The sequence below is a fragment of the Lotus japonicus genome, chromosome 3, assembly GCF_012489685.1.
Source record: "Lotus japonicus ecotype B-129 chromosome 3, LjGifu_v1.2".
NCBI classification, from domain to species: Eukaryota; Viridiplantae; Streptophyta; class Magnoliopsida; order Fabales; family Fabaceae; genus Lotus; species Lotus japonicus.
The window spans coordinates 37,076,109-37,146,930 of NC_080043.1; the positions used below are offsets into that span (position 1 = coordinate 37,076,109).

Consider the following 70,822-nt stretch of genomic DNA (forward strand, 5'->3'; position numbering starts at 1 on the left):
GGCTGAGACACACGTGCGGTTCGTCATTGCATCGTGATGAATCGGGAGATGGACTGTTGACATTCGAGACACCGGACGCTCACAGAGATTTGAAATGGTTAATCTGCGACGTTAATTACCGCCTGGAGCAGCCGGATGGGGAAGAATGGTGCGCTTACCACCAAAATACAGGCCACGATACAGAGGAATGTCGCGATTTGCTGCGCGCGGTGGAGCGATTAATAGCGGTAGGGGAACCAATCAGACCTCAGAGGGATCGGGCCTTAACGACTAAGGAGGTGAGCACGATTGCAGGAGGATTTGGTGGAGGTGGAGTCACTAGTGCAGCAAGGAAGCGATACGCCAGGGCGGTGAACGAGGTCACGGAGACTCCTTTTGGTTTTTCACATCCGGACATTAGATTTTCGTCCGCGGACTTCTGCGGAATAAAGCCACACTTGGATGATCTGATTGTGGTCCCACTGCGTGTCAACCAACTCAATGTGCAGCGAGTGCTTCTGGATCAAGGAAGTTCGGCTGACATCATTTACGGTGATGCGTTTGAATGGTTCGGTTTGAAAGAAGAAGACCTCACTCCCTACGCGGGGACTCTTGTGGGGTTCGCGGGCGAGCAAGTATGGGTAAGGGGCGTTCTCGACCTTGAGACTACATTTGGTGAATTTGAGAGCGCCAAAACACTGAAGGTGACATACCTAATCCTGGGGGTGGTGGGATCCTACAACATGATAATCGGCCGGAATACCTTGAATCGTGTGTGCGCCGTGATCTCAACAGCACATCTGGCGGTCAAGTATCCGTTACCAAATGGGTGAATCGGAAGAGTTGTTGTGGACTAGAAGAGTGCAAGGGAATGTTATTGCAACACGGTGAAACGATATGGGAAAAAGAGTGCTTCGACAGGACACCGATGCAACGAGGTCGACGTGCCAGAGGAAGACCTAGATCCGAGAGGCGAGAGGCGAGTCAACAGGCCCACACCGATTGAAGAAACTAAGGAATTGAAATTTGGCGAGAAAATCCTCAAAATTGGGACCGGGTTGACTGAGAATCAAGAACAAAGGTTATCAAAACTATTAGGTGAAAATCTGGATCTTTTTGCTGAGTCACAAAGACATGCTTGGAATAGACCCAAACTTCATTTGCCACATGCTGGCATTAAATTCCGGCGTCAAACCAATAACCCAGACGCGCCGGTGAATGGGCGATGAAAAGGAAAAAGCGATTAACCAAGAAGTTAACAAATTGCTGGCGGCAGACTTTATTCGAGAAATCAAATATCCGACATGGCTGGCGAACGTGGTGATGGTGAAAAAGGCAAACGGGAAATGGCGCATGTGTGTGGACTACACGGATCTGAACAAAGCGTGTTCTAAGGATTCTTACCCGCTGCCGAGCATCGACAAGTTGGTGGATGGGGCGTCCGGGAATGAGCTGCTAAGTCTGATGGATGCCTATTCAGGGTATCACCAAATCAAGATGCACCCATCAGACGAGGACAAGACAGCCTTCATGACCGCCAGAGTGAATTATTGTTATCAAACGATGCCTTTTGGATTAAAGAATGCCGGGGCGACGTACCAACGACTGATGGATAGGGTTTTTGAAGATCAAGTGGGAAGAAACATGGAGGTTTACGTCGATGACATGATCGTAAAGTCGGTTTTGTGAATCAATCATCATGAGGACTTGTCCGAAGCTTTTGGCAGACTCCAAAAGCATAACATGAGACTCAATCCGGAAAAGTGTTCTTTTGGGATACAAGGTGGGAAGTTCTTAGGCTTTATGATAACATCAAGAGGAATTGAAATCAATCCGGATAAGTGCAAAGCAATTCAGGAAATGAAGAGCCCAAGCAGTGTGAAAGAGGTGCAGCGCCTGACGGGGCGGATCGCGGCCCTTTCTAGGTTTCTCCCTCATTCGGGCGACAAGTCAGCCCCGTTCTTCAAGTGCCAAAGGACTTGGATGGACCCCATCGTGGATATCTTGGTGGGGAAGCCAAGTGGGGGCATGAAGTACACAAAAGAACAAAGGCGAGAAGCAAGGCATGACACACTACTTGATGGAACGCTTTTCCGAATGGGATTCAGCTCGCCCCTCTTAAGGTGTCTCCCACCCGGTAGGTATGAGAGCGTTATGGTAGAGGTTCACGGAGGGGTTTGCGCCAGTCACATAGGAGGGAGATCCCTAGCGAGCAAGGTCCTTAGGGCGGGATTTTACTGGCCCACGATAAGGAAAGATTGTGCGGAATTTGTAAAGAAATGTGAAAAGTGTCAAATGTTCGCCGACTTACCCAAGGCCCCGCCGGAGCAGCTAGCCACAATCAGCTCGCCATAGCCTTTCGCCATGTGGGGAGTTGACCTCGTCGGACCTTTCCCAACCGCCAGGTCACAGATGAAGTTCATCCTCGTGGCGGTGGACTATTTCACCAAGTGGGTAGAAGCCGAGCCCCTAGCAAGCATTACTGCAGGCAAGGTCGTAAACTTTTACTGGAAGAGAATCGTGTGCCGGTTTGGGGTCCCGAGGGTGATTATCTCAGATAATGGAACACAGTTCGCAACTAATCAGGCGAGAGAATTCTGTGAAGAGATGGGTATCCAGAGAAGATTCTCTTCAGTGGAGCATCCCCAGACAAATGGGCAGGCGGAATCAGCTAATAAGGTGATTTTGCGGGGTTTAAAGTGTCAACTTTTTGAAGCAAAGGGAGCTTGGTTGGACGAGCTTCCGGTGGTGATCTGGTCCTTTAACACAACACAACATTCGACAACAGGGGAGACCCCTTTCAGGATGACCTATGGCGCGGACGCCATGTTGCCCGTGGAGATAGACAACAGCCCTTGGAGGACGACACCGCAGTTTGAAAGCGAGAACCCTTCCAACATGGCAGTAGAACTAGACTTGTTATCTGAAACACGGGACGAGGCTCGTATCAGAGAGGTTGCAATGAAGGAGCGAGCTGCAGCGAAATATGACTCGAAGGTTCGCCCAAGGGCGATGCAAGAAGGGGATTTGGTGCTTAAGAAACGAACCGGGAACACGGGAAACAAGCTAAACTCGATTTGGGAAGGCCCTTACAAGATTTTGAAGGTATTGGGGAAGGGGGCCTATCACCTAGAAAGCTTAGATGGGAGGCGGGTGCCACGGTTTTGGAACGCGGCGAGTCTGAGGTACTATTACAGTTGAAGCTTAAGGGAAAGCCCAGCTTGGCGCAAGGGCGAGCAGCTGAGTGTGACTCACGAAGACTGATGGACTAAAAACAAAGACACATTCTTGTTCTCCATCTCGGGAGTTTGTTGGCAAATAACGCCTAAATAGTAAATGGCAGATAATGCCTAAATAGTAAAAACAAAGACACGTTCTTGTTCTCCATCTCGGGAGTTTGTTGACTATAACGTCTGATTGAAAATACAAAAATTGTATCCAGCCATTTCAATCACACTGAATTGCGGCAAGAGCTAGGTGGGAAAAATTCCCTGAAGGTAGTGATCCCAACACGACCTTGATGTCTGGGGATCGCTCCGGAAAAGCCGACGTAACTTGTCGTCATTCGTCGGCGATGTGTGCGGATAAGCTTCTTATCCACAAAGTCTCCCCGAAATATGGGCGAGCGAACCTAACTAGGCTAAGTCTCGGGCAACCTATATGGCCATTGGGACCTGAGCGACTATAAGTCCTCGCCAAGAAAAGCTAGCCAGGCCACGCATGATCTTACGAGAAATATGGTGTGAACAAAGCCTCAGTTCAAAAACTGAGCAAAAGTCCTAGTAAAACCCATCACACCACTAATGTCGTTGAACATAATACAGAAACAAAGAAACTGAAAGGGGGTGCGGAAGAGAGCGAGAAAAACGTGGGGAAGCGCTAAAACAGACGTAGGAAGTAAAAATTAACTGGTTAATTAAAAGATGAAAGTACAACGATAACAATTAAACAAAGTAAAAGAAAGTAGCATTACAATTATTCAAAATAAATTAACACATTATGTTTTCTTCTCTTGTTCCACAGCATCCCCGAGGTCAACGTCAGCGACTTCCGGGGGGTCTTCCGGACCCTCTAACCCAGCAGGAGTAACCCTTTTAAAAACACTCAGGGGGTCAAGATTGATAGTAGGGTGGAGGTACTTGACTTGAGCTTTGGCGATCAGGAAGCCGCGAACACGCTCCTTGGCGGCCGCATGGACGGCTTCACTCCTTATCTTCTCTTCCAGGGTGGCGGCTTGGGCCTCGTGGTCAGCCAAGAGTTTACACTTGGATGCCAGATCCGATTGGGCCTTAGCAAGCGCCTCATTCTAGCCCGTCAGTTCCTCACACAAATCAGCAATCTCCTTGTCTTTGGCGGCAAGGATTGTTTCCTGAGAGGCAGCAGCAATCTCCTTTGCATCAAGGTCCCGCTGGAGCTCCTCGACCTGGGCCTCAAGTTTTTCTTCCTTCTCGTTCGCCTTTATCATCTCAAGCTTTGCATCCTTCAGCTTCTGCCGCATTTTCTCTGTCTTACTCTCCTCCGCCGCCAACTGGTTGGACAGCTTGGAGCAGGTGTCATTGGCCCGAAGGTTGTCAGAACGCAGCTTCTCTACCTCTTGGCGAAGCCCGGCAATTCCAGTGTGGAGAAGATTGGACACAACTTCCTGGGCAACGTCTTGCGGGTTCTGGCTGGGAGCCCCCCTTAATTTTTCAAGATAAGGGTGGGATAGGAGAAAAGAGAAAGGATCTGGGGGATAGCTGCTGGAAAGACCCGCGGGCTGGGCTGCTAAGAGGTTCTCCCCCTCGCCACCAACCCCGGGAGAATTAGGGGTCGAGGGACCGAGGGTCACCTTGACAGGCGAAGGAATCGGCGGGCGGATGGAAGAGGGTGATCGCTGACCTTCCGCCACAGTCACGGGGCGAGAAGCATTTGGCGTCTGGGAAGCATTAACCTCGCCAGGATGGGCGGACGCCAAGGGGTCGCAGGCGCTATCCGCGACAACAAAGTCAGGCGCGACGAACCCTCCGCCTATGCCGGTCAAGGGAGTGGTTTGGGGGCTTGACTCGCCCACTTTACTCCTCTTGGGTGAGCAGGCGCTCACTGGTGAACTCTTTCTTTTTCCTCCGACTTGGATCGGAGAGGGCGCCTTGACGTTCCCTGAAGTGAAGGCCTTCAGCAGATCGGCGGTGGAAAACTTCATGATTCCTGAAAAGTAAAGGGAAAAGTCGTTAGCAACAAAAAGACTAAAAGGGAAGCTTGAAGGTGGCGTTTAGAGGGGAAACCTAATCGAGGGAATAGTTTGGAGCACGGAGAAGCGCCGAGCAATTCAACGCATTTGAGGCGGGGAAGCTGAGACAGGACCCCAAAGGCAAAATTTTCTCCAGAAGAGGGAAATGCCTTAGGGGGATCAGCCATAGACTTAGGACATTGGGTCCAGTAAAGCGGAAAGAGGGCTTTCCCTCCTTTCTGCGTGAATACCGAGGGGTAGGAGGGGTGAACAATGATCCGGAAGTACCAACGGGCCAAGTAGGAGTTGGAATCAACTTGGAATGGAATAAATCATTCTCGACCTGGCCAGGGTGCCAGAGCAACCCAGTCGTGGGACCCTAGAGATTGAGAATCTACTTCAAAGAAAAAGGAAAAAAGGGGAAGGGAAGGCGCTACATCGACTCCACTGCAGAGGATTTCAAAACACCTCATATAGGCCCAGGCGTGGGGGTGAAGTTGACAAGGGGAAACGTTGACATCGCGCAGCACTTGGGTGAGAAACGGGGAGAAAGGGAGTTTAACGCCAAGATCGAGGAACAAATATTCGTATACAAAGAAAAAGTGGGAGAACTGGGGGTTATTAGGCGTGCGGTGTTGCCAGGGGCGGTCTTGATCTCGGCACCCGGTGGTGCGAAGAAGGTTCTCCAACAGTGGGGTGCTACAAAGACCGCCAGACCTGCGAGCAAGGTCGGAAATAGAATCGTTGGTGGAAAGCTCTGATGGCTGGTCAAGGATTCCTTGGGTAGGAGCGTCCTGGACGAGGGGGGGGGAGACTGGCGAAGGTTTCCAAGTGATGAGCTTTGATTTCCTCTATGGAGGGGAGGGTTCCTGTTAGGGGCATGATAAAATGAAGAGAGAGGGGACGAAGAACTAACCAGAAGAAGGCTGTGTGAGGGGGAGCAAGAAGGGTCGGGGTCTGCAGAGTCGTCGAGGGAAGCCGATGCGAAAGCCAGAAGCAAGGATGAGAACAGTTGACAATAAATGGTGAATGATGGAGCAAGGGGGATTTGAAAGCTAAAGTGGGTAGCAGTTGGGAAATCGTGTCCCATCGTGGTAAGGTGGAGTGATTACACTAGGACAATGTGACGCGGTTTTTTGGGGGAATGGGAACGGCACAATAAGTGAAAAGTTGCAACCGCTGAAGTTCATACGTTTAAATTCAAATTGACAGGCTTTATTGTGATTTGAAGGGAAATATCAGAGATAGTGGTTAAGATTTTGTAAGATTCGTTGGACCTTGTGCTATCCTAATGCGTTACATGTGGCTTACACGCGTCAATTTATCGTGGTCCACGACGATCATTGCTGGAACATGGCGAGGGATCCAAGCGTTGTCGCCACAAGCGAACTTGTGGACTCATGGGATCAAAGGAATTCACCAGGAAAGTCAAAGAATTAGTCTTAGGCTCTAGTTATCAAGCCATGTTGGCAATTATCTTAAGTCGTTAGGTTTTGGCTTTAGGTAACTTACTCGTGATTGTCGCCTTGTATTTACTTTTTCTTTAAAAGACACACTCAGCTCTCATGCTTCGAGCTCGCTGTCTTGTGGACTGGGCGAGACCCTAGGGTCCCTCGCCCATCAGCGCCAGCCTAGGGCGACGCGCGAGCCAGGGAGTTAGGCCTTTTCCTGGGAGGCCTAACTAGCCCATTAGGAGAAGTTAAGGGCGCCAAGCCCCCACACCCTGAATCTATAAATAGGGAGCGGTTATCAATTGTAAGGGACTCTTAGCTCATTGGAGAAATACAAACTTGAAATTCAGTTACTTTCTCTCACTAACCGGTTATGCTCTTACTCTCTCTAGATTCTCATATCACGATCCTCTCACTATGGGTACCGTACCTCATCTCTATGTTCTTGGATAGAGCAGTAGACAGAGTGGCTAAGCCTGCGGGTTAGGGCCGATCTGACTATATTTAGGTGGTAAAAGACACCAGAGCATAGTGGTTAAACACAAGGGACTGTGTTAGGACTGACTCGATGTGCCCAACATGTCCGGAGCATTTTTTAGCATAACATTGCACGTCATACCATGCACTTGATGACTTGATGATTTAATGTTGATGAACATCGTTATACAATTTGATGATTTGATGATTAATGTATATTGTTATAGCAACTTGAGGATATGATACTTATATGCTATGATAAGAGATATTGAACCTAAGTATCTATTCCCCTATACATTATATGTTGTATGTATTATATACATTATTCTGTGAGTTGACCTTCACACCTTGCCTTGTGTGTATTGTTTGTGTTTGGGCGGTCGACAAACAACCAGATGTCGCTGAGAGATTGGTTCTCGACGGTTCACCCTTCGGGGGGGATTTGCTACGAGATGATTGATAGGATTGACCCCGCCGCCTGGATGGCTGACCTCGCCGGTCACCGAGCGACTTACAAGGGTAGACTTAGGGCTGGCCAAAAAAACCGGCCCGGCCCGAAACCGTCCAAACTGAGCCTAATTTGTAGCAAACGGGCGGACCAAAACAGGTGAACGGGCCATCGGGTTATAAAATCGGGTTCAACAGGGTTGAATCGGTCGAGTTCGGTCCAAGAAACCCTGGTCCAGCGGTGACCGAACCCAACCGAGCCCATATATAATTTTTTTTAATGGTCATAAGCCCAGCCCACAGGCACATAGATAATAAAAAGTAACAACCCTAAATCCTTATTGCTCTCTCTCTCTCTCTCAGAACCAAAGCTGACAGCGGCCACACAACAAGCACAAGGGAAACCCTAATCCCCCTTCCCCTCCCGTTGTCACCCCACCGGAACCGCCGCGACCTCCTTCCCCTCCCGTCGTCATCCAAGATCCTCCACAGGCACAGAAAATCCAGGACTCGTGATCCGACGATGACGGCGACATATCCCCTTCTTTCTCCGCCCGTGATGTCCCTCACCAGGCTCAGTTGTTGGCCGAGGTTTCCACACTCCCTTCCCTTTCGTAATGAAGTTTTGTTGTTGATTACTGCGTAAGAGGAAGGAACCTCCGACTCTTCTCTGCTTCCTCTGGAAAAAAAATCAATTTTTTGTTTGTTCTGAAACCCGCATAACCCACCCTCCTAACTCGAGACCGTTTAACCCAAATCCGAATTACCCGTTGCTTAAATTCGGTCGGGAATGGATTGATAAAATGGAGGAATTTTACCCGCCCACACCCAAGGATTCGGTCCGAATCCGACCGGATCCGACCGTTGCCCAGCCCTAGGTAGACTGATGGAGGATCGGATTGACGAACATGGAGATTTGACGAAGGGAGTGTTACAAAAGTATACACTGAGCTTTGGCCTGCCACCTATGGTACGCTATGGACCCGACTCTAGGATGCGACCACCTTCACCATCGTCATCTTCTGAGGAGGAGGATTCGTTTGAGCTTGACGCTGCTACATGAGCACTCCATGGACCGACCTATCCTGGTGCCATTGACCCTACAGACATTGCGTCTTCCTCGAGGCTCGTAGAGCCAAAGGCCGCCAGTCGCCACTCCTTCCATCCGTATGCACGTCTTCTTCCTCTGGTGGATATCGCGTGAAACCTTTGGTTCACGTGATGAAGGGGGTCATTCTCACCGGCATGGTCGACGTAGAGACGAGCTTGACTAGGGAAGTGAGTAGGACTGTGAGGCGAAAGGTCCTGAATTTGGATGTGGATGTGATTGTTGTGGATTCCGACACCGAGGATGGCTGCACCAGTGAGAAGGAGGAGGAGGAGGGTTGGGAGACCCAATTCCTTGGGTGACTTGAGTAGGTGTATTTAGTCGTAGCTCTGATTCGTCATTTGTACATTTTGGGACAGGGTAGGTTCCCGACATTTTGCTTTTTGTGTGGTTCTCTGATATGAGAATCACAGGGAGCAGTCGGACGTTAGGAGGTCTGGAGGAGGCTGTTTTGGGCTGACTCTCCCACACTTTGGAGGAATGTAATTATAACTCTTTCACATTCAGCACTGAACGTGTGCATGTTTGCCTTCGGGCGCACTTTCTATCACTTGCAGGTACTTGTGACACTTATGGTTACAACAGGGGCTGTATATATATGGTATATCAGGTTATGTTATAAGCTTTTGAGTTAAGTCCTTTCTTGGACAAGTCTTTTGTTTTAAAACAAAAAAATTACTTGCATTTTCCGTACATAGTTTTAGGACAACTTACTATTGTGACACCTGAAAGTCGGGATGTTACAGAAAAGTTGATAAAGGCAGCGCATCCAGACAAATTTGTGAAGCGAAATGATCGCCAACAAGATCCAAAAGCTCGTTATAACCAAGAGACTTTGGTGACTAAACGTTTGGTGGATGTAGGTCTTGGGGCTAAACCAAGATTTCACTATCCAAGTATCAAGGACTTCTCCTACAAGTATTATCCAAGACTTCTCCTCACAAGTATTCTTAGGACTTCTCCTTACAAGTATTCTCAGGAATTCTCCCCACAAGTATTTGAAATGTAATAAAGTAACACAAGAAAGGGGGAGTTTAAATTGTGTTGTGTAAAACTTGAGTTTTCAAACGATAATAAGTTTAAAAAACATTTTCGCAATCGTTTGGTGCAGCAGATATAAAAGTAAGATAGTAAAGAATGCAGACACAACAATTTATCCTGGTTCACCCACAAAACAATGGGGCTACATCCAGTCCTCGACTTAACCAAGATTTTCACTATAAAGTTTCAGGGACTTCTCCTACACCAAGTATTCAACATGACTTCTCTCACAACAAGTATTAGACAGGACTCACCCAACCAAGTATTCTGCAAGACTTATCTTAACCAAGTATTATCAAGGACTTCTCTTTCACCAAATATTATACAGAACTTCTCCTAAGATCTTTTCCAAGATCGTTTGGCTCTACAAGGTTCTCTTCTTGCAGGAGAGATAGTAAAAATTTCTAAGCACGGTAACTACAAAGTATTGAATAAGATTTGACTCTGTGAAATACTTTGTGTTCTTGATCTAGAGAGAGTTGGATATAAACATTTGACTCTTAGGTATTTCTCTCAGACGATGTGGGGACTTTTCTTTCTTGCTTGCATGATGAAGATTTTAACTCAGATGAAAGTTCTTGTTCAATTTTCTTGCCTCTGAAAATCTTCAAGTCCTCCTTTTATATTTCAAGTGCTTCTAGGGTTTGTTGAGAGTCGTTGGAGCGTGTAGAGAATCTTGAATTCTAGCGTTAAATCAAACGGTCATTTCTTCATATTCATTAAATGCCTTGTACCCTTTGACTGTGACTTGTTGCTTCAAAGTGTATCTTGTCAGTCAGTTGATAACACTTCAAGCTTTGTTCCAGTCCTTTTGTGAGAGAAAGATGAAACTTGATTTTGACAATGTTGTACTTGTTTCCTTGATCAATGTGATTTGTAGAGTATCACGTGATTTCTTTGCACTTGACTTTCTCCTCAAAAATGTCAGAGAGCTTTCAATTTGAATATGTCACTCTTTCTCTAGACATTACTTCCATTGGTCAACTTTGAGATAGACGATGAAACTCTTCATGAGTGTGGTCTTCTCTTCTGGCAGACGATCTAGCAGATTTGACTTTTCTCTGTTGTACAGTATGCTTTTTAGCTTTGACCTTTCTTGTGCAGTGTGGACTGTCTTCTGGTTCAATCTTGTACTTTATCATCAGACGATAAGGTATGGGAGGTATAAGTAGTGTTATTTTGTGAAATATTTCATATGAAATTTTAAGTATTACACTCGTACTCTTAAAAATTATTATCATTCAAAATATGATAAACGATGTATCCAACGTTTTAACTTATAAAAAAAACCATTACTTGCAGTCTTGAATAATGTGATTGTTTCTTTAATCAATTAAAGTCTTCCCCGTTGTCAATTCTCGATTCTTTCAAAATTTCAGTGATTGGAGCTTACGATGTTTTTATTTGAAATTCTAATGGATGTCATTTTTTTTATATAGGATGTCATTTGATTAATTTTATTGGTATGTCTACTTTACGTACAAGGTGAGGAAAATCTTCCATTAAATCTTAATAATATATAAAGCTCATCCACCAAAGTGGGCCATGATGCTTTATAATTTCCACATGTCATGTTTTTATTGGTTGTTTTACTTGATTTTCCACATGTCCATTTTTCATTAGTCCAAATCCTTAATTTTTTATTGGTCGACATTAATTACAACATTAATCATTAAATAAGTAAATTCATAATTTTTTGATGTATGCATTAATGAAAATCACAAATATGGAATTTTTCAGAATGGTCCACAATTTAACCGTTAATCATGGTATATTACATTTAATTTTGGCTTAATTCTCAAATTAGTCTCTGTCTTTGTTTCGCCGTCTGAACCAGGTCCCTGATCGGAAAAATTTGTGCAAAAAGTCCCTATGAATGAAAATCGTTTGGGGCAAGTCCTCGCCGGAGCCCGGAGCTCCGGCGAGTGATGAAGTGGCGTGATGACTAGATAAAAACTGATGACATGGCATTAAAAAAAAAATTATTTTAACATTAAATTAAACATAAACTAATTTGTTTTAATCCTCAATTAACAAACTTAAGCATATTTCCCCAAACCTTTTCCTAATTACCCACTTATTACCCTCAATTCCTAAACCCAATCCCAATTCCATTTCCTAAGTTCATCTGCATTCTTAACTTTTCATGTGAGAACCTAAGTTCATCTGAGAAACCTAAGTCCAATCCTTCCTGTGCGTTCGTTCGTTCTTCTGGCAAAGTGGATATACATTTCTTTCCTGTTCGATTTGGCAAAGTGTGAAGTAAGTAGACAACTCAACTCTCGATTAAGCATTGTGTTGATTATTGTGGTGATTATTCCTTTCGATTAAGCTTATTCTGAGATGGGTTTTGGGGTTTTTCATTCTCGATGGGTTTTGGGGTTATTCTGAGATGGGTTTTGTCGTTGTGGTTTTCATGGTCGATGGGTTTTGGGGGGTTTTCATGCTCGACTCAGGGATGGGTTGGGGTTTGCATGCTCGATGGGTTTTGGGTCTGGTTTTGGGGTGGGTTTTGGGGCTGGTTTTGGGGTGGGTTTCGAGTGCATTGCTGTGGAATGATTCTTTGGGTTTCTATTTTAGGGATTAATGTTCACTTGCTATTTAGGGGATTTGCAGGATGGTGTTTACCTTCATTGTTCGCCATGGTGGTTGGTTTGGAACCTCCCCTTACTGCCATTATTTTGGTGGTGGTCGAAGTGTTTTTCCTGATCAAGATGAAGATAGATGGTCATACATTGACACTGTTGACATGATCAAAGAGCTGGGATACAAGGAGTTTAATTTGTGGTGGTCATACATTGACACTACTGAGGATGTTCCTAAAGAAGTGTTCAGGCCTTACAAATCTGATTCTGATGCACTGGAAATGGCTACGATTGCTGCTTCAAAGGGTGAAGGTGTCTTGTTTGTTGAAAATCTGTCAAAAGAGCCACTCTCAATGCATGTTAGAAATTTTGAACCAATTGTACCTTCTGTGGTGAATGAAAAAGAGAAAGCTAGAAAGAAGAAGGCTCAACCAACAAAGATGAAAACTGTTAGAAGGTCCCACCGGTTACAAGCTGTGGTGAGGAAATCAAATAACTTGGGCAAGCCAAGCCTAGTTGTTATTTCTGATGATGAGGACTTGCATGGTGAAGTCACTCTTCATTCTCAGTTTCCAATTGATGAAAATGTTCCTGAAAATGGGATTGCTCCTGATGTTACAGTGTCTGAATCTTTGCAGGTTGCTGAAAATGTGCCTGAAAATTTGAGTGCTCCAATGGCTCCAGCTGTTGATGAAATTGTGCCTGAAGTCCAGGTTGTTCCTGAAAATGTGCCTGAAGTCCAGGTTGTTCCTGAAAACTTGGTTGAATCCGACAATAATATTCCAAAAGTTATTGATGGAGATGATGATCAGAGTGATGTGTCTAATCAAGGCATTAGACTTGAGGATAGTGAAGAAGAAAGAGACCTTCAACAAGAAGATGAATTAACGAACCCAGCTTTTGCAGAGGCAGAGGATTTGTTGAATAAGCATATCACACAAATGCTTAATGGTAGGTCTGCTGATGGTATGGGGATGGCTTTTGGGGATGACCCTGACTTTGATGGAGGGTATGAGAGTGAAGATTTGGAAAGTGTGGCAACTGATTCTGAGATGGAAGATGTTCCTAGGAGAAGATACCCAAAGTTTGTGGAGGAGCGTTTGGGCCCAGATTTCAAATTCATTCTTGGAATGGACTTTGCATCCCTTGATCAGTTCAAGGAAGCTCTAACTGATGTTTGTGTAACGAATGGCAGAGAATACAAATTCCTGAAAAATGATAGCATTAGGTGCAGGGTGGCGTGTAGAAGTGATGATTGTCCATGGCTCATTCTGTGTAGCAAGGTTGGTAACAAGAAATCTTACAGAATCAAAACTCTAGTTGATAACCACACATGTGCTAGAGTGTTTGATAATAAGTCTGCAAATATAAAGTGGGTGAAGAAGAAGCTGTTGAATACAGTCAGGACAGTCAACAAAATCAGCACCAATGAAATTGTAGATGACTCCAGAGTTAACCTTGGGACTGGTATAACCAGATACAGAGCATGGAAAGGCAAACAGTTGGCAACTGAAGAGGTTGAAGGTGCTGTTGAATTACAGTATACCCTCTTGTGGAGATTTAGTAATGAATTGAGAGCAAGGTCAGCAGGAAACACATGCAAGATGAGCTTTGAATCACCCAGAACCACATTGTTTCCTAGATTCAGCAGATATTATATGTGCTTGGATGGCTGTAAAAGAGGGTTTCTAGCTGGATGCAGGCCATTCATAGGCTTGGATGGATGCCATCTCAAGACTAAACATGGAGGGATACTGTTGGCAGCAGTTGGTAGAGATGCAAACGAGCAGTATTTCCCTCTAGCCTTTGCTGTTGTTGAATCTGAAACCAAAGATAGTTGGAGATGGTTTATGGAGCTTTTGATGGATGACATAGACCCCACAAGATCAAGCAGATGGGTATTTATCTCCGATCAACAAAAGGTAATTGTGATCTTATTGTCATAAGTAAACTCATTTTTGTCATTAACTCTACCTATCCTAATGTAATTAAAATGATTACAGGGATTGATGGAGGTCTTCAAAGAAGATATGCTGCAAGGTGTTGAACATAGACTATGTGTAAGGCATCTTTATGCAAACATGAAAACTAAATTTGGAGGTGGTGTGCTTCTAAGGGACCTAATGATGGCTGCTGCCAAGGCTACATATGAAGCAGCTTGGAAAGAAAAAATGCAATTAATAAAGGAGCATAACGAAGTTGCTTTCCACTGGTTGATGGAGAAGCCAACTTCAAGCTGGTGCAGACATGCTTTTAGTTGGTTCTCTAGATGTGATGTGGTTATGAACAACCTATCAGAAGCCTTCAATTCTGCAATTATATTGGCCAGAGACAAACCTATCCTAACCATGATGGAGTGGATTAGGACCTATGTCATGGGAAGGTTCCCAACAATGATGGAGAAGCTGAACAAGCATCCTGGACAAATCATGCCTAGGTCATTGAAGAGGATATCACATGAGGTTGACCACAGTAAGAACTGGGTCACTAGGGCTGTTGGTGTTCTAATGTTTGAGGTTCGCCATCTAATCACTTTGGAGAGACATGTTATCAACTTGAGGGATAGGACTTGTTGCTGTAATTTCTGGCAGTTGAATGGCTTTCCATGCAGACATGCAGTGGCTGCAATTTCTTTTCATGGCCATGATCCAAAGGCCTATGTACATGAGTGCTACCAGAGGGCTGCTTATAGAGCAACATATGAGAATTTTGTCACACCATTACCTGGACCTAACCAGTGGATTGTTACTCCACATGATCCTGTATGCATTATGCCACCATTGTATAAGAGAAGAGCTGGTAGGCCCAAGAAATTGAGGAGAAGAGACCCATGTGATGATCTTAATCCAAGTAAATTAAAGAGAGGGGGTGCAGCTTGGAAGTGCAGCAGGTGCAAGCAATACGGGCACAATAAGAAGACCTGTAAGAACCCTATTCAGGAAGACCAACCTGCTGGGAATGATGGAGCTGAGGATGGACCACAAAATGATGTACCTGAGGCTGAACCACAAAATGATGGACCTGGGGATGGACAGAATGATGGACCTGCTGAGAATCAAAAGAAAACAAAGGGAACAAACCAAAGATTTTCTTGTTGTATTTATATGCCTTATTTGATGATGTCAAAAAGCTTTAAAAAATGTTTAATATGTTTTGCAGAAAAAGGGTTTTAAGAAATGCAGTAGATGCAAGCAGTATGGGCACTATAAAAACAAATGTAAGAACAACCCTGAAATCATCCCCATATTTCAAGCTCCTGCTCCTTCTCTTCCTGGTATTGTTATCAGGGAGCCAAGCAATAATCTCACTGCACCTGCCCCAGTACCTCTTACTTCTGGAAAAGGGGTATTATTCGATCTCATATCTATTTGGATCTATTTTCATCTTAATTTCCTAGAATCTTGTATGAAAAAGCCTACCTTTAATTCCAGAAGGAAAAAGTCCATGATGCTCCAAGATCTGAGGTTCAAAATTGGAGTCAAGGATATACTGTGACAAGGAATCATGGAGCTGCAAGCACTTCTGCTTCTATCCTCCAAGTTGGGACTGCATCTGGGACTTCCAGGACAGTAGATGGGGCTGCAGCTGTTACAGGAAATGATTTTCCCATGGCTTCAGGAGATCAACAAGTTGTTGAAGACACTTTACCAACACAGTGCAGCGTTGTCTTGGACAAAACTGTGGGAGAATCTTCTTGACCTTGCTTTGGATGAAGGGAATTACTTTTTGAGAGTGGGAAGGGATAGCTTTTTGTGTGAGGGAATCAAGATCTGACATGGTTCACATGGTTCTTTATTTTTCTTTCTTAAGTAGTTGAATGTGGACCACATGGCCACTAGGATGGTCGAATGTTTTGTAATATTAATGGGTTTTGGTGGACCACTTACTTTGGCCACTAACTTGCTGGATTTGAAATGCATTTTAAATGCTTTTAGCTATCTTTATCCTTCTGTAAACAATGACAATTGGGGTACTTTAACTCCTCCTTATGCATTGATGGTTTACACTCATCTATTTAATTGTCTATGTTGGTTGGATATTTTTAGCTATTTTTAGTACATGGGAACATACACAAAATACTTCCTGATAGTACACAAGATGGAACATACAGCCTTGAACATGCCATTAACAACTCCTTTTCATTACATTCAGTACATGGAACATACACAAAATACTTTCTGATAGTACACAAGATGGAACATGAAGGCTTGAACATGCCATTAACAACAAACAAAATGAAGGCTTGCACATGCCATTAACAACAGACAAAATGAAGGCTTGGACATGCCATTAACAACAGACAAAATGAAGGCTTGAAAATGCCATTAACAACAGACAAGTCTAGATAGATAACCAAACATAATTAAACTAAGGCCTTAAACTAATTCTTTCAAGGCTTTCTTTCAACATGCAGCCTTCTTTCAAATCCTTCTTTCAACCCTTTCTCATACAGAAACACCATATTGATACTGTCACAGCAACCAGAGTAAAGAAACATGAGAGCTTCTTCTGGAATCTTTCAACTTCAAGCTTCATCTTGAGCTTCTTAATCTTTTTGTTCAAATCAGAAACAACATTAACATTAACAGAGTTTGAATTCCCAATCTCAGAATTATAACTCATTGCATGACCTTCAACTGCATCTCTTCCCTGAACTGCATCTCTTCCCTCATATGGATCATCAATCCAAAAAAAGAAACCACAATTATGTGGAAGCTGCCACAAGAATACATTTTAGTTACAGATTTTTCAACAAACACAAGCTTAAACTCATTTTGGAAGGCCATATACTTACTTGCCAATTTCTGCATCTGAGAAATCTCCTATCCGAGTTATGTCGAGTACCAGCAGTGTAAATGATCAGAGGAAGACCACATTGACATCTAGCACTTCCACCTGCAGTGATTGTCTTCGACCTTGTGCGAGATGAAGAAGCAGATGAAGAATTCATGGTTTGTGAGAGGAACGCGACTCAGGGAATCTGAAAGGAGAAATCTGAAAGGAGAGGAACGCTTATCAGGGAAGAGGAACGAACGACATGAAGAGGATCGAACGCGACAGAGAAGAAGGCGACTGGAAGAACGCGACTTGAAGAGGATCGAACGCGACTGATTCTGAAACTCGAAGAGAAGAACCTCGACTCAGGGAAGAGAAAAACGCGACTCAGGGAAGAGGAACGTGACTCAGTGAAGAGGATCGAACGAATATGTGAAGAAGATGGGATGAAGAGATGAAATCAAACACTCAGATGTGAAGAACATGGGATGAACCCTAATTTCAACAGGTGAACGAAATTGGGATTGGGATTGGGATTGGGATTGGGAATTGAGGGTAATTAGGAAAAAGGTTGGGGGTATATGTTTAAGTGGGTTAATTGATGATTAAATCAAGTGGGTTAATTGAGGATTAAATCAAGTTAATTTAGGTTATTAAATGGTAAATTAATTAATTTTTTTTTTATTTTATTTAATGCCATGTCATCAGTTTTTATCTAGTCATCACGCCACTTCATCACTCGCCGGAGCTCCGGGCTCCGGCGAGGACTTGCCCCAAACGATTTTCATTCATAGGGACTTTTTGCACAAATTTTTCCGAACAGGGACCTGGTTCAGACGGCGAAACAAAGACAGGGACTAATTTGAGAATTAAGCCTTTAATTTTTCATAGTCAAAAACAAAAATTTATTAACCGTTACATTTTCAGATTTTTTTTTTTACGAAATCAGTGTTATGTCGATCCCCCCTTAATTTCAGAATTTGAATTAATGCAAGATTTACGTGATTGTGGAAATTTCTTTCAAGGCCTCATTGTTTACAAAATAATTATTAATATTGGTTTAAAATTTGAATCAATTATATATGTGATTACAATAATCTTTAATGGCACATTAATAACATTGAATAAAATTGAAAATATAACACAGTGGTCCATTTTTTTTCCACGCGTTTACAAGTTTTACCTGTTTAACTTTTTTTTTTATGTAAAGAAAATGGTTTTATTACTAAAAGTCAACAACAATAATATGTAGCATTGTTAAATATGGAAAATAGCTAACGAAATCAGTGTGTTTTTGATTGAAAAAATTTAAATTTTTTGTTTCAATTAATCTCGCCTTTACATAATCAAAGTAGTATAAATTGACATTATCATAACAATTCAACCACCAACACAATACCCATTACCTTTGAGAAAACCTCTTCTTCCGTGTTTTAGTTTTTATGGTTTCAGAAACCATAAGGATTTCATGGTTTAGTTTATCATATTGAGATGTATTACTAAAATGTATTTGTTCATTTCTTTATATTGAATTGCTAAGTTTAAAGGAGTTATTTTTTGCGGTGTGGATATATTTACTGCTTATTTGTTATTCATCATTGATTTTATGTGCTCTTTCTTTCATTTTTTATTTCCCAAAAACTTTTTGTTAGATCTATTTATAATCTCTTTCTTTCTTGCAGGGAATTGCAGGAAGGTCAAGTCATTGTACCAATATTGGTGTAAAGAGAATGGGGCAATCGGACAATGGGTCATTTCTTAAAGCTTTGCGTGCGAAGCAAAGATATTCTACGCAAAAAGCTGCAACAATATGTTTTGTGTGGGAAATGAATCTGAAGGACCCCATTGGTATCCGTTCAAAATAATCACAATTGGTGAGGAATTAAAGGTGGATTTTTTCTAGACTAACACATTTCTTAAACTTTGTTTGATGCAACTTAAATGCCACATGTTTTTCTTCTATTGGTTGTTAAAACGATTTTTCAAATGTATGTTTTTGATTGGTCCATATTGATGACTTTTCATTGATCCAATTTGATGACTCAATAAATTAAAAAATTAAATCATTGACTCAAAATTCTCAATCCCCATTCAAATCCCTAAATTTCAAAATTATGCCTTATTATCCTATTCATTTTGGTTCACTTACACACTATATATTGAATTATTCTCAACTATATTGGCATACACCACAAGTGTTTTTTCTTCTAGGTACCTTTGTATTCAACTACTTTTTTGTTTCATGCATTTTAACCTTTCTTTTCGAATTTCGTTGAGTTTTTGCAGTCTTATTCTCCTCTATGATTTCTTTGTCCCGCGGCAATCAGACTTGCTTTTACTTCGGTTGCCTCTATTCTTCATTTCTTAATTTATGTTTTGAAATCCCACTCTTCATATTTGACTTACCTCATTTTCTAGAAATTTATGCTCATGTCACTTTCTAAGTCATTCATTTTTCCTCTAAAACAAAAAAAACTCATTCCTTCAAAAGAAAAATTCTAACCTATTAATTTTGAGGTTTTTTTTTACAAGAGGAAAACATAAATTTTGACCATATTCAATTAATTAATCTAATTTCTTCGAATTCTTTCTAGCCCATTAATTTTGAGGTTTATACTATTTATAATCGCATTGAATACATTAATATTTTTGTTTACTCCAAAATTTTCCAAAAAATGTAAAATATTATTAACTCAAAATAAAAGTTTTTATTTTAAAGCTAGGATTTTTTTTTTAGTTTTTTTTAACACTTCAAGCATAAAACATAGTAATACTTTTAAAAACTAAAAAAGTAAGGATTAATTTAACTAAGTATTATTTTCAACCACTCCAAATTTTTCAAAAACATTAAAATATTATTAACTCATTAAGTGGATTTCGAATTTGAATAATTAATAGGTCATAAATAACAGTTTTTTAATTAATAGGTTATAAATAGCATGTTTTAATATGTTATAATTATATGAAAAGTTATTCACGTTATTTTTAGTCTGAAATTTAATTGATTAAGAATCTCATTATTTCAAAAAAAAAATTCAAATTAATAATACTTAATGCAAAATTAGTCAACTAGACAGGTTTCGAAGATCATATTAATTAATGTAAAATTATTCAAATTCGAAATTATTTATAAAATTAATCATTAATAATTTTTAAAGAAAAAATTCAAATAAAAGATAAATTAAAAATTTGAAATCAGTTACCAGGTTCCAATAATTTTGAAATTATACAGTTTTTTTTTAATTCAATACCTTTTGAGAAATTTGAATTTCACATGAAACATAATATTGAATTTCTCTCCACTCATGTATATGAAATTTGAAAATAGTAATTAAAAATAAATAGGAAATAATAGCACATTAATTATTTTTCTAGCCAATCAAGGATTCTTAGTTGAAAATATGTCAAGCTATGGAAGGGGGAGAATATGAATTTTAGATTTTAAAATTTGAATTTTATTAGTATATAATTTTTTTAAAATATAATTAATATTAGATTGGTTTTAAAATGGATATGATGAGCATATAAATTTTTGTGAATTAAATAAATATTAGTTTTTGATTTACAACATCATTATTAATTAGTACTGTTGAACTTTAGTGAGCCAGGACATGAGTGTTCCTTCTGCAACGATGTAGTATGAGGAAACAAGTGAGAAATCTAAAAATACTCCAAATTCGGAGTTTTCATTATGCTACTTAAAATGAAAAGTGCAACTACCTTTCTTGCAAAGACCACCTGATTTATTGTTTAGTCTAATGACTGGAGTCGATCCAATGTCTATACACTTCAAAGAAAATATAAGAGCATACAACAATCTATTTTCTTTTACGTCAATGGGTGGTAAAGTTGAGTCTCCATGAAATGATGGTGGTGGACCTCTGCAATTCATTTTGAGTGGACAAAATTACCACAAGATTGGGAGTTGTATATCTACGATACTCTTAACGAGACATTAAACAGATTGCATCATGTTAGGTTCGTTTCGTACCCTACAAAAATTAGATCAAAATTATACAATTTCTTGGTGTTAATACAGTGACTGTTTTGATTGTGAGAGACTTTAATAATTTAGACTGCGAACAAGATGTTGTTGTACAGGACATTACAGGTATATTCACAAGGTTGTACGAGAATCATGTTTCTTACACCCCCCTGCATTATCCTTTGTTATTTCCATATGGAGAATATGACTATCAAGCAGACTCCCGTACAAGGAACCTGTCGTGGAGGATCAATATAACAAAAGACACACGGTTACTCTTAAAGGCTTTGTTGTTTTTCGTATTCAGGATAGATGCATTGAATATACCAGTGTAATCCGCACTGGACGACTCTTTCAACAATTTATCGTTGATGCATATTTCATGACAGAATCTCAACGGTTAAATTAGGTGAGATATAATCAAATTAAGATCAGATCTGAGGTTTATTATAGATTACATGAAGCGTTCTCTAGGGGCTAGACCGAAGCTGCAGCAACTGGAAAGCGCATCATATTGCCAGCTTCATATATGGGAAGCACGCGATACATGTTCAAATATTGTCAAGACACTATGACAGCAATTTGCAAGAGATTTGGATACCCAAATTTGTTCATAACTATGACATGCAATACCAATTGACCAGAAATCAAATTGTTTGTTGAGTCAAGAGGATCTCGGCCAAATGAGCGTCCATATATTTTAGTTCGCATTTTTAAGATGAAAGTGAATCAGCTGATGAAAGATTTCAAAAATTGTCATCTATTTGGAAAAGTGGATGCAGATGCATTGTACATTCTCATTGCATTACTATGCCTCACTTATGATGTCTAATTTATCGCTCAGTTATCATGTTCCACGTGTCTTCTTCAATTTATCACTCTTGAATTATTCTACTCTTCGTCTTCTTTTGAGAAGAAGAATATGATTGTAATTTGTAATAAGCTAAAGATCATTTGAAGCTGTTAGATAAACTTTTTTAATCATTAATAAGCTAAAGATCAATTGAATTTCATAAAAAAGGACTTCCTCACGCATATTGATTTAATCACTCTTCTCATTGATTTAATCACTCTTCTCATTGTTACCTTCTAACTGACTTAAATTGCGTTCTCAATTTTTAAATTTTGCTATGGAAATGCTTGCAATGCAGTTTGACCCACACACATTAATATTTATATCTTGATGACAAGTTATGAGTTAATTTCTAGGATATAGGAATATGAAGAACAAACAAAGAGGGGGACATCAAAATCCATTTAATTTTTAAATTATAGGAATCCATACCAACCTATTAAATCTACACGTTGCACTGTAGAGAGTCAATATCGTGGTCTCCAATGATGCAGAAAGAGTAAATAATAATAACCCGTGAGAGGAGAAGAATTAGAAAAGCTCATAGAATAGGATAAGTGCCTCCTAACTGCACTAGAACAATAACCTTTCTTCTGCCAAATAAAAAGCACATGGATAGATACAATGCTTCAAAGAGGATGTAAAAATTAGGACACTAAGCTGCAAGAAGCAGCACAGATATTAGCTGCCAACTAACTTGAAACTCATTGCTTCGTATTTAGTTTTTTTTTTAATATTTATCCGATGATCTTAATTTACACATGAAAATAACTTATCAATTCTTATTTGTTTATCTTTAAATTTAGATGCTATAGGACATGACCTGCAGAAGGATGAATCAAAGGAGAAGGACAAGGAAGGAGGAACCCTAAAGCGTATAGATGTAGTCCTAGAAGATTTGGAGTAAGTGGATCTCTATTCAACAATGTTTGTAGTTATATAAAAGTGTTTAATTTAACATATAAACCACTTACATGTAGGAAAAATCAAATAGTATGTACTTTGTGGAATCATTATGCCACCACATTGCTTGAATACCTTGAAAATGATGATCCAAACCATCTGGTTATCATCATACTGTGCAAAAGGAAGTCTTATTTTGGTAATTTCATAATCCATTCATTTATAATGTGATTGATTATCATATATCCTGTTCTCATGTCGAAATTTCTTCAGATGTAAAAGGCATATCAAATGCATTTGATGGCACTGAATTGATTATCAATGAAGATGATGAACATATACATGATTACAGGAGAAGGTTAGTTTTCCCTTATTTTGGTGTCATGCGCTTATTTCATTTTATACTATAAAGTAGCATAAGTTACTAATATGTATTTTTTTTCTCAAGACTCGAAGAGAAAGCAATTCGTGTTAATCAAATAATAACACAGTCGTCTACACCGTCTTCAATATCAGTCAGGAGGAAGCCGTTAGGAAGTTGTGGAATCTACTGTAAACTCTTCATCATTGTGGAAGCATTGCAAAGTCATGAAATTGTCTAAGCACATGCAGCTAACCGCAGCTAAGACGATTGATGAAGTAAAAAAAATCAAAGAGTTTGCAAATTGGATTCTTAAAATTGGAAATGGCGATCATCCTGATTCCGGAGCAGGAGAGTATGATGTTCAAATCCTGCCAGATATGCTCATCCCAATTAGTCTTGACCCATTAATGGAATTGATTAAATATACATATCCTGACCTTACGCACAAAATGAAAGACCCGCACTTCTTTCATGATAAAGCAATATTGGCCCCTACACTAAAGGTTGTTAAAATGATAAACACTTACATGTTTGACATAATAGCTGCACTAGAACATGAATATCTGAGCTCCGACTATGCCTTGCGATTTAATGAGGATTCTGAAATCCGAGGTGAGTGGTTTACCACAGAATTTTTGAACGACACTAAAAGTTCAGGCCCAAACCATAAATTATTATTGAAAGTTGGTACTTCAATCATGCTTTTGAGAAATATAGATCAAGCAGCAGGTTTATGCAATGGAGCCGAGTTAATTGTGGATGAACTTGGTGGACGTGTTATTGGTGCAACTATTATCAAGGGAACAAATGCTAATGAAAAAGTGCATATTTCAAGAATGGGCTTGGTTCCTTCTAATTCCAAATTTCAAATTAAATTCAGAAGAAGACAGTTTCCAATTGCAGTATGTTTTGTGATGACCATAAACAAAAGTCAAGGACAAACACTATCTCAGGTTGATCTCTTCCTTTCGAGGTCTGTCTTCACTCATGGTCAGTTATATGTAGTTCTCTCTCTCTCTCTCTCTCTCAAGAAAGAGTCTTAAACTTTGTATACTAGATCAGTTGGGCATACAACAAACCAATACTGTAAATGTAGTGTTTAAGGAAGTTCTTAGAAATATTTGATGTATTCAACACAATTTCATTTATTTATTTCATGTTTCTCTTCATAAATTATTACACGGTTGACTTATACACAATTAACTAATTTATAATTTAAAATTACATATATATGAAAACTAATTTATTTAATAAAAAAAATCCAACATAAAATTCCGCGCAACGCACGGGTTATCGCACTAGTAGTAAGGATGTTTAGTTGTTTCACAAATTATGGATATCTAATTTATATTCTTTACAATTTCCCATCCCATACCAATACTAAATCTTAGGAAACTAAGGTAGGAAAACATAGTTTCAATTTCATTCTATTTCAAAATGTGAAGGAGTTTTATTGGTTTTTGTTCTTTTTGAGTAAAATGTCAATGAGAATTTTGTGTTCTATAGGTTTGTGTATGAGATTGAGCAATACAATGAGATTGCAAACTTTTTTTGAGAGTGAAATTGTAACAAATGCTATCTTTATACAAGGGGAAAGAAAGGAATGGTACTGTGCGGCTGCACTGCTTCTTCTTACCAAATACATTTGTAAGGGCTATACTTAGGCATGAAACTGCATGCCCATGTACTTAAATCAGGGTTTGGGTTGTCACTTGATTGCACAAAATGTTATTTTTTCATTGATGGCGGAAAAGGAACCCCAACAATGGCATCACAATAACTCATTGGCCGTTATGAGAACTCTTGTGCGAAAGTTGTTGTCACTATATTGCACTCCACCTTGACCGTCAATGATGCTCTTGTAATCAAAATATTTTTGTCACTATATTACTTTTGTCAACATTTTAATGAAAGTCAACAAAAGTAATCAAAAGCACAAAGTATTTTTTTTTTATTGCGCACAAAGTATTTTTTTAAACAAAGACTAAAACTAAAAAAAATGAAAACATAGTAACCAAAATGAGAGGTTTTACTATTCTATAGGGGCTGCGAAAAGCACAAAATTATTGTTTTGACATTATCTATATAACCTTTTTCTTTTTTGAAGGTACATCATATATATAATCTTAAGATTAGTCAAAAAATTCTCTTAAAAAAAAGGCTTAATTGCATTTTTGGTCCCCCAACTTTGGCCTTCCTGCGAAAATCATCCTCAAACTTTAAAATTAGCAAAAAACGACCCTAAAGTTTACACCTGGTTGCAAAATTTGTTTTCCGTCCAAAATCTAACTGAAAATGATGACATGGCATTTCTAAATTAATTTTAACTGAAAAATAATTTTTTAATTAAATAACATTTAGTCAGTTGCATTTTTAGTCCCCCACTCTATAACCATGAAATATTTTAGATTTGCTGAGATTGAACTATGACATTCATTCGATCTTTCTCTCTAATCCCCCTCTACTATTTTGTCAACACCGCCGCACCCCCCAACCAGCATCAACACAAAAAACCCCCAACCACCACCGCACCAAAGCTTCACAAAGACACAGATGCAAAGCTGTTGAAACCCTAACCCCTCAATTGAGATTGAGAGGATCGAAATTGGAGTTAAGGGCGTGGAGGAATGAGGGAGAAGAGAAGAAGAGGAAGAAGAAGCTAATTGACTAAGACAAAGGTTTTTCCTTTTCATCTTCCTCTTCCGGTTTTTGCTAATGGGTTCCCCTTTCTTTTGATACAACTGCAGAGGAACTGATTTTGATGGGTTGGGGATGATTATCGTGCAAAACGCACTAGATCAGAGCCTCCGCGCCACCGATCCAGAAGCTTCTAGAACCCATGTGTTTGTGTATAAAAAGGCTGGGGTTTGTGTGAAAAAAAAAGAGCTTGGGTTTGTGTGAACAAAAAGCTCCGTGCTTTCTTTCTTCTCCTGTAAATTCACCTTTTGGTTGAGCGAATCACTGTGACAAGCAAAACCTTGGTTAAGCGAATCTCGTTGCAGATTGCAATGCCCCTATTATTTTTATATGTTTGGAAAAGAAAAACCAAATCAGTTTTTGGCTTTATTTATGCTTTTCTTTGGGGCATTTTGTTTTATTTGTGTGGTTTTGTTTTGATTCCAAATGATAAAGAAAATGACTTTAAAGATTTAAAAAAAAATATATGGGTTTTGTTTCAAGAAGATGAAGATTCTGGGTTTTATAAGATTTAATGATGAAGTTTGAAAAAGATGAAGAACCAATCAATACTTGGGATTTTGAATTTTTTTATTTATTTTCTAACAATCTGTTAGGTTTTGGACGGAAAACCAAAACTGCAATCATGTGTAAACTTCAGGGTCGTTTTTTGCTAATTTTAAAATTCGGGGACGATTTTCGCAGGAAGGTTAAAGTTGGGGGACCAAAAGTGCAATTAAGCTAAAAAAAAAATAAATTTTCCCTATCGAATCGGTGTCATTCATTCCGGCCCTCAATACCTTTTCTATACCTCTAGAGTATCTCAACCGTTCAAATAACCACAATCCAACGGCATTCATCAGCGATCCGCGTCGTCCAATTTGATTGGCTCAAATTCTACCAAACTCACTATATATAAACCTCGCAACCTTCACATCACTCATATACACTTCCTTCATTGCTGTTCTCTCTGTGATTCGAACTCATCAGTTTCTTCCCTACTCAAACCGCTTCACCCTCTTCGAATTCCGCGATTGTTCATCAACAATGGCAGGTCGAGGCAAAACCCTAGGATCCAGCGCCGCCAAGAAGGCTACCTCACGGAGCAGCAAAGCCGGCCTCCAATTCCCCGTCGGCCGTATCGCCCGGTTCCTCAAGGCCGGCAAATACGCCGAGCGTGTCGGCGCCGGCGCCCCCGTCTACCTCGCCGCCGTCCTTGAATATCTCGCCGCTGAGGTAATTCCCTTCCACCGCTGTCAATTTCTCCCGATTCGCCATTCTCGTCAGATCTAGGGTTTTCAATTAGGTTTTATTTTCCCAATTTTATACTGTTAATTCGAATAATTCATCGTTTGTAACGGAATCGTAATGAATTAAACAAATATTTTTGATTTCTGAAAGTGAATTTTACTCGATTTTGTTCTTCAATTTAACGAATTTTTCAATTTGAATTTTTTCCAGGTTCTTGAATTGGCTGGAAACGCTGCAAGGGATAACAAGAAGACTAGAATTGTGCCTCGCCATATCCAATTGGCAGTGAGGAATGATGAAGAATTGAGCAAGCTTCTGGGAGATGTGACTATTGCTAATGGCGGTGTGATGCCCAACATCCACAACCTCTTGCTCCCCAAGAAGGCTGGTGGGTCTAAAGCCGCTGCTGCTGATGATGAATAGACGATGCTGCTGCTGATGAATCATGAACTGCGATTGAATTTGATGACTTTAGTTTTTTTAATTTGCCCCTTTTGGTTGTTAGGTTCGAACACTGGTTGATCAATGTGGTTTCTAGTTGAAGTTAGGTTTTCTGTTAGGTGTTGTGAATATAAATTATATTCAGTTTGCTTCCTATTAAGATGGTGTTCTAATTTTATATAAATTTCCCCCCTTTAAAATTGATTAGATACTTGATATCTAGTTAGATTTTCTGACGCTCAATATTTTCATTGTTATCTATTCCATTGCATTTGTTCTAAAATTGGAATGGTGATGATATATGCTGTATTTTTACTACTTTGGACTGGTGAATTAGTGCAGAGAGCTTCAAGTAGATTCTGTTTTATTACTACTTTGTATAGGTGAATTAGTGCAGAGAGCTTAATATACAACATAGATTCTTCAATGTTGGGGTTGTTGTTGGTTGTTTATGTTCGTTCTGTTTAATTCCCTTGGTTACATCATGTTTCTGTAACTATGGGCCCGTTTGGAAAAACAGCTTAATTAAGTGTTTATTTATAAGCTATTTTTAAAAATTTATTGAAATAAATTAAAAATAAGCTGTATATAAGCATAAGTTGTTTTTCATAAGCTATCCTGAGTAGCTTATGAAAATAAGCTGAAAATAGCTTATGGTAGACCATAAGCTGTTTGCATAAGCCCTCTCAAACACTGGCATAAGAGTTTATGCTGTCAGATAAGCTCAAATAAGCTCTTCCAACCTGGGCCTATATTTGGGATAACAGTCTGCGTTTGGTTTTGTAGATTTTAATAACTTGCTTCGATTGATAGTGCCAAATCTAAATTATACGACTGTTGAGTATTGTTTAATATGACTTTGATTTGCACCTTGGTATCATTTTATGAAAGTAGAAAATGTTGAGTGTGTAGCGCGGGTCCATTTTATGATCGCTTTTCCCAAGTTGTCATCATCAGTTCTGTTAATAATGTAGTACTTCTTTGGCCTTGAAAATATTCTTTACTGTTTAGCTAGCGTTTGTTTGACTATCATTGTAAAGTAAATTTTTATTAATTGTGTTTATGTTATTTACATATTTTTTCATTTTATTGTGTTCGTTTGGCTGCAAAGCATCTTAATTAAAAAGATATTATCTTATCACATCCAAAGCACTTTTTTAAAAATAATTTGAAGAACAATTTACCAAAAATAAATGAATAATTTTACAATGTTGGGTAGTTTGGTCCAGTTTTGTCCATATGAGATGTTGATGTTGATGTTGCGGTTCTGTCAAAGACAACTTGGAACTTGGCAGATGTTTTCTATGCAAATTGAAGACACCTAATGTGACTATGCATTGCAAAGATTCGCTTTATGTGGGGTTATGTTGTGTTTTCAAGTCGTCTAAAATAAGGCATCGTTTGTGCAATGAAACAAACTTGAAATGAAGTGCTTTTATGCGCTTGATAAATCACCCATATTACAATTTACAAATACCACCACACGTTAATATTTTAAACATAATAAGATATCCACTAAGAATCACTTCTTAAATTATACAGTATCAAAACTTTTATATTTTCAAGATAATACGATATTTTAGTATTTAATTTCTCTTGTGAAAATAATTTTAGGGCAAGGGGTGTCTAAATTTAAGTAGAGAAAATTGTCGGGTTTAAAAAACGCTTTCAAAAGACATATTTCTTTTATGAGAACAAAAGACTATATTTATCTTACTCCTAAAGGTTTAAACTTTTGAATAACTATTGTGCTTTGATGGTATGGAAATATTTATGTTAAGTTCAAAAAAAAAAATGGAAATATTTATGTTTATATGCACAATCTAACTAATTGTTTTCGATAGTAAAATTAATATACTAATAAAGTTATCCTATTTGAATAGTATAATTATCAAAAGCAAAAAGTATTGTCGTATAATATCAATTAAATTAAAAGGTCAACACATATAGTAACTGATTGATAGAAGTGGTACATGGTTGATTCTTTTAAGCAATACTTTGACTTCGAGTCTTATAGATGAAAAAAAAACTTCTTTGGGAGAATTGCCTCATAATAATGTGGATGTTCGCAATCTAATATATATTTGATTTTATTTTTATTCATTTAAATATAATATTAATATCATTAAAAAATGATTAAATAATTTTTATGATATGATGCTCTGAAAATATTTGTGTTTTATATGGGAGTTGGATACTTGCTAGTAGAGGTGGCAATACGGGCTTGGATCGTTAGGTCAACCTGTTTGGCCTCCCGGACCAGCACTTTTTTTTACTTAACAATTAAGGGTTTTTAATTTGGGTTACCCCAAATTAATTTCTTTTTATGGATCTTTATTTTTTATTAAGGGGTTTTACTTTCTTTTCTTCTTCTCTTCTTTCAACTCTTAATTTTCACTACCTTGGGGCGCTAATATTATTCTTCTTCTTCTTCTCTTCATCACATCACCGTTGATGTTCAGCTCACCACCTCTTCGCCCATCATCGCCTCTGTCCGTCTTGTCGGCTGCTTCACCATCGCTTCACTTAATGGGAAAGCAGATGTATCTCTTCCAACATTTAATGTTTTGAACTAGACTATGTTAGAACTTAGAAGTTTTGAATTAAGACTTTATTACTGTGCCATTGTTTGGATTTGATTTGTTCTTCTGCTATTTTAAAAGACATGTATGAGTTGTGACTTGTGTTATTTGTGTACTTTTTACAACCTGTGACTTGTGAGTTGGTTGTGAATAAGTGGTTTTTAGTTTTTATTGTTTATTATTATCTAGTTGAGATGAATTTGTGATGGTTGACATGGATGACGGAACAATGAAATAAGGAGCAACTACATTCATCTTTTTGTTAGTGTTTAATTTGAACTTATGGTTTTATTGTTATATAATCACGTTATTTTTACCACCACATTACATAAAGTGGGCTAGCTCGCAAACCCACTGTCCGCTAAAATTTGGGCTGGGTTGAGACTTTTGACTCTTATATCAAAAGTGGGCCAGCAAAACCAAACCGTATTTTGACGGATTTATGGTGAGTTGAACCCATATTGCCACGCCTACTTGCTAGCAATTCGATATGCACAATCTAAATAATTATTTTTCATAGTAAAATTAATAAACAAATAGTTATCCTATTTGAATAATATAAATTTATTATAAAAAAGCAAAAGTATTGTCGTATAATAATATAATATTGATCAAAATAAAAAGGTCAACATATATACCAACAATTGATTGGTTGAAGATGTATATCCTTGATTCCCTTAAATAAGGTTTCGAGTCCAAATTTTGTAGATGGAAAAAACTCTGTTGGAAGTTAAGGATCTAATAAAAAATTTATTTTATTTTTATTCATTTAAGTATAATATTAACATCATATTTTATCTTCTCTCATCTCTTCATAAGATTTATTTTTGGTTACACTTTCATAAAGATAATCAAAATAGCTTCTCCAAATATTCAGTCTTCATTTAAATAAACTGAATCAAACATCTTACAATTAAAAAAAAAATTAACTATAGAATTATTTTACTTTTGAAAAAGTTGAAACAAAAGCACTATCAATTTCAAGAAAAAAAAATCCTATCAAAAAAAATTTCAAGTGAAGTTTCGAAAATCAATGCAAAATCATTTTCAAGGAAAAAAGTTTTGCAATTTACTTATTCTATTTTTGAACAAGTATTACGAACTTTCAAAAAAAAATAAGTATTACGAAATATAATTAATTGTATCAAAATTTAGAAAATTAATATATAGTTTCTTAATTTACCTGCAAACTTTATTTTTATCCTTCATCATTAATTATCCCCATTTTTCCTCCTCAATTTTCGTTATTACTACGATCTTTATTTTCTTTTGACTTTATATCTCTTTTAAACTTCCCACTCAAAATTTTTCAAACGGAATTTCACATATTTATGGAAAAAAATATCTCAAAAAAGGCAATAATTTCATCAGCTTTCTTAAATCTCTTGCACACTGAATTTCATCAGCTTCCATTTGTCTGGTTCCTCTGTCTCATCAGCATCAAACTAGCACATTTTCACAACCTCGAGGTACAAAAAAAAAAAAAACTCATCTTGTTCAACACAGAACATGCAAAATCCTTTCTTGTTTGGTTATATGATTTGTTTCGAAATGAACCAGCTTTTTCACAAAAATAGGCAAACGGGAAAACTAAAAAGCTTTCAACTTTCGTCTTGTAGAGCATGCAGCCATTAAAAAGCATTCACATTTTTTCATTTTCTATTGAGAATAGTTGATGGGTCTGTGTGCTTCATTTGCTGCAAATAGTTACATTTTATCTTAAACCATGCTTTGTTCCTCCAAGTGTGTTTGAATCATATCATACTTTGAATTTATTGTCAACACTAGCAATGGCAAAGGGTTGCACCACCAACAACTACGAAGGGGCTAGAAAGCAAAGACTTGAAGAAAACCAGGTATTCAGCACTTTGTTTATATAAAAGCTTAAACTTTGAGTCTAGCATATATGCATGTTAATAAAGCTAAAGACTTTTCGTGTTGGTTGTAATGTAACTTCACTTTTTGCTCTCAAGGATTTGAGAATTTCAAGGATCTCAATTATTTTTTGACTGAAATCACAAGCTCTGAAAAGAAAACCCCCAAAACCCCAGTAAATTTCTATTTAATTTGGTTGGATTGATTAATTTCTCCCTCTTCCCGTGTGCAGCCCTGTCTTCCTAAATTGGCACAAAAAACTGATGGTGTAGTGGAACCTAGGCGCTCTTCTCGTGCGCGAAACCCAGTTTCTTCATACCGTGAAGATGTAAGTAATATTGTCTTTTAAAATACCATAAGGCAAAGAGGAAGAAAAAAAAGCTCAATTAAGAGAAATGAATCAGCTTCCTGTTGGATAATAGGATATCTAATGGCATGTTAGGAGACTTAAGTGCATGTGTGAATACACGAGTGAAAACCCACAGTGAGCCAAAATTGCGGTGGACAAAAGCAACTTCCCTTAGCTGTTGTGGCTGTCCACCATGATTCTGGCTTCCACCGTGTATCTAAACATGCCCTTAAACATTGAAGCAGAATTGATTTTGAGTGAAGTAGTGGGGGAGAAGCTAATCCTAGTAGCTTCTGTTGCGCGTAATTGATTTTGAGTTATACACAGATTACATTACATGCTATAACTATAAAGCTGGTGTGATTGGATATAATAGAAAAATGTATATAGGAATATGTGCTTGAATTTGTTTGTTCTATCTCTGTTTATTTGCGAAAGTTTGATAATTAAGCATTGAAGTTTTGGCTCTCCAGGGTTGAATTGTTATTATTATTAATTTTAAAATCCTTGATTCTTGTCTCTTAAGATTCACTATTCTCTCCACTGTGATAGTCTAGTGGAAATGTCTACTTAACAGTGCATTCTTTCAATTACAGGTTAGCGTAAACCTTCCTTCTTTGGGGAAGAGGTCAAGATCAAGACAATCATCATGGGAAAGGTGGTTAATCACTTACTTAATGACTTATCTATATGGCTAATGTATACTTAATAACAAGTTTGTGGGACTCTCAGTTATGTTGTAAGACCATTAGATGAAATCAAAGTAGCAACAGAAGGAAAAAGAATTCGTGCTTTGGAGGCTGCAGAGGCACTCCAAATGAATTTAAAAACTTCGCATCCATCATTCGTCAAGTCAATGGTTCGGTCTCATGTTTATAGCTGTTTTTGGTTGGTAGGTTTCAGTTCAGAAAATTTTTCTATATGGCCTGCACATTCTTGTCATGTGTTCTTTCTATTGAGACTTGAGATTAAGTAAAAGTTATTCCCTAATATATTATTTTGATCTCTATTCTACTAGGGTCTTCCTTCTAAATTTTGTAAGGAACATCTTCCGAAAACTCTGAATGACATGATTTTAGAGGATGAAAATGACTCAAAATATGAGGCTGTTTACATTGGGAAAAGAAGTGGGCTTAGTGGTGGCTGGAGAGCATTTGCATTGGATCATAAGCTGGATGATGGTGATGCACTTGTTTTCGAATTGATTGAAGCAGCGAAATTTAAGGTAATCTATGTTATAAGTTCTCTAGAAATTCTCTTTTAACAATAACTAAAACCAAATTGGTGAAAATTCAGATGATGATGAAATAATGAATATTATTGGATACTTGTCCATGGTTTTATATTTGAGTAAAGCACTATCAACATCAATTTTTTGAGTAAATGCACCATCGGCATCAATATTCTTGGATACTTGTCCATTGTGTATTGGAAAAAGTAAAACTTAAGTTTGGGTTGTTAGAGGTGACCAATGAACTTTGAATTACAGAATTCTTGAGTTATTTATAACATCCACACTTAATTTTGACCTTTTCTTGTCTCCAAAGGTATAATTCGAAGTATTCCAATCAAACTTGAAAGTGAAGGAACCTTAGTATTATTTTTATTGTAAAGAATAGAGATAAATTTCCCAATTACAACTCTACAAAACTTCACCTTCATTGCTGCAACCACCTTCCTTTTCTAATATAATTGTTGCTCTTTATCAATGCCCTTTCTTCTCATGTTTATTAGCCTTAGAATTGATCAGACAGCTCATACATCTTCCTTGCTGCTCTACTCCTACAAAATGAGTGATAGACCACTTCCACCCAGGATTCACGTATCAATCATTTGATTTATTCAAATTGTACCAAATGAAACTTCATTCCCCATCACTGTATGTTTTACACATTGTTTCTTCTTTGCTATCTTTGATTGGATTCTTCATCCACCATATCTTTTGTAATGTCTGTTTGTTTCACTCTTCTTGGTTCCACCTTATTGCTTTCTACTCCATCTTTATGATTCTGGTTCTTGATTTATAAACCTCTATCTTCCCTTTTGTTTTCTTGTTCCACAAATTCCTCACCTTTGTACACAAACCAAGATATCATGAGCATTGCCCTTTGAAAATCTTCCCATGTGGCCTTAGGATTACTAACCTCCTATTATTGTTACTGGTGATAAGCATGTCCTTCCGTTGCTTCCATAACCAACTGTAATTTTTTCCCTACCTTCATTGATTTTATGTCAAAGTGTTGCTTGAGGTGGATTAGCCACTTCCTGTGCATATCATTTCATTCAAATATTGGGATCTCAGACATCCTTCCTTGGGTTCTCTCCTCAATTAAGCTCTAGAGAGAGTGAGATAGAGAAATTGATAGAAGTCAAAAGGGATTCTGTTATACTATAAAGTATTAAGGCACAAGTATGTATAGTTGCTACTCATGTTGAGCACAAGCTTAACAGTCAGTGACTAACTTCCTAACTAATTCAGCTCGAGTTAATTAATTTCAGCTAGAGCTAGCTTACTCACTGCTCTATGAGAATACATTAGCTTGTATTTTAACTTATATACTCTAATACTCCCCCTTCAAGCTAAAATGGGTTTGAGACCAAATCGAGCTGACACATGGTGAGCGCAGAACAATGAACCTAGCTGAAGCAAGTGAGAGCATAAACTACTTGACGATCCATTGGTAGATGCTGGACTGTTAGCTATTTATTGAGGACCTTTTGTTGAACAATTCAATTCCATGCATGTAGTCTGCATATGCAAAGAACAGATTGCGGGTAAGGGACAACGTGTTGAGATTGTCACAAAAGATTTTAGAGTGGTTGTTATAACTGTTGGGGTTGATTGCAACTTCCAAGTCCCACATTACTTAAGTTGGTGAAGGATGAGGGAGTCAAAGGCTATATAGACTCAGATCCTTTGTGATAAAGGCATCGAGTGGTGTCTCTAATCAACCGGACTTATCTCTTGATCGCATGCTAGTCCAAATAAATCTAACACAAATAACTGATACTTGAAGTGCACAAAGTAAAACTTCAACACATATTATATAGGAATCCTACTTTCATTGAATTAAGCATACACCAACTCATATCAATCTCTCGATCTATCTATAAATTAGTGAAGCCTTTTGATCATCAATTGATTGGTTAGAAGCATGAAGTATAGAAAGAAACACAATACATTAAAGATTTCCTTTTATATTAATGAGTGATTTTACAACAATCAATGTATCAAGTCATACAATCTGAATACAAAAATAGAAAAGAAACATACAAGAGATAGAGAAAGAAGAGACAAAACCCAGAAGAACGAAGATGAATCCAAGACCATAGAAAGAATGGTCTCTAAGAGGTTGTCACGATCCTCTCATGGTCACACATGACTTGTTAGTCTATGCTCAAATGTCTTTAAAGAAATAATACTAGTACCAACAAAAGTTAAGCTTAACCAAAAGTTTAAGCTCTTAAGGTTTTAAACTAAAGTGTCTAAAACCATGAAAATTAAAATGCAAGTGTCCTAAATAGGAACCATCAATCATCTTCTAAATGTAGGTGGTCCTCTTTATCGGTTTACTATCACAATCACAATTATAGATCACCTCCTCCACATCCTCTTCAACTTCTCTATAAATGTCTGTTTTTATTTCTTCTTCAGACTCTTCTTCCACCACTTTCTTTCCCTTCCGCTAGAGCTTGAACTCCCATATGTAGATGCAAAGCTGCCTTCCTCACTCCTGTTTGCCGCCTACTGTATGTTAGAGTCTACTAACACCAACTACAATGGCAACATCTTCCCAAGTCAAGTTGGCATCATCTAGACCAAACCAACTAACCACTTATTACTGCAAGTCTGCAACAATAGCATCAAGGAGAATGAAATCGATCACATCACCACAGTCAAAGTAGTTGTTAAGAGCTTGGTTATACTTATAAACCAATGCTTGCGACTTTTGATGTTCAAGTCTACTTCTCTTCTTTGAATGAATCTATATTACAATTCTAAAGTATAGTGTTAGTTTCATAATCATTTTTGACTGTTCAGTGTATAAATTTTAACAATTTAGCATTAACTTACATGCTCAAAGGTTTCCAATTACAATTGGTATCAAGTTTGATACAAGAACTAGGACGATATTGTTAAAACAGAAAAAGAAAGTTCCTTCCTAGTATTCGAGGGACCTAGACTCTGCTACACTAAAATCACCAACCAAATTATAAATCTCTCACTAGCTCCCTCTTTCCTATATATTTCCAGATCACCTTTATTACGATTTATTGTCCGATGGATAGGTACTAACACTTCCTCTGTCACAATTTACTGTCTTGTGGACAATTACTACAGTTAATAACTAACTGTGTTGCTCTAATCTTCTATTACCGCTATTCCAAATCCCTATTGCAAATCCTTTTAATTGGTGGTATACTAACTAGTTCCCCGATGTTTTTTTTATGCACAATATAAAAAAAAGAAAACTTGATGCTATAAAGCATGAAGCATCTGCTATGCGCGAGGTCCAGAGAAGAGTCTGACCCACTTTGTGCATCTAATGTAGGCAGCATTACCTTGCATTTTTGCAGGAGGTTGATTCCATGACTCGAACGTGTGACTGCAAAGTCACATGACAACAACGTTACTGTTGCGCCGAGGCTCGTCCTTTTTTTTATGTACAATATATTAGTAATAAATAATGAAGCTAACATAGTATTACTACAGGTTTATATTGTGAGAGCATTTCCAAATTCAGTTGAAAAAGAGGATACTTTGGAGGAAGAAGGAACCATGAGAGGAAAAAAAGCTGCTAGTAATGGAGAATCAGAATCAAAGAAGTCAAAAAAACCAAAACAAGCCATTGTACATGAACATAAGGAACCAGTGAATCGGAAAAATTTTAAGGAAGAAGGAAAAACACCTGCAACTAAAGCAACCAAAAGGTGAAAAGCTGCCGGTAATAGTGAATCAGAATCAAACAAAGAGAAAAAGCCAAAGGCAAAGCTTCCTGTTATTGCTGATTTAAAAGGGGTAGCACAACTTGAAACTGTGAAACCAAAGGCAGCTACAAAGCTCTCAAACAAGACAAGGAACTACAAAAAAGACATTGCACGTGAAATTGGTGACTCAGGTATTACTGAACAACATCTTTTGGAAATTAATGCTCTCAAACTAAGAGAGACTAACTTGAGCAACAAGGAAGAACTTGTTCAAGATGCTGATGGTGGGTTAGAGAAGGGTGAGCCAGTTGAAGTAGCAAGCAAAAAGCCTAGGAAAAAACCAGCTCCCAAGTTGTTCAGAAAGAAAGTATAGGCTTGGTGCTATTAACAAGTAAAAATAGTTGTCATGAAATGCAAATATGGTTTTTTTAAAAAGGATTTGTGTTAAATAAATTTAGGTAGAAGAAACATTTTGTGTTTGAATTTCTGCACTTTCATATCTGTTTGTGGATTTAGGAGCATTCACAATGGTGATTGTTTAACACTATTTCTGTGAGTTCTTAAGGTCACATGATTTAAGCAAAATCTATAAGCAACTCATTTAGATTTTAATCCAATTGAAGTTTTTTATTTTTTCCATAAGCAATACAGATATATGTAATTTTTTATTTCCACTTAATGCATGCTTGAGAATGAATTGTTGATGCAGGAGAGAAAAAAAATTATTGCTTAATCTAAGAACTGAGTAAGCCGCCATTGCTTTAGCAAACAACCGTCCTTAAATTTAATCAATCACCAATTCCACCTCAACATGCTCCAATGAGGAGAAAAATTAAGCAATGTCCCCGTTGCGGATGTCTCAGTCATCATCTTTTTTAGTACATATGAAATATAAATTACACCATTCAGGAATTGATTCCTGAACATTTCCCTTCTGAACTGATATGTCTTTCAGCTCTTACCATTTGAGCTATCATTCGAGAACTCTTTCTTAAATTAAAAATTATTTTTGGAATCAATTTTTAAAACTTGTTTTTTAAATGAAAAAAAAAAAACAGTTTGAGCGATATGATTTTCAAAGCTGTAAAACTAGTGACTTGAAAACTAAAAATAGAAATTGATAGTTTCCTTGCATGTTACTTAGGTTATTAATCCAGACTATTCTCCCAAGAACAAAGCGTTAGTCTAATAATAGGATCCATGTGCAACTTAACTGTTGGTTGAAATTACTATCGTTTCTAATAATACCAATCATATAGTCTGACATTCAACTCGTAAATTTTATATTCTATGGAAATGAAGAATTGGAATGATATTATCAAGGAGAGTCTTTCTACAATTTAGTCTTTCACATCAGTGTAAACCAACAGATATGTGCATGTTTGTAAAATCTTGTACAATTGATTTTAACGTTATAAACAATAATGGGAAAGAACTTATGTGAATAGCTTGAGTTTCAGAATTGATTCCAATGGAATAAAAATTGATACAGACATGCTATCTATATGCATACAAATGGTCAATGATTAACAACACAACCCTTTCAAAATTAGACAACAATTCATGCCCTTAATAATTCTATACAAGGACATGGCCAAAGAACAAAAAAATTTACAGTACAACTTCCAACTTGAACCTATGGACTCTCATCATCTGAACTACTAAAGTCATCCGCCCTCCTATCTACAACTGCTGGAAAAAGCCTCTGGCGAATATCAGGAGGAGGTGGACGAGTTTCTGAGGTAGAAGACCCTTTAGAACTATCTTGTTTCACAGTTTTTACTGGCTTCTTTGGTGCTCTTTGAATCTCCTTACACACCTTATCCAACATGATTAAGAAGTCACGCACTATAACAAACAATCTTAACCCTTCATCCCTCCCAGAATTCCCATGAAAGTAGTCACCAGTGCTCTTCACTAGAGCCATGATTTTCTTCTCTTCTTCCAGCAGACTCGTGACATCAACCTCGGCTTTCTCCACAAAACCCTTAACTGTCTCATGAAACCCTCTATCATGATCTATGCTATTCGTGTCTTTGTTTACCAATTCTCTAGTTTTTATGAGACCATGGCCTAGTCTAGCAGTTGTTCCTGTTAAATTATCAGCATCAAGAGCTGCTGCTTTCTTAACATTCTCAAGCTCGCTGCTCAAACGTGAAACTACTTGAAGACCGAGTTCGCGATAGTGTTCTTCTGATTCTTGAGAAACGTCCTCAAGGAGGTCATCGGTTTTTATGCTGGAGAAACTATTGCTCTCTTTTATCACCCGTGCAGCTCTTATGCCCTCAGTGCGGATTATCTCCTGCACAACAAAGTGCAAAAGAGTAGTCTTGCCATCTACTCCTTTTACATCAGACAATTTCAGTAGTGTGTCAAGTTTGAATGCTTGTGCTCCCCCACGGAATGTCCCATCATTCATTCGGTTGCCGGTTTTGAGAACTGCTTCAAGAAGCTTGAGGAACAATCTGCTGCTTCTTAGTTCCTTACAGGCAACCTGGCATGCAAGAAGAATCATATATGATTTCATTTGATAAGAAAAAAACAGAATTAGGTGTTGAGTGCAGAAATCCCCCCTCCCCCCAAAAAAAAGAATTACAATTAGAGGTTGTCATTACTTACAATAACATACATGTTTGTGTCTGTCTGGTTGAAATTAATTATAACTATCCCAATATTATATTGATTTCATGATTGATATTTCATAGCATGTTTGAAAGTCTTACAATTGATTCTAAAGTCAAAATCAATTCTAGGCGAAGCTTCTATAAGTAGTTGCTGGTGCTATGAATAACTTTATGTAACCTTTGTAAGAAGCATGTATGTCTTTGTGTTTGTGTGCCTGTGTGTATATGATAGAGTATGGAAATGGAATCTTAAAGTTAAAATGCATCATCACCAAGATTGGCCAGGAAATAAGTTTGCAGGTTACTGAAAGCATCAATTTGGACATTTCTTTTGCAACAAATGCCTTACTCTACCCACATGTGATAGAGTAAGACATTTGTTTTGCAATTTGGCTTTCCATGATCTTGTTTTGCATCAGCTCAAATACAAATTTTAGATGTCATAATCATCATGTGACATAAAGAGGATGAACGATGGAACGAATGAGGGCATTGTAATGTGAAAATTAGAGATCTAACCTCTAAAATTGCAAAAGAGTCCCGGGTAGCAGTGAGTTCCTCTTTAAGATTACCCATGAAAAGAAGTGCTTCCATTCGTTTAAAAGCAAATGGAATCTCAACCATGGCTTTCAGGAACCGCTCAGCAGGCCCAAGTTGGGAAATGTCACCAGTGAAAAGTCTAAGCTTAAGTTCTTCCTCTGATGTTGGTGCCATCTTCATGAGGGTTTGGAGGAACTCTGGAGGGAGCTCATTTCCTAATCAACCAAAGACAAACTCAAAGCTATCACACAAGTTCAACCAGAGACAATTAATGATTTTTGTTATGTATTTTTGTATTCCTATCCCCTGATAAATAAAAGTGTCCCATGATTTGGCACCCAAGAAAGTTCCTATCAAATCAATAATTCTATTTTGGCTTAATCCAGTTTTTGGTCCCCATCCTTTGTCATAAATATGGCTTTAGTCCCTCGCCGGAGCAAAGGTGGGGCTAGGTCCCCAGTTTTTGGCAAAATAGTTGGCTTAGGTCCTTCCGGCCGGTTGGGTCAACGCCGGAGCTCCGCCGGCTGACGTGCGTCAATTAATGAGCCCAGCTGGATTTTTTTTTCTTTTTTTCATTAAATTTAAATAAAATTAAAACTTACTAATTAACTTACTAATTAACTAATCAAAACTGGCAGAGACTTATTCCAATTGAGTTTTTCTTTTTTTAATTCATGATGCTCATCTTCCAATTCCAGAAAACCCAATGAATGTTCATCTTCTCCAAAGAAAATTCATTATCATTTTGATAATCTTTCCCACAAAACCCAGTAATCATCAACCCACCCCCACCCCAAACTCATGAACCCCAACCCCCTCTCCCTCCCTCTCGTCATCCCACCCTCTCATCTCAGTGAAATCTGGGTTTTTGCAAACTCGAGTGAGGGAAATGGAAAGGGACTGAGCCGATCAATTCCAAATCTAGATTTGGATTTGTTGGTCTCCGAGGTTTCGGATCTGGTGGTGGTTCAACGAAAGCCTTGAACAAAAGGTGTGTTCTTTGAGTTGATTGTTTCTGGGTCCAATTTCATTTGTGGGTTAACATGAAGCAATTTTTCAGTTGGATTTTATGGCAGAAATCACTTGTTCTTTGTGAAATGGAGGGAAAGACGAGATGGGTGTTGGTTGGTTTCGTTTGTGGTGTGGAAAAGGAGCTAAGTTGATTGGAGGTTTCATTGGGTGCCGTGGATTTGGCTGGGGAGATGAATACAACGAGAGAGGGAAAAAGATGGAGATTAGAGAGTGGTTGTAGCAAGAACGAAAACGGGTTTGAGATTTGGCTGGGGAAAGGTAGTGTTATTCTGCCTACAAGGAAATGGTCTTGTCTTCTGGGTATTTCAATTTTCTGGCCTGCTCACTGAACAATCGATTTCTTCTTTTTTTCTTTTTGTCTCTTGCACTGAGATTTCCTTGTCTTGTGGCCTTTTTTAATTTAACCACAGCAATGTTGTTGTACAAATTCACTGTTTCTTGCCTCATTTTGCTATACGGATTTCTATACTTTTTTACTTTCATTACCATTTTTGAATTTTGTTTGCTTGCTGAAGCAATGGTGAAAAGGTCTGGTTGCAGGAAATGCGATATATGTTTTGATGAGACCTAGTTGCACGCCTTGCACTGCAACAAGTTCTTCTGCAAATGGATATTTTGTGGGTTTGAGAATTTTTCTTGAGTTTAGGATTCTTTCTGAGTTGGGTTTGATTGATGATGGGGAAAGGATTTTGTGATTTTGGGTTAAATGTTTTTAATTTATGGGAAGAAGAACAAGAAGAAGATGATGATGAACATGAAGAGGAAGAACAAAGGAGATGATTAAAAAAAAATTATTTAATAAGTTAATTAGTAAGTTTTAATTTTATTTAAATTTAATGAAAAAAAGAAAAAAAATCCAGCTGTGCTCATTAATTGACGTGGCACCGGCCACGTCAGCCGGCGGAGCTCCGGCGTTGACCCAACCGGCCGGAAGGACCCAAGCCAACTATTTTGCCAAAAACTGGGGACCTAGCCCCACCTTTGCTCCGGCGAGGGACTAAAGCCATATTTATGACAAAGGATGGGGACCAAAAACTGGATTAAGCCTTCTATTTTCACAATAAGAACTGGTATTCTTATTATTATTATAGTTGTCAGCAATTCCAGAAGAAAATTAGATGGAAAAAGAAAATTACCTTCAAGAAGTGCATCAGAAACTTCTTCCAGTGTCATATTCAATGCTCGTAGCAGAATAGATAAGTTTTGTGCTTTCTTTGAGTCAATGATCTGGATCCACTGCGGTGATTGATCATGTGAGGAAGACTCTTTCTTCTGTGAGCCATTGTTTTTCTGCGGCGGGGCAGCACTATAGCCAAAAAGCGTCTCCATCATTTCTTCATTAAACCTGTCAAATGCTCATCATTAAGAATATTACCAGATGATGATAAGTTATTCTTCACATGCCACAATAGAAGTTTGGGAGCTACTCACTGGAATGATCCTGCTTTGAGCTGATTCCAAACCATTGTTTGATCTGAGTTGGCTTGAACCTTATCCCAGAAAAATGGCTTTAACTTGGCTTTAGGAGCATCATCACCTTCATCTTCTGAAGCAGCTCCAACATTCCCTTGAGCCTTTGGTCCACTACCTAAAGGTTTAGCCACCTTAGGTCCAATTCGGGGAGGAGCTCTTGGAGGACCTATACCAGCCTTAGGAGGTGGTGGTGGGCGAGGACCGGGTTTGACACCAGGTGGTGGAGGTGGAGGAGGCCGAGGGCCACCGCCACCAGGCGGTGGGGGTGCAGGAGGTGGAGTGATACCACTGCCAGGCCTTGGTGGTGCAGGGGGAGCAGAGGGAGGAGGAGGAGCAGTGGCATTATCAGAAGGCTTAGATGTTGGTGGTTCAGGGGGAAGAGGATCAAGCCTTCCAGGAGGAGGTTTTAAAGGAGGCATTGTATTTCCTACCCTTCCAGGAGGAGGTTTCAGATCAAATGATGGCCTTGAAGCAACACGACCAACTCCTGCTTCTTGACTTTCATGTGTTGAGTTCTTATTATCAACCAAATTATTACTTGATGACTGAACCCCAAGTTTTTCCTCTTTCATTGAATTTTTATATGGGTTATTGTAGGAAGAAGAACCTGCAAGATTGAAGCACATTATGCCAAGACTAACATATCACATTAAAAATAACAAAGATACTTGGACCTCCGAACGGTGCAGACACCCCATTTTTCTCTCTATCCCTATTTTCTTATCACATTCGTTACTCTTTTCTTCATTTATGTTGGGTGTCTGCATTATGCAGATATCTATGAACCATTTACCCATTAAAAAGGTACGAGAATGAAAATTGTGATATGTACCAATAGAGGAGTAGTCACCCATGCTCATGCTGAGAAGGGGCCTCTCATCAGTTTGCTTTACTTTGCCACTCCCACAGCACCGACAACAACATAAAAAGAGCAGTGATGCAGCTATAAATGTCACCAATGCAGTTATAGCTATGGCGCGATAAAATGCCTTTTTGTGATATTTATTGTTAGCGGCCTTGCGCGACTTTTTTTTCTGTCGTTTATCAGATGATCCTCCTTCTTTTTCTGATACATGCTGAGGCAAGACATGACCCAGATATCTTCTTGAAGAAAATGTGGAGTCATCCTCTTCCTGAGGGATATGGAATGGAAAATTGTTTTTTCTCAAACAATGAACAAAGTTTTCCTTCAACTGAGGATGGCAATTATTAATCAACTTTTGGATGTTTTCTCTTGATACTGATCCAATTTCTGAACTAATTTCACCAGTGCAACTGGGTGATTCTTGTGGGATGCAATAATCATGCTCTCCAATTTCTTTCTTTAAATGAATCAAATCTTCCAAGCAAGTGATCAATACCTTTGTCTGCATTCATGAAACTATAACCAGTTTTAGAGTCTATTCAAACATTGTTACAAACACAGAGTGTGTCAACCTTGTGTTTTCTCAATTATGAGAAACCACTACATAAGAAAGCATTGAAACTCATAAAGGCAAGTGCATGCTCATCAAATCCTGTGAAAGTTCATTGAATTTCATATTGTTGAAACTTATAATGACAGTGCATGATGGGAGTATTTGAACTTAAAAAGCTACCTAAATAGAAATGAGTAGTGAAGCGAGTCTCACCGTGTCCTCATCTAACATTCCAGAAGCAGAATCAAGAAATTGGCTAGGGAATTCTTCATGTGATTCTTTCTTTTCTTCAATGCTGAAGACCACAACAATGCCAAGAACCAAAACAATGCAAAAGCAAGCCTTTGTGATCCCCATGTAACGTTGAATTGTCATTGCAAAGTGCTTCATATGCTTCTTAAACCCAACAAGCACATAAGTCTACATTGCCTTTTGTCAACCCAAAAAATTTCATTTTTCATCATGCACCACCAAAAAATTTGTGCTTGTTGTAGGCACAAATTCTACAATACCCACCTAGGATGTAGAGTGAAGAACCACAATTTTTCTTCTAGGATCATACACAATGAGCCAAAGCAAAAAAATAAAACAAAAGATCCTACCCTCTTCAAAATTGCCAACTTTTATTGAATTGGATCACGTTTTCAATCATTAGAATGAAAACCAAATATGAAAATGCAAATGGAAAGCTTATGGGTAAGGATTAAAAAATGGTATGTTTTTTCAGGTGACAAAGATCCAGGAAAAGCAGCTAATAAACATGTGCTGTTGGATCAATGCAAATAGACAATGTTGTTGCTGATCAATGCAAAAAAAACATGTGCTTGGCGCGAGGACCTCACGCCCAAAGGGTCATCCTATCAATTGTTCTGGATTAAGACATTGGAGCTTTAGCATGAACAAACACTTTTCTCTCTCTGTTCCCATTCTTCATTTCTTCTTCTTTCCCTTTCCCTTTTTTTCTCCTGCAAATCTTTCTTTTCCTTGCAGCTTTCTAATTTTATGAAAATTTAATAATTTATGAGCCATAACTTTGGAGATTTATTATTACCACACTATCTTTGGTCATATCACTCATAATATTATGATGGATGCATTATTTGATAAGATTCACCATCATCTAAAAATAATCTGCTAATTTATTTTTCTCCATTGAAGTCTTTTTTTGTTTTGTTTTGAAATGTATTGAAGTCAGACATGACATTTGTAGATGTTTTATATTTTGATAAATACCGGTAACGATATTTTCTAACACTTGTTTACCAATGTGTTTATTGTGAGACCAAAATACTTTGACTAAATATTCACAACACATATGAGAATAAAGATTTATAATTAAGGTAACACAGGTAACATCTAATATTACCGGATAATATTTGTTATATGTCATATTCACATAATTCTTTCTAGATTTATTATATCCCAGCGCGTAAACACACATTAAAGAGACACTACTTGCGTGCACAATAGCTTCTAAATCTAATCATTATTTCTCTCTCAGTCGTTCGGCGGAGGAGCAACCCGGCAAAACACCCCTTCTTCATTACCAAATGCACTTACTTAGATTTGATAATCCCCACTAGATTATATTGGCTATAACTCATTTAGAATTTTGTCAACATGAGTTGATACAACTGGGCACAACTTCAGGTTTAAGTCTCACCTCCTCATAGATTGAGGTCGGAGTCTCATTTGGAGGACAACCCTTTTTAGAGAAATCCCTTGATACTCTTACCAATGATTGAGTCTCTGATGGTTTCCCTAGAGCATGCCACTGACGTTTTGTCTAGAAGTCTGGAGGTGCTTTCTCTTAGTTATACAATTTTTGTAAAAAAAAATACTTACTTTTTTTTTAAAACATAACTTACTTTTAAAAAAAATAAGTGAATTATATTAAGCAACAAAGCGGCCCAGCATCATTAAAAACTTATTTTGAGTGTGCAATAATATCAAATGACTTTATCACTTATATTAAATTACTAGGATTAATGAGGATATGTGATTTTTTTTCTAATAACTTTTTGAGCAAATTTTAATTTCCCCATTTTCAATTTTTTTTTTAATTTCCCCATTTCTTTTTATTGTTTGTAGACGTTTTCTTCCTTCAAAACTCAATTAACAAAATATTAAACTAGTGTTTTTTACCCGCGCGTTGCACGAGAATTATGTCTATTGTATTTGATACATTAATTAATACTTTGATTATTAAAAATATATTAAACAACGAATGAAATAGAAAAGTCAGAATTGATGAGTAAAGTTGACATAAAGACTTCTCTTCTAAGCCCAATTGAGACCAAGAGGAACTCATTTCACATTCTTCGTAAATATGAAGACGATAACACAAATCATAGATATAAGGAATTATCAACATATTAATCTTTAAAAAAATTAATGTGATAGTAGCACAAATCAGGATTGTGTAAGATATATCATAAAGTATAACATTATTGTGTTTATTCCAACTAAGTAGGGATGATAATGGGTAGGTACTGTAGTACCATCTCCATACCCGCGTTTTTAAAAATTACATGTACCCGTGTCCATACTCACGTGGGTAGCAACTCGAAGCTCTCCACCATTAGACAATTCAATGTCATTACATGAAGTTATCAATCTTTGCCAAAATCTAAATCTATGGATGACAATGAGTCTCAAAATCATAGGGTACCCGCAAAAAATACCCACTATGGGTAGGGTAAAAAACCGCTAAATGAGTATGAGGTTGAGTATAGATAATTACCCGCAAAAAATAGTGGGTATGGGTGCAGGTATGGGCACTATAGTACCCAACCGGCCCATATCTGCACACATATGTTATCATTATTATTATTATTATTATTATTATTATTATTATTATTATTATTATTATTATTATTATTTGGGAATATATTAACAAATTAACTTAAGCTATAGCTTTCAAACTCACTCTTTTTAAAAAAAGTTTGGGATATATTAATTAATACTCTAAAAATAAATAATAAATAAATTAAGATAAAATCAAGAAATAAACCACCTAAATCCTAATCAAATCTAAAATTTAAAAATGTATATTTTTTTACTCTAAAAATAAATCAAAAATAAATTAAGATAAAATCAAGAAATAAACAACATAAATCCTAATAAAATCTCAAATTTTAAAATGTATTTTTTTATGAGAATTACTCTGAGAATGACACGTGTTATTTTTTTTCTTTCCAATTAGTGAATATTCTGCACCCTAGAAGATTTTCTTTTCCTCAATCCTTTTGCTTTTGATTAACCCTTCACCAATTTGAAAGGACTGTGGTGAAAGAATTGTATTTAGTATATTTGTGAATCTTGGGGTGGAACCCTTGTGAAACAAAAAATCAAAGACACATTTCAGTCAAGAGAAACAAAAAATGGTGTATTGCCCCATATGTGCGCACTCCAACAAATTATCTATATATGTGAGAAAAAAACAAAATAATTCTCCCACCCAAAATAATTGTGGTTACTTCACCAATAAACTTATACTAAGAATCAATTTAAATTGAACTTAAGAAAATATATAGAGTAAAGTAAGATAAGTCACCCAATTGACATACTAAAACATGAGTATATGCAAAACTAATGAGTTTGAGGAAAACATGAACCAACCTTAAGAATGGGTTAAACATATTCATGAAGATTAAATGTGAGCTCTTCATATGCTTCCATCAATTTGACTGACCTGTGCATCATTAAAAAAAATAGTAAGTTGTGCATCATTAAAAAAAATAGTAAGTTGTGCATCATTCACATACAATGCAAATAGTATGCTTATACACACAGCTCAAACATGATGAATAAAAACGGGCAAAATTTGAGAAATGAATATAAATTCAGGCTATCCTAAGTTTCATCAAATCTAATATTAAAAAAGGTATTAAATAAAGATAGATAAAAACTAACAAAATCTAGCAAATCACAATAAAAACTCATAAAATCCCGAATTAATAAAAATTCAAAAATTCAATAAAAATTAATCAATATATTCTAAAAATAAATTTAAAATAAACTAAAAGACCAAATCTTATCTTTTAAAATAATATCAATCAATTATTTTCGAATATATAAAATTAAAACATATATCAATTGAAACTTATATCTTCTAAAATAATATCAATTAATTAGGTTAGAATATATAAAATTAAAACATATATCAATTGAAAATTATATCCTCTAACAAATTGACACGTGGAATAATTTTTATGAGAATTAATCTGGTGCTGACACGTCACTAAGAATTAATCTGGTGCTGACACGTCACTATGAAAGTTCTTCTTTTCTAATATATATTGATTGATATTGATATTGATATTGATATTGATTGATATTGATGATTCCAACTAAAAATTATAAAATCACAATCTTCCCATCTTTAAATCCGAACCTCAAGTCCTTCAAAATTATTCAAAATTTATCAAATTTCCACTAAACTTGTAACCTTTCTAGTTATTTAATATCTTCAGTAACCCAAAAAAAAAAAAAACTTGAGAAACAGCCCAGCAAAACTAGAGTAAAAAAAAAAACCCCACCAAACTAATGCAACAGGGCAAAAACCAAGCAAGATATAACATCACCAACTAACCAAACGACCCAAAATATACAAAAGTCTAAAATATTTAAAAATGAAAACACCAACCAAAGAGATAGCTCAAGTGGTAGGAGCTTGGGGACATGGGTTGGGTAGGGGGAGGTCCAGAGATCGAATCCTGACGGGCGCAATTTATCTTTACGATGTACCAAAAAAAACTTTAAATTAAATATATGAACTGACAGGATGACCAAATTTACTTAGTTTTGAAAGTAGAGAGATTTGGTTAACTCAATAAAATTAGGGATACAAATTATATATAATCTAAATTAGAAGGATAAAATTGTAATTAAGTTATTTTATGAGATTCTCCGTGCTATTATTTCTGATTTTGATGTGCGGATGAATGAGTTGAGGGTCACGCTGGCTGCGGAATTTCCTGTTAGATCGGAATTTGTGGTTCGTGTAGCCAGTAAGCCAAAGATTGATTATGTGCGTAGTGATATTTCTGATGAGCGCCTGGAGGTGGATGATCATGTTAGTCTTGAGCCGCCCTCGGTCAGCATGGTGCTCCTTCGGACGTGCCGCTTTCGTGTGGTGTTTTCTCGCTTTGATGCTTTTTCGTTCGAGGGGTTTAATAGTGACATGCTTGTGGGGCCGCAGGATGATTCTAAGACCCCTCCGCGTCGTGCGAGAGGCCGCCCAAGGAATATCAGTGGCCGTGGAAGGAACAAAAAGGTCCTTGGTTTCTCTATGCATCGTCGAAAGAAGAAGGTGATTGAGCATCTTATTTCTGAGGATATGCAGTCGCTGGCTTTATCAGTTGCCATACCTGCTAGTGTGGACAGTGGGGGTGTGCCCATTGTTGGTAGCGTCGAGTGCGTGGCCGAGAGAGCGGCTAATGTTTAGAAAGTTGGTAAAGCATGTGTCTTGGTTTTCTCAGGAATTGACGAGGAGGTTGTTGAGGCTCTTGCGATTCACCTCAAATCGACCCATCCGGAGAGGTATGGAGGTCGGTAGGGGCCTATACAAAAAATAAAAAAAATGGAGGTGGGTAGGGTCTATTTCATGTTGGTCGGGTAGTTCGTTTTCTCTAGAATGGAGTGGGGTTCGTTTTCACCTAGTGGTTTTTTTTTTGTCGTTGTTGGATGTGTCCGGGTTTTGTGGCTTTGTTTTGGTTTTTATTGTCGTCTGTTTGTTTTCCTTGGGTTTGTAGCTCGTTGTTTTCCTTTTTCGTTTTTGCGTTGTATCGTCCATTGTCGAGAGGATTTGTTTCTCAACTTCGATTATTATAATTCTCTTTCACTTTCAAAAAAAAAACCGCAACAAATATTAGTGCTCCACAACTGACATCAATGAATTGAAAACAATTTATTATTCCCACTGCATTTTAGAGGTGGCTGATTGAGCGTCAATCCCCAAATTGGTCCCTAAAATTGCAGCTTCACTTCAAGTCAGTCACTGAACTAAAAAAATGGCTTGAAAAGTCCTCCAACTTGCAAACTCACATCACGTTTGTCATTTTTCTTCTTTTCTATTAGTCCTAGGAACGGAGAAGCCCATGTGTCATGTTAATTGATACATGGGCTAGTCCACGTGGCAGGCACATAAGATATAATAAATATTAAAAATAAAAATAAAATAAATAAATAAAAGATTCCCCAATGGCCCTCAAGGTCAACCCTCTTGCTCAACTTCTCTTCTTTCCTTCTTACAAAAGATTCCCTTTTCTTCTCTGATCACAAAGACCACAACAACAACATACAATCCCTTCTCCTATTCACACTTTTGACATGAGTATCATAGGCATAACCTTGTGATGCTTTGAAATTCATGTGAAAAGTGCACATATTCATGCCATGGAATCTAAGAGTGCAACCACAAAGACTATCAAAGACATATGCTTTCTCTTTTAAAAACAACTTTCATGCAATTATTGACTTTTCATAAACCATGCCTAAGCACATGGATCAAATTCTTAGTTCAAACCAAAGCAAAAAAGGAGACAACATCTCAAAATCCAACATAAAAATGCAAGTATCAAGATACTAACATAGTACTAACACACCAAAAAGTAACGTAGTCTAAAAACAACTACCGAAACCAACAAAGTACTAAAACTAAAATAGAAATAATAAAAATATAAAGTGAATTTTGTGTGGTGTGTTATAGCTCTATCAATCATTCCTGAGCTGCATCAACTCCATCTACATTAGCTGCACTAGCTCTCTCTCCCTCCTTTGAAAGTGGTCTATGCTCAGGCCATTCAGTGATTGTGGATCCAACCCTCTGTTATCTAAGATGATGGTCCTGTTGAGAGTATGATGCATATAAATAATCCTTCATATCAACCACTTGTTTTACCCTTTCATAAAGCCGAATATGGCTAGAAGACACCTGATCCATTGTGATACGGAGCTGATAAGTCATATCATCATGTTTAGCATGCGGTTCCTCTATTCTATGATACATATGCTATTGTCTAGTAAACATCTATCCATTTTATCGTATATCTCTTTCATATATGCCTCATTCATAAAAATATAGGAGACATGAAAGGATGGACTAATGTTGTATAACACAAAAATTGTCCAAATTTGAGTGCAGGTGGTCATCCGTGGCTGATAAATATTGTTTCCTAATGTATGTTGACCCGGTACACATAGGTCCTTGAAGATCACACCATTAAAGAATCCCCCAGATCTATTTATAGGAGCTTTTCCTTAATCACCATCCAACTCTAGAGGCCTCCCCAAATAGGTCTTGATAGTGTCTCTGTGAAACGGTACCCTTATATTGCAAATCCGAGATTCCCTTTTCCGATTGGGTTCAATCATAAGGATATGAATAAAATTCCCTTACAATATCTGTATTGTACTCTAGTGGCGGTGAGGCCAACTTTTGCCACTTTCTTCTTACTAACTCAGCCCTGAATTCCTATTCATACTCACCATCTGCAAGCGTCACTAACCACTCCTTCATGAATGATCTGGCTTCTATCCTTGCTCGTCTTTTATCGAAGGTATAATTGTCTCCACTTATGCCAAGTTCCTCTCCATTTCCTTCCTCAGACGACTTCGGTTCGGATTCAGCTTCATATTCAGTCTCAGATTACGACAATGGTTCAGGTGGTGGTTGAACTTGCTTCCTCTTCTTTACATTCAAATTCTTTGTTCGGAGTGCCGTCCTGAAAATTGACCACAAATAAACATGTTAGTGTATGAGACTACTTGCAATTTAAAAATTCACCTCTTCTTTTTATGTGTAACACATACATAACAATTTCAATTGTGTTCATGAGAAGAGGTTACAACCTTTCATCACAAGTTTTCAACTTTCAAGAATTCATATCCTTCACTTTACATGCTCTTCAATTACACCAACATCATTGTGATATTTTAGCAAACAATTGGTGCTCATGAATTCTAACTTGCATGATTCATTTAAAATTTAACTTATTGTTTTCAATCAATACCACTCACATCAATATATTATCAACATTTAGCACTCAAACAACACATTTGATCTCATACTTACACCCAATTTCATGAAGCATGATAAATCAATGCATTCAACAACCCTTTATGTTGACTTATGTGTCCAAGAACCCAAAGATTATAAACAAATACAACAAAGAGTTCAAGAAGTAGAAATAACTATCAATAATTCTATTTCATGTTATCATAACCAGTTCCTCAACAACCCAACGTGAAGACTTTCGTGTTCATAATTATCAATAAAAATCCCTAACATGAAGAGATCCCCAAATTAAGAACACATGGTTAATAGAAAAGAGAAAGAATTACGTGTTCTTGATGAAGAGAGGGGAAAATGAAATGATTCCTTGATGAAAGATGAGAAGAAAATGAGATTGTACCCAAGATGTGAGAAATTGAGAAGTATGTGCGTGCACCCTTTTATATTATTGATTATGTTGAGAGTGAAGATAAGTGGCTTGAGAGAACAATCTTGGCCCAAAGTTGAGCGAACCTAAAATAGTAGTGAATCATTTGGTACAATTTACAATGTTGTTCCCATCTGGTACAGTTTTGTTCGCCTAATGGTTCACCCAAGCAACCTTTTTCCAAAACAAAATCTCACATTTTCATGTAAAGTTTGCTCAAGACTCGCTCAAGCCATCCTTTTTCAGTGTTAAACTCAATTTTTTATCAAGTTAGCTCTAGCGGTGTTCAAAGTATCCAGTTCCATTAACCAAACCATAACCATATCTAAAAATATCCAATTCCTATATAACCGGTTTTAACTTATCCACTTTTCAAGGTGGAAACCAATTTAGATATCCAATTTTATAATCTGGTTAAAAAATCGGTTTACTCATAACTAAATTCAAATTCAATTTTTTTAATTTTTAATTTCCTAAAACTTAATTTCATAACATCTTATCTATTTCCTCTACTGCTATCTAACTATCCTCCACACTTTACTCTAATTTCATAACCAGTTTCTTGTTTCAACTTTCAACTATGATAAACCCTAATTTTCAAATTCCTAAATCGATCTTGCCCCAAAATTCTTCAAAACGGCCAGTGCGTTCACCACTTTCCTCTTCTTTGTCCCAAGCACTGCTTTTTAGTGTGGGTAATTCGCTCCGAGCTCTGAAGCGGGTATTTCTCTTCCTCTTCATTTCGTTTTGCAGCAACCTAATTCTGATTTCCTCTAATTTTCAGTTTTACCCTCAATTTTCTGCTTCATTTCTCGGGTATGTTCATTCTTCTTCTTGTGCTCCTTAATCTCTTTTCTTCCTCCAATTCCATTTATTCTACAATAATATGAAGCATAGTATCGTTTCACAATTTCCTTTCTCAAACACACTGTTGCTATTCTTTAATTTCTATTAATTAGTTCAGTGTGCACAGGAGCCTGAGCACACTACACATTGGATATTACCCTTTTATATTCTATTCGATAGTTAGTTTCAGTTATGTTAGTTGTTACATAGTTTTTTAGTTAGTCATTGCGGATGCAGGAAATGCGGGTTGCGGCTGTTGCGATGTGATTTTTTTTCATTTGCACTGTGTGTTAAAAAATCAGTAATTATTGTAATTATTTATATGTAAATTGTTATACATATTTATCTAATTTTAAAGACCTTTTGTATCATTGTAATTGATAATTTAAAAGTTAATACTTCTCAAATCAAACTAATTTACAATAAAATAAATTTTGTAACAAAACAAATACATTAAATTATCACCAATATGTATCATTCACGGTTCACCCATCACACAATCACAATTCACAACACATTCATTGATTAATTTTTCTAATTTACTCACAGTCTCACTAATGATATGTCTCACAATTCTCAAATCAAAAGATTTCAAAAAAAAAAAAAAAGAGACAGACTAGTAAGTTACCTAAAGTCCCACTCAAAATGTCCCACCTAAAACCATTTCCTAATATTTTCCTCTCCTTATTTCATTACCTATCATTCCCACCGACCCAAAAGAAAACAAAGTGTGTTTGAACTCGAAGCAAAGGATGATGAAGCATATCAGCAGCAAGATGATAGTTGATGATAAAGCAAATAACAGATCAATGATAGCTTAACCAAGTTTTGAGGTTTGGAAGTTTGGAAGCAAGCTTGATCCAGAAGAAAATGAATTGATGATTTGTGGTGATTTGTGAGGATGCCTTTTCTTTTTCGTCTTTTTGGGTCTAGTAGAAGGATGTGTTGCTCCGTCGTTTCCTGGCGTTCCATTGCCAGCGTTCTTTGGCTTTGTTTGGCTTTCTCCCTTGTTCGCGTGTGAACACTGGGTTCTGTTTCTTGGTCCCTTTTTTCTTGTCCCTTTGTACTATATCTCAAGGTTGAAATATCCCTTATATTTCTCTAATACAATTTTGATTTATCTAATTTTTTTTTGATGAATTGATGTTTTGAAAGATGATGTTCTTCAAGAAATTGAAATATTTGTACCCTTGTTAAAGTTGGTTTTGTTTCTTATATCTTGGTAATGTATTCATGAGACCTGCAACTTTTTGGGTCTGGCTGTTTGGTGGCTTGTTTTGCGCCCCATGGCTAGCTAGGAATTGTTGTCAAGTTTTATATGCCATCTTTCATGCTATCTTCGTCTCATGCTGGAGGGAGCTTTAGGGTTTTGCTGTTGTTGTGTTTTTCTTTTCCATTAATTGTTTTCCATTAATAGTATATAAAATTGAAGTATTTGGGGTACTTCACCCCATGGGGAAGGCTGAGCTCATAACTTGATCTTTGTTATTGGAAAAGGCTGAGCTTTGTTACTGGAGAAGGCTGAGCTCATAACTTGTTGAGTGGGAAATGCTTTTGATGTGCTTTTCATGCTGAGAGAATAGATTTCTACTTGAATTCAGCGAAGTTAAAACTCATATTTTTGAAAGTATGGAGTAGGTAGTTTGCTAAAAAATACTACTCCCTCCGGTCCTTTTTATAAGTAACACTTTGACAATTTTTTTTGGGTCCTTTTTATAAGAAACACTCTTATAAAATTAAGTCAAATAATTCATTTCAATGCAAAGAGACCTATTCCCCATGCAAAAATTTGGATGGAAATTGCAAGCACCCAATAGGTATTGTCAACATTTGTGGTAATTAGCATGGTTGTTCTTGTGAAAAGGAAAAGACATCATTGGAATTAAGCATAATAGTTTATTTTTATAAAAAATATTAATTTCCTTGGTTTGTGTGATTTTGTCAAAATTTTCTGATAAAAAGGACCAGAGGGAGTATAAAAGATCAATGAATGGTGTGGTTTGGTCTAGAGTCCAAGGCTTGCTTGTATTTAGGGTAGTTTAGAAAAAAAAAATTGAGGTTAAAATTGTGAACTGAAAGTTAGGTATATAACGATTTCATATACCATATTCCACTTCTTTAATATGCATGTTTTTGTTTGTATTTAGGAATGGCACCATCAAGCCATGTCGCCGACTCAACGGCTGGAAATTCTTCAACCGCCACTGGAAGTCAACAACAAGGAGGTACCATTGTTTGATTTCTTTCCAATTATTTTATTTTGTTTTCTTAAAACTTTATGCTATGGTTGTCACAAATTCCTCTCTTTAGCGGTTGTCCACTATATTGTCTGCTGCTGGAGTTGTCTCCATTTTACTGTTGTGTTGGTTTTGGATAGTGATAAGCTATTATATGGGTTCATATATGTTTTGTGCTCCTTCTTGTCTTCCTCTGGACTGTCATGGTCTGCTGAATTGGTATCTTGAGAAGTCTGGGCTTGGAAGGTTTCGGCTTTGCATTGATAGACATGTTTCCGCCTCTATTTTGTATTTCTATTCTTCTGGTGTGGATTGTGTCTCCTCTGTGATGTTTTAACGTTGGTGTTTTATGGCTATCTTGTCTCTTCATTGGGGCCTTTGTTAAAGGTGTAGCATATATACCAAATTGAGGTTTGCTACTGCCAGATCAATTGGTATGGTTCGAGGGGGCCTTGTTTGCTCTTCCTTTCCTTCCTTGATTAATGAGACCCTGGCTGTTTTGTTAGAGTTCTATTAGAGGGATTTTGTACTACTAGTTTAGCACTCTTAGCCGGTTTTTGGGTGCTACTACTGTGTTTTATCAGGGTGAATTTGTATCCCCTTGTTGCAGACTTTGTTCTTTTTTCTTTTATGTGTTTTGTTTCTTTTGTACGAGCCAAAGTCTCTTTACTTCATATCTATTTATATCTATTTGGTTTCTCCAAAAAAAATGGTTGTCATTATATTCTTTCCTTTTTTCGGTGAAATCCAATAGATTGTTCGACGACAAAAAAAGTTGGAAGAGGAAAAAATCACGGGCATAAGTGTTTCGAAAAGAAAAGAGAAGTCTGCAACTGGAAAATTGCATGTTATTCCACCTGGTAAGATGGTGGTTGTAGGACCAAAAGCTCCAGATTTTGTTATTGAAATATCTATGCAAGTCCAAAAGAGAGCTCCTTTTAATGTCAAGAAATGGAAAAAAGTTCCTGATCTGGAAAAAGATGATATAGTATCAAGAGTTTATGTAAGTTTCAATATTCTTTTTTATTTTTTTTGTTTTTATGTTTGATTTATATAATATTTAAAAATATTTTTCCTTTTAATTATTGACTGCAGAATGCTTTTGACATTGATCAAACAGATCATAACAAAGCTGTCATTCTTGCTACAGCAGAAAGACTCTACCGAAGCCATAGAGGTAGACTTCATCAACACTTTAAACAATATGAAACAAATGAAATTACGTTGAAACATAAACCCGATGAGTTAAGTGAGGGAGATTGGGAGTACTTGGTAGATTATTTTTCAAGTTCTGGCTATAAGGTATGTTGGCAATTAACTTTTTAAAAATATAGATTGGTTATAAATGTGAAGAAAAGTTACTATAATAATTTTATGTGGATTATTTTTGGGCAATGAGTGAAAGGAACAAATCAAATAAAGTAAAATAAACAATTAATCATAGATGTGGAAGGAAGTAATTTCAAGTTGTTAGCTATGATGCAGTAATAAAGAAATATTAAATTGTTTGATTATGAATTGTTATTGAGTTAAAAAATTATAATGATTATTCTCTATGGCTACAAAAAATTTGTCTTTAGAGAGATCTTGAAACTGGAAAGGAGCCTAATTATCAAGATTAATGGTGAATGACTCACACAAACAACAGGGGGTTTGGATAAATGAGGCTTCTAGGGAAGTTCATGTAAGACATTTAAATGACTTATAAATTATAACTAGTTTTAGTTTCATCTTTTTTAATTAAAATTGATGGTTATGATTTTACTTTTTCTTTAATAGGTAAGGGTTGAACAAGCTTCTATGCGGATGTTACAAGAAACATATGAGGACGCTGAGGAAGATCCTATTATCAACAAGGCTTTTAAATCAGTTGTAGGGGAACGTTCAGGGTATTGTCGTGGTCTTGGTGCTGGAATTCAACCTACAAAGGGAAAATCTACTGCAGGTCTACATGAACAATTAGTGAGTGAACGAGAAAAGCGTCAGGGTATAGAAATGAAACTGAAAGAAGTTGAGTCTCAATTTCAAGAGGAGCGTGACATTTGAGAAGAAATGGCTACACGCATTGAAGATAGCCAAAAGCAACCTGGAGAAAGGGAAAAACAATTTGAAGAAAGTTTAGAAAAGCAACTTGAAGAAAGAATGGAAAAAAATTTGAGGAAAGGATGACAACCTTCTTCTTTAGAATGCCATTGGTAAGTAAGAACACCATTTAAGGGTACAAAAGTTTGATGAGTTGGCAACTTTATTTTCTTTTAAGTATTATTTACAATCTTGAATATTAAGTTAATGTTTTATATATTTTAATAGGCTGGACAATATTCACAGGGTTGAAACTACTAAAAACATGGATTGCACACATGTAAGTTATAATTACTTTTCTTAAGTTATAGTATGCATTTCTTTTGTATCTTCTAATAGTTGAAGTTAGGGTATTAAATTATGCCAAAGTTTTCAAAGTAATTTAGCAACTTTGTTCTCTTATATGAACGGTGTAGGCGACTGCAGTAGAGGGACTACCATGTGTTTGGTAATGTTGATACCAGCCCCTAATGTGGCTAGCTATGATGCTTGAGGCTATCTTGTCTATTGTGTGTGTATTGACTTGACATTTGCTTCCTTTGGTCATCAGTTTGGGAATTGCTATTGGAGTGAGTCAAATTAAAATGCTGGAGACTATTATAACAGTAGTGGGATGGGAGCATATCTCTTGCAGGGACGGACCCACGTGTTGAGTGGGTGGGGCATTTGACCCCACATCCTTGAACAAAATTCTTCCCAATACTCTCTATTTTAATATAAAATATTCAATTGTTCCTACCAAAAACTAAATGCCCCCATAGCTACACTATTTTACTTCCAATGCCACTAAAAGTTAAATCTCTTTTAAGTTCTTTCTCTGACTTCTTGCATTTGACCCCACATCTATCCAACTTTACCATTTCATTTCCCAAAACCTCCATTTCATTTCCCAAAACCTCCATACCCACGCGGCCACACAGCCACACAAGAAGAAGACGAAGCTGCAGGTCATTTTCCTCTGTTCAAGTCAAAACGGTGTTGCTTTTGCTTCTGAAATCCATTTGTGAATCTTCTAACTCTTGCTGGTAAGTGGTAACCATTATAAATCTCTTTGCCCTTATATATATTGAATCATGTGTTATTTATTCATTTAAAACCCACTTGCTATTTACCACTTTAGCTTTGTCTTTTGGCATTTGGCTATTAAATTCAAAACTGAATCATGCCACTGCCACTGGTCCGTTAGCTTTCAATTTATTGTTAGACTTAAGTTTCTGTCATTTTTCTATTGAATCATGCATTTTGTTAAACTTAAATGTGTGTATTTCTTAGTTGGGTTTTGAAGATAGTGATTGTAAATTTATAACCATGTATGTTTCACTTTTTGTTATTAAGTATTATCAATAACTCACAATTTTACTGTCTAATTTTTTTTATTTAAACTTTATAGACACTGTGTGTGATGCCTTTGAAATAATTTTCAGTATGGTCACATTTAATTATGGTTGTTTGATTTTAATTCTAGACTTTATCAATGGAAAAGTTTTACAAAAGGAAGTCAACTTCAGAGTCAGAGCCTTCATCTTCTCAACCTCAAGCACTTGATAAAACTTTGGGTCCATCCACAAAAAAAAAAAGATTTTTAGATTTTGATTCAGTAAATCTTCCTAATGATCCTGGTTTAAGGCCAAGAATTTCATGTTATCACCCTAATGATAGAGATGAAATTAGAAGATGCTATCTACAAAAGGGTTCTTGTCAACCAAAAGAGATTAGTTTTCCACAAAGAGATTAGTGTATTTGCTTTTGAAGTTGGCTTTGATACTACCAGTGGCAACTGCAACAGTTGAAAGAGCTTTCTCTGCAATGAATATTATCAAGAATCGGATGCGAAATCGCATGGGGGATGAGTGGTTGAATGATTGCTTAGTAACTTATATAGAGAGAGAAATATTTGATAGTGTTGAGAATGAAAGTATTGTGCAATGTTTTCAAAATATGAAAACTCGTAGAGAACAATTATGATGTGTATTCAGAAGTTTAATAGTAATATGTTATGTTTTTAATGTTGTAAATTTTTATGTGTATTTTGCCCCCACGACCTATAAATCCTGGATCCGTCACTGATCTCTTGTGTGCTAAGTCTATTAATTCATTGTTGCTTAGTAGCACTTTAGGTATTTGCTTGGGCACTTTCTTCAATTCTATGTATTAATTTTATTTTGTATATAGGTTCTACCATTGGTGATATTCTTAAAATGGCTTATAAAAAAAGTGCTTAGGCTTTTTTTTTAACAGGCAAAAGAAACATATATTAATAATAGTATATGTTCTTTGTGCAGTTTCTCTGGTTTTTGGGTTGGCTATTAATAGTAGCACCAATAGTACTAAACCAATACAAGATAGTCTCAATTTTGTGTTAATTGCAGGTCAATTGGTGGAGTTTCAACTCACTCATGATGACATACTCGAAGCAATTTTAGGCAAGAAAATTTGATGATGTGGCTGTCACGCTTTATTTATTGATTATGTATGTTTGTTTTTTATTTTGAGAACAATACCTTTAAGGACCCATTAAGTATTGTAATATTATTTTATTGTATTCAATTATGTTTTTTTATGAAGTATCCAATTATATTTTTGTAGTTTAATATTTTTTCATTAGCAATATCGTGTATTTAATTTTAAATAATTTTGTTAAGTAAATTAGTAGAGTTGTTTGATATTAATTTTGAAATTTGAAAATTTCGTTTAAAATATTCAATATTAATAATTCTAATAATTGATTATAGTTGTTGTCAAATAGAATTTTATAGCCCCAACTTTTGTTCTTGATAAAAACAACTTGTCATAACAACTTTGTTAGTTGAGAAAAATACCTTAATGCGACAACTTAAATTGTTGAGAAAACTTTGCTTATAGCAACAATTATCGTTGTTGAGATAAAACACCTTATTGTAATGACTTAATTTGTTGAGAAAAATATTTTTTTCGGCGGCTTGAGTCGTTATGAAAGCTATGTTAGTGGCTTCCATAAATATTTATAGCATCGACAAATTTTTTACTTTGCAGCGAAAATAGTCGTTGTGAAAACATCAACAATGGCAGCGAAAATAGTCGTTGTGACAACATCAATAATGGGAGCGACATCAAATGTCATTGCAAAAACTTTCCGCATCGGCACTTATCATGACGACATGCAACAACTTTTTTTCGTTGCGAAAGGTAGTTTTGCCAACGACTTTCAAAATATCCCAACAACATTTGTCGCTGCAAAAAAACTTTTCTCTAGTAGTGCCAGTAGAGTTGAAAATGGATTCCGAGACTGTTTCTTCATTCACTTCTGTGTTCGTGACATCTTCCTCTTCATTAAAATTATTCCCCATATCATATGCATCTTCAAAATATGACTCTTCATTCAAATCAAACATTGTCATTGCACTAGAATCTTCTTCAGCAACGAGGTTAAGATTTGGTATAACACTTTGTGTTTCCCTTTCAATAATTTGTTCAATACTTTCATGATTTATAGCTAACAAATTCATATATGTTTAGAGCACACATTAACATTAGAATTATCAATATATAAGCTGAAACTGTTTTGGTTCCCAAAAAACAAAATTGGTGGAAAAAAATTTAGTGTGAAAATTTTATTTCAAAGCTTGGAAGGAACTTTTTTGTTTCCAAGAAACAAAATAGGTGGGAAAAGTTTTAGTGTGAAAATTTTATTTCAAAGCTTGGTATTTCTAATCTTACGCCTAAGCTATTGTTTCTAACTTCAGTTGGAGGGAAGTTTTGGTTAAAATGAAAGTTAATGTACAATTAAAACAACAAACGAATGACTCTTTGTTATATGGAGTATGACAACTTTAGAGATAGTGGGATATCAATACAATTTTCAGAAAAATAAAAGAATAAGTAAAGTAAAGAGAAGAATTAATTGGATTGGTAACATTTTAAATAGGGGTAGTTTAGGAAAATTAATAAGAAATTTTACAAATTTATTGCTTTCTAACTAAATTTTAACTACTTTCTTAATCTAAGATAATGAGTTAATTATGACTTATACATGAGAACAGAGGGAGTACTATTAATTTATCTAATCTATTGCTATGTGGTCTTCTTTTATGTTTTCTAATAAATATAAAAGTTTGTTGACTTCTCATGTTAATAGTGTTTGACAGAAAAATTACTGCTATGAAACTTAAAGTTCGGTGCTTTGAAGATTGAAGGACAATGTGCTTTAAATTAAAGACAACCTTCTCTTTTCCTTTACTTATATGGTTTTTTAAACCATTTGCATCAAGTGCCTTTGAATGTTTTCCTTTACTTATATGGTTTTTTAAACCATTTGCATCAAGTGCCTTTGAATGCTTACATTTGGAGGCACGAATATGTTGGTTTGTAATATTTCTAACTTTTTTGCATTGGAATGCTTTTCTGATGAAGTTAGTTTTCCTCATTGCTAAAGGTGGAGGTAGATGTTGGTGAAGAACGTGTTTGACTTTTTGGATATGCAATTATAAAGTAATGTTGCGTAATTAGTGTTATGAATTGATTGAGTCATATATTGTTTATGTTGTGTTATGTTAAAATGTGAGGACTATTTGGATAAGAAGGAATAGTTCAAGGACTCTATTGTAAATAGTTGAGAAGCTGGTTAGTTTGTTTAGAGTTAGTTACAATTAGTTCAGGTTGTTAGAACTGATTAGCTGAGCTGGCATTACAGCTGTACAAGTTTGTTATAACAAATTAGATTAGTTAGAATATAATCAACACTATAAATAGCGTTCTTCATTGTAACTGAACTTCAAGATGAATATTCAGATATTGTGATTCAGTCAATCTTCTTCTTCTTCCTTGCTTTTCCTCTCATAAATCTTTGATGGTATCAGAGCCCTAACAAGGGTTCTACCATCTCAAGCTTCCGCTACGATGGTTCGACAAGGTCAGAACAACAACAATGGCGTTCAGTAACCGCATGTGGTGTTGGAGCCAGCACAAAATCCAATTTCACCCTACTACATACATTATGGAGAAAATCCCTCTGCAACAATGGTGTCACCACCTCTCAATGGCAGAAATTACAACGCGTGGGCGCGGTCGATGAAGCGTGCCTTAGTTGCGAAGAACAAGATGCAAATTACGAAGCTTGGGAACGGTGCAATAGCTTAATCCATTCTTGGATTCTCAATTCGGTAACATCTTCCATTGCTAATAGCATAGTTTTTGTTGAGAATGCTTGTGAAGCATGGAGATATTTGCGAGATAGGTTTTCTCAGAGTGATTTGGTTAGAATTGCTGAATTACAGTATGAAATTGGTAATTTGAAGCAAAATACTTTGTTAGTTAATGATTACTATATAGAAATGAAAACTCTATAGGAAGAATTGGAGCAATATCGCTCAATTCCACAGTGTAGATGTGTTGTTCCATGTCGTTGTGAGGCTATAGCACAGGTTAAGATGTTCAGGGAACAAGATAATGCAATAAGGTTTCTTCTAGGATTGAATGAAACTTTTGGTGTTGTTAAGTCACAAATTCTGATGACAAATCCTTTACCACCAATTGAAAAGGTGGTTTCATTGGCTATGCAACATGAGAGGCAGTCAGAAACTGAAGAGAGTGAAGATTCCAAGACTCTGGTCAATATGGCAGAAGGAAAGAAGACTTATGGAAAAAGGAAAGCTCCTGATTCTAGTTCTTCAAGTTCTAGCTATAAGAGCACTGGAAATTACTGTACACACTACAAGAAACCTGGCCACACAGTGGATATCTATTATAGGCTCCATGGTTATCCTACCACTTTTAAGTCTAAGCCTGCTTCTAACAATATTAGTCATGCTAATAACATTGCAGGGGGTTATGATTCAGAGGATGATCAAGGAGAGACTTCTATATCACAAAGGGAATGAGGATTTATTCATAGCAGATCAGTACAAGAGAATCATGGCCATGATTCAGCAAGTTACTGCAACTTCAGCTTCACAGAAGCACACTTAGTCAGGGAATGTTTTTGCAAATCATGTTACTAAGTCAGCAGTTTGTGGAGCAACTGCATCAGGAAATGGTAAGCACTCAGCTTTATCCTGCTCTAGTAAATATGATAGTAGAGACTGGATAATAGATTTAGGAGCAAGTGATCGCATTTTCTTCAATAAGTTGTGTTTTGATACACTTAACAGAATAAAACCTGTTAGTGTAAGGTTGTCTAATGGAATTTCTATTCAGACTTGTTATGCTGGAATTGTGAGTATAATAGAACAGATTTTGTTAACACATGTGCTTTATGTGCCAGAATTCACATACAATTTGATTTCTGTCCATAAACTTGCCAAAAGAAATTATTGTGATGTTGTCTTTGGTGAATTCACTTGTTTTGTTCAGGTGAAGCAAACCAAGAAGAGGATTGGTTTGGGTAGCTTAAAGGAGGATGATCTTTACCATCTAGTTGTAACTGGTCCTTCTAGTACCTGTTTTGCTGTTCAAAATATAGTAGATAGAATAAGTGATTCTGAACAATTGATTCCACCTGGTGCATTATGGCACTTCGGGTTAGGACATTTATCACATGATATGATATTAGCTTTAAATGCTTTGTATCCCTCTATTGACCGTTGATAAGCGCATAATTGATGCACTTTACGTGTGTCTCTCTAAGGTTCATTATATACATTTTTGTGCTTAATTTTTATGACTTAGTCATGTTCTGACCATTAGTGCATAATTGGATTATTCATAGAAAAGTGCTTAATTCTTTCACTTTTAGTTTCTCTGACTGTTTTGCTAGAACAGGTTCCATCTGGAGCTACAAATATCCAAATAGGGCGAATAATATGTCTATGGAAAGCTAACTCAAATACCTACAAGTTCCTTGTTCAACAAAATTTGAGAATCAGCCTCTAACAAGGTCATAATTGGCTTTCAAAGTTGCTGTCGCTAATCCTGCGAGTCTGGAACAGTCTGCACTAAAATGATTATATCTTGGGCTACAAAACTCCGAATTAAGATCCGATTGAAGGCCCGGGAAGCTGACTTAAAGGGCTACAAATCTTATGTTTGCAACAATTGAAGATTTAGACTTATTGTGGGACCCGTAGATACCTGATTGTTCAGCAGCTTACTCCTTTCTGTGGGCCCAATTTTATGAAGATTTAGAAAAGATTTAGATAACAAGGATTGTTACTTGGAAAAGAAGTTTATTTATTAGTATAAATAAGTGAGATTTAGGCTTTTGTTAGATCTCACCACCATCACACCACCTCACCTTCTCCTCCTCCTATCTCTCCATCTTTTCTAGTATGAGTTGCTAAACTCCCTAGTTAGTCTTAGGATTTTTAATATTCTTGTGTTTGCAAACTTGAGGTTCTGTTCTTAATGCAAATTTCTTCTTTATTAATTCTCTTCATCTCTATTTTTGATCTAGGGTTTGCTTAATTCCGTAGTTTTAGAAATAAGAGTTGATGCATGTTCGCTTAGTTCATGTTAGTTCGTAACTGTTTCTTAATCGCTTAGTTTAGGAAACTGTGAATTGATTTTCGCTTAGTTAATCAACTCTCACGAATTAGGGAAACAATAATGAAGAATTAATCTTTTGTAACCAATGAAGGTTTGTTGCACTTTTGAATGTTATAATCCGATGACTAACGCTTTCTCTCTTCTGTCTAATCTATTTAGTTATTGCTTTATTACCTTCTACCGAATCAATCAAACCCCCCCCCCCCCCTTTTAATTTTCTCTTGTTTTACTCTAATATCAGTTAATACTTCATCAAGTCCTTGTGAGAACGATCCTGGTGTTTATCACCTTGTACTGCACTTAAAAGCAAAAATACTTTGACACACACTCGCGACAGTGCGTTTGTCAATCGTAAGCAAGCATCTAGTTTGTGATATTTACCATATGGCTAAACTGAAAAGAAAAATGTTTCCAGATAGTTTACATAATGCAAAGTGTAATTTTGATCTTGTTCACATGGATATTTGGGGACCTATTTCAATTCCCTCAGTTCATAATCATAAGTACTTTCTCACTGTGGTAGCCCTTGTTAAAACTCAGTTTAATCACCATGTCAAAATAATTAGGAGTGACAATGGTCCTGAGTTTATTCAGCCTGATTTTTATTCTGCTCATGGTATTCTACATCAGAGGAGTTGTGTTAATACCCCTCAGCAGAATGGGAGGGTTGAGAGGAAACATCAGCATATACTCAACATAGCTCGAGCTCTTCTCTTACAATCACATTTACCTAAGAAAATGTGGGGTTATGCTATTTTACATGTTGTTTTTCCTATGAACAGAATTCCAAGTAAGGGTTTGGGAAATAAATCACCATATGAAATACTTTTGGTGGTGAGAAAATGGATTTACAGGAGCTCAGAGTTTTTGGTTCACTGTGTTTTGCTAGTACTTTATCTTCTAGCAGGTCAAAGCTGGATCCAAGGGCTAGAAAATGTGTTTTTCTTGGTTTCAAACAAGGGGTTAAAGATTTTGTGTTATTGGACCTGACTTCACATGAGATTTTTGTGTCAAGGTATGTGACATTTCATGAACAGATCTTGCCTTACAAAAATGCAACATCTAAAGCCTAGACCTGTTTGGATTTAGCAGTCAAGGATCAAAGTCTATCTTCCTTGGATATTCCATAAATCATAACCAATACACAGGAGCATAATTCTGAACATGAGAATATTTCTGATCCAGAATCAATTCATCAAGCTCAAGCAGAAGAGATGACATTGCATCAGATTACAGCTGATCAAGAGCCTACTACTTATGCAGAAGCAAGTAAACATTTGCACTGGCAAGAAGCCATGAAAGCAGAAATCACAGCTCTTGAAAAGAATGAGACCTGGAAGATAGTAGATTTGCCTCAAGGTGTGAAACCTATAGGGAGCAAGTGGGTTTACAGGATTAAGAGGAATGCAGTTGGGACACTAGCTAGATACAAAGCTAGGTTGGTTGCTAAAGGGTATAATCAAATAGAAGGTTTAGACTCACTACAGTTAGAATGGTTTTGGCCTTAGCAGCATCACAGAATTGGCATTTGCATAAGTCAGATGTGGATAATGCATTTTTGCATGGTACACTAGATGAGGATGTTTACATGAGCATACCAGCAGAGGTACTTCAGTAAAGACCAATCAAGTATGCAAGTTACAAAAGTCTTTGTATGGACTTAAACAAGCTAGTAGAAAATGGTATGAAAAACTTTCTTCACATCTGAAAAGTCTTGGATATACACAAGCTTCTTCAGATCACTCTTTATTTGTCAAGTTCCAGGATGCTTATTTCACTGGATTACTTGTAAATGTTGATGATGTTATACTATTTGAAAACTGCTTAGCTGAATTTCAAGTGGTGAAAGATTCTCTACATAAAGCCTTTGGTATTAAAGATTTAGGTATTTTGGAATACTTTCTAGGCTTGGAAGTGGCACATTCTTCCTTGGGAATTTCACTTTGGCAAAGGAAATACTGTCTTGATCTCTTGACAGACACAAGTACATTGGGTAGTAAACTTGTCTCTACTCCTTTGGATCTATCAAGCAAATTGGTTTTTAATCAAGGAGAACCCTATTCAGATGCTGCAGCATACAAAAGGCTAGTAGGCAGGTTGTTGTATCTCACTACTACAAGACCAGATATTTCTTTTCCTACTCAACAGCTCAGTCAGTTTATGAGTAATCCAATGACTGATCATTATAAAGCTGCACTTAGAGTATTAAGGTTTCTGAAGACATCTCTTGGTCTAGGCCTGTTCTTCCCTAGAAATACACCTATCACCATTCAAGGATACTAAGATGCTGGCTGGGCAGGGTGTGTTGATACTAGAAGGTCTATTTTAGGATATTGTTTCTACTTAGGCAGTTCTTTAATTTCCTAGAAAGCAAAGAAGCAGACTACAATATCAAGGTCTTCCAGTGAAGCTGAATATAGAGCATTGGCCTATGCAACTTGTGAGTTGCAATGGTTACTTTATCTGCTCCAAGACTTGAGATTGACTTGCACTAAAACTCTTGTGTTATTCTGTGACAACCAGAGTGTCTTATACATAGCTGCAAATCCAGTCTTTCACGAGAGGACCAAACATTTAGAGATTAACTGTCATGTTGTAAGAGACAAGTTGCAAGCTGGAATTTTGAAACTCTTGCCCATTCCTACAGCTCGTCAAGTAGCAGACATGTTCACTAAAGCATTACAACCTAGAGTTTTTTAGGGATTCACTGCAAAGCTAGGCATGGTCAATATCTTTCAATCTTCAGCTTGTGGGAGGGTGTTAAAATGTGAGGACTATTTTGATAAGCAAGGATAGTTCAAGGACTCTATTGTAAATAGTTGATAAGCTGGTTAGTTTGTTTAGAGTTAGTTACCACTAGTTCAGGTTGTTAGAACTGATTAGCTGAGCTGGCATTACAGCTGTACCCGTTTGTTATAACAAATTAGATTAGTTAGAATATAATCAACACTATAAATAGTGTTCTTCATTGTAACTGAACTTCAAGATGAATATTCAGAGATTGTGATTCCGTCAATCTTCTTCTTCCTTGCTTTTCCTCTCATAAATCTTTGAGTTATGTTTGTATGGGGATGGTAAAAGCATATGTGATCTATTTTGGTTACAAAAGCATGTGTATTCACGGCCTTTTTCCATCTCTCATTTACCATGTTTCTTTCTGATCTTTCTAAAATTATATAAAAAACAAATTACTAAAAAAGTGAGAAAAAAAAAACATTTTACTAAGTTGGGCAATAAACATTATGTAGTGATTTTCATATGCTTTCCTACATGGTTTGGTAATTAAGAGAAGAATGTGTTACATTTAAAATATGGACTTGCAACCTGCTAAATCTAGTTTAAAATTCAATTTTAAACCATATCCAATTTCAAAATCTAATTTTGAACCAAATCCAGTTATAAAATCCGGTTTTTGAATCAAATCCAGTTTTTAAAACTGGTTTTGAACTAAATCCAAATTTCAAAACTGGTTTTAAACTGATTAAAACCGGTTAAAAATCAAATATGGATTCAAAACCGGTTTCGTAACTGATTTGAGATATCAAAACTGTTTCAGTTAAAAAAACTCAAACTTTAAAACTAGTTTTAAAATGGATATGTGGTTAAAACCAAACCATGAACACCCCTAGTTAGCTCAAAGGTTTCTTGAGCGAACGCTTTTCAAATTCAATCAAATTATTTTCTGAAACTTTGTAATTTTTCAAAACCTCAACATCCATAATTCAAAATACTCACCTTGAATGTTTTTTCTATAGATCTCTTCACAATTCAATTAAAATCTGTCACGCACTCAAAATTTGCAAAATTCATGTGATTCATAAAATACCCAAATTCATAGGCAAACTGTGCATCTTGCAGCATGTAGATACCTCAAAATTTAGTTTCAATGATCTTGACTACCTTCTACATGATCAAACCGTTCAATATACATGTAAGAAAATTGTGTGAATCATTATTATGTAAAGAACCATAATTTGAAAAGATTCACAATTCTAGATTTTCAAGATAAGTTTTATGCTTTCACAACTCAATAGGCCATATTTTAATATGTTCACTTCTAGCACATGTCAATTGTTCCAAACATATTCAACTACTCTAAGAAATTTGAGCCAAACTTAAAATTAACAATTAAAAAACAATTAGCACAAAAGTCATCTCAGGTTCCTTTTAAGGCCCATGTAACACCCCGATTTCGGTGGCGTCACTTTAGTAACCAAAAGTAAACTTAATGCGGAAAAACGTGAATATTTTTTTTTTTGATAATAACTAAGACAAGACTGAATTAAATAAAACCCAACACTAACAGTAATCAGAACTAATATGCAATATATAAACAGCCCCCGCTGTAGTAGTAACCTCGTCACGAGTAAACCTCCAGTGACGGAAAGAAAAGTGTAACGCCCGAAGGCAATATGTACAGACTGAAAATGAAGGTGAAGTGTCCGCAACACCATCCCTCAAAACTGAGAATCAGCTGGCCCATCGGCCTGAAGCAAGACCTCCTAAGTCCAACCAACTCTCTGTGATTCCTGTAAAGAAACCACACAAAAAGCTATAGGTGGGAAGCTACCCTGTCCCAAAAGAAACAAATGATGTTCAGAGCTAAGACTCTACTCCTACACTAATCCCATCTTGAGGAGTTCACACCAGCACTAAAACCTACATGCTAGCATGATCGTCGTCCGAATTCGAAATCCAGAACGACCTAGTCTATGTACACCATCCGTCATCCTCTCGCTACCGCGACGCGCTCCTGTTCCAGCATCCCAACCTAGTTTCCCCCGAAGGGTGGACCATGGTGAACCAGTCCGCAATACTCATCTGACAAAAGGCGTTGTCCGCCAAAACACACACAGAAGACGCGAGGGTCAACTCTAAAGAACTATGTAGATAATAAACCCAATAGGTACAAGTAATAGATAGCCACTTAGGCTTATAGCTAGAGATGTCATTCCTAGGGTTGCATGTTCCACAATAACATAAACGCAATAATAACAATTAGCATGTTCCAAGTAAGTTTATCAAATAGCAACCACACTCATCAACTAAGTCAGTATGCATGTTGCGTGATATGTATGCAGGTTAACCCAGTCAACCAATATGCAATCCGGAACGGATGGGCATCAAACGGATCAATCCTAGCACCAGCAACGGTGGGACCATTTCTGCCCGCGTGCCTCTTACACCAAGCAAAGGTATGGACAACAACGAGTCAATCCTAGCACCAGCAACGGTGGGACCATTTCCGCTCGCGTGCCTCTGGGATGGACATCAACGGGTCAATCCTAGCACCAGCAACGGTGGGACCATTTCTGCCCGCGTATCTCTTACACCAAACCAAGGTAGCCAGATCAGCCGTAACCCGTAGGTCTGCCATTTCGGTCTGCTAC

At 36.9% G+C, this 70,822-nt stretch overlaps 6 protein-coding genes across 15 annotated transcripts; 4 read left to right on the top strand and 2 right to left on the bottom strand.

The window, feature by feature from the left end:
- Window positions 1–11,541: 11,541 nt before the first annotated feature.
- On the top strand, window positions 11,542–15,334 carry LOC130744073 (uncharacterized). Its single transcript, XM_057596268.1, has 5 exons — window positions 11,542–11,971; window positions 12,315–13,007; window positions 13,038–14,216; window positions 14,298–15,144; window positions 15,330–15,334. The coding sequence occupies exons 2-5, from the start codon at window positions 12,327–12,329 to the stop codon at window positions 15,332–15,334; spliced, it is 2,712 nt and encodes a 903-aa protein (XP_057452251.1). The 5' UTR covers window positions 11,542–11,971; window positions 12,315–12,326.
- Window positions 15,335–16,728: 1,394 nt separating this feature from the next.
- On the bottom strand, window positions 16,729–17,245 carry LOC130744074 (uncharacterized). Its single transcript, XM_057596269.1, has 2 exons — window positions 17,090–17,245; window positions 16,729–17,010 (listed from the first exon to the last, which is right to left on the bottom strand). The coding sequence occupies exons 1-2, from the start codon at window positions 17,243–17,245 to the stop codon at window positions 16,729–16,731; spliced, it is 438 nt and encodes a 145-aa protein (XP_057452252.1).
- A 9,544-nt stretch (window positions 17,246–26,789) lies between these two features.
- On the top strand, window positions 26,790–27,754 carry LOC130709513 (probable histone H2A.3). The gene is made up of 2 exons (XM_057558883.1): window positions 26,790–27,087; window positions 27,313–27,754. Exons 1-2 carry the CDS (start codon window positions 26,899–26,901, stop codon window positions 27,523–27,525), a joined length of 402 nt encoding a protein of 133 aa, XP_057414866.1. The 5' UTR covers window positions 26,790–26,898; the 3' UTR covers window positions 27,526–27,754.
- A 4,060-nt stretch (window positions 27,755–31,814) lies between these two features.
- LOC130709514 (putative B3 domain-containing protein At5g58280) lies at window positions 31,815–37,916 on the top strand. The gene is made up of 6 exons (XM_057558884.1): window positions 31,815–31,981; window positions 32,233–32,340; window positions 32,976–33,007; window positions 33,082–33,241; window positions 33,368–33,574; window positions 37,064–37,916. Exons 1-6 carry the CDS (start codon window positions 31,916–31,918, stop codon window positions 37,283–37,285), a joined length of 795 nt encoding a protein of 264 aa, XP_057414867.1. The 5' UTR covers window positions 31,815–31,915; the 3' UTR covers window positions 37,286–37,916.
- Window positions 37,917–38,714: 798 nt separating this feature from the next.
- On the bottom strand, window positions 38,715–45,343 carry LOC130709515 (formin-like protein 5). Of its 2 annotated transcripts, none has more exons than XM_057558886.1 (6): window positions 44,579–45,343; window positions 43,780–44,314; window positions 42,906–43,554; window positions 42,611–42,819; window positions 40,422–40,657; window positions 38,715–39,772 (listed from the first exon to the last, which is right to left on the bottom strand). In XM_057558886.1, exons 1-6 carry the CDS (start codon window positions 44,753–44,755, stop codon window positions 38,915–38,917), a joined length of 2,664 nt encoding a protein of 887 aa, XP_057414869.1. In that variant the 5' UTR covers window positions 44,756–45,343; the 3' UTR covers window positions 38,715–38,914. The 2 variants fall into 2 exon arrangements, with proteins under 2 accessions (XP_057414869.1, XP_057414870.1); XM_057558887.1 differs by having other exon boundaries at window positions 43,780–44,328.
- A 7,849-nt stretch (window positions 45,344–53,192) lies between these two features.
- On the top strand, window positions 53,193–60,534 carry LOC130709518 (uncharacterized). 9 transcript variants are annotated; one of them, XM_057558893.1, is made up of 9 exons: window positions 53,204–53,504; window positions 53,594–53,625; window positions 55,803–55,880; window positions 56,647–56,895; window positions 56,988–57,194; window positions 57,672–58,087; window positions 58,203–58,254; window positions 58,525–58,999; window positions 60,344–60,534. In XM_057558893.1, exons 1-6 carry the CDS (start codon window positions 53,390–53,392, stop codon window positions 57,936–57,938), a joined length of 948 nt encoding a protein of 315 aa, XP_057414876.1. In that variant the 5' UTR covers window positions 53,204–53,389; the 3' UTR covers window positions 57,939–58,087; window positions 58,203–58,254; window positions 58,525–58,999; window positions 60,344–60,534. The 9 variants fall into 9 exon arrangements, with proteins under 9 accessions (XP_057414884.1, XP_057414876.1, XP_057414878.1 ...); XM_057558895.1 differs by lacking the exon at window positions 60,344–60,534 and adding an exon at window positions 59,440–60,337 and having other exon boundaries at window positions 58,391–58,999; XM_057558892.1 differs by lacking the exon at window positions 60,344–60,534 and adding an exon at window positions 59,440–60,337.
- The last annotated feature ends 10,288 nt before the right edge of the window (window positions 60,535–70,822 follow it).

Bases quoted from the DNA above. Each gene is read 5' to 3' on its own strand.
- LOC130744074 (XM_057596269.1), bottom strand. From the start codon at position 17,245: ATGAATTCTTCATCTGCTTCTTCATCTCGCACAAGGTCGAAGACAATC. The intron at 17,011-17,089 runs GTAAGTATATGG...TTCTTGTGGCAG, and splicing joins TCAGATGCAGAAATTGGCAA to CTTCCACATAATTGTGGTTT.
- LOC130709518 (XM_057558893.1), top strand. From the start codon at position 53,390: ATGATAAACCCTAATTTTCAAATTCCTAAATCGATCTTGCCCCAAAAT. The intron at 55,881-56,646 runs GTACCATTGTTT...GAAATCCAATAG, and splicing joins TGGAAGTCAACAACAAGGAG to ATTGTTCGACGACAAAAAAA. The intron at 57,195-57,671 runs GTATGTTGGCAA...TTTCTTTAATAG, and splicing joins TTTCAAGTTCTGGCTATAAG to GTAAGGGTTGAACAAGCTTC.
- LOC130709513 (XM_057558883.1), top strand. From the start codon at position 26,899: ATGGCAGGTCGAGGCAAAACCCTAGGATCCAGCGCCGCCAAGAAGGCT. The intron at 27,088-27,312 runs GTAATTCCCTTC...AATTTTTTCCAG, and splicing joins TTGAATATCTCGCCGCTGAG to GTTCTTGAATTGGCTGGAAA.
- LOC130744073 (XM_057596268.1), top strand. From the start codon at position 12,327: ATGGTGTTTACCTTCATTGTTCGCCATGGTGGTTGGTTTGGAACCTCC. The intron at 13,008-13,037 runs GTTGTTCCTGAA...CCTGAAGTCCAG, and splicing joins AAATTGTGCCTGAAGTCCAG to GTTGTTCCTGAAAACTTGGT. The intron at 14,217-14,297 runs GTAATTGTGATC...AAATGATTACAG, and splicing joins TTATCTCCGATCAACAAAAG to GGATTGATGGAGGTCTTCAA.
- LOC130709515 (XM_057558886.1), bottom strand. From the start codon at position 44,755: ATGAAGCACTTTGCAATGACAATTCAACGTTACATGGGGATCACAAAG. The intron at 42,820-42,905 runs GTGAGTAGCTCC...AGCATTTGACAG, and splicing joins CTCAAAGCAGGATCATTCCA to GTTTAATGAAGAAATGATGG. The intron at 39,773-40,421 runs GTTAGATCTCTA...CTTGCATGCCAG, and splicing joins ACTCTTTTGCAATTTTAGAG to GTTGCCTGTAAGGAACTAAG.
- LOC130709514 (XM_057558884.1), top strand. From the start codon at position 31,916: ATGGCAAAGGGTTGCACCACCAACAACTACGAAGGGGCTAGAAAGCAA. The intron at 33,242-33,367 runs GTAGGTTTCAGT...CTATTCTACTAG, and splicing joins TTTATAGCTGTTTTTGGTTG to GGTCTTCCTTCTAAATTTTG. The intron at 33,575-37,063 runs GTAATCTATGTT...GTATTACTACAG, and splicing joins TTGAAGCAGCGAAATTTAAG to GTTTATATTGTGAGAGCATT.